General features: G+C 34.0%; 3 protein-coding genes and 1 long non-coding RNA gene across 5 annotated transcripts in view; 1 reads left to right on the plus strand and 3 right to left on the minus strand.

Annotated features, from left to right (window-relative positions):
• Window positions 1-26273: 26273 nt before the first annotated feature.
• On the minus strand, window positions 26274-28834 carry LOC107614137 (Serine/threonine-protein kinase WNK (With No Lysine)-like protein). Of its 2 annotated transcripts, none has more exons than XM_088495215.1 (7): window positions 28480-28834; window positions 28349-28399; window positions 28134-28268; window positions 27917-28022; window positions 27713-27754; window positions 27559-27615; window positions 26274-27350 (listed from the first exon to the last, which is right to left on the minus strand). In XM_088495215.1, the coding sequence occupies exons 1-7, from the start codon at window positions 28623-28625 to the stop codon at window positions 26601-26603; spliced, it is 1287 nt and encodes a 428-aa protein (XP_088351341.1). In that variant the 5' UTR covers window positions 28626-28834; the 3' UTR covers window positions 26274-26600. The 2 variants fall into 2 exon arrangements, with proteins under 2 accessions (XP_088351341.1, XP_088351342.1); XM_088495216.1 differs by having other exon boundaries at window positions 28123-28268; window positions 28480-28793.
• A 17318-nt stretch (window positions 28835-46152) lies between these two features.
• Window positions 46153-49885, plus strand: LOC148547511 (uncharacterized). The gene is made up of 5 exons (XM_088495476.1): window positions 46153-46321; window positions 46589-47483; window positions 47628-47925; window positions 48590-48877; window positions 49157-49885. Exons 1-5 carry the CDS (start codon window positions 46153-46155, stop codon window positions 49883-49885), a joined length of 2379 nt encoding a protein of 792 aa, XP_088351602.1.
• A 16429-nt stretch (window positions 49886-66314) lies between these two features.
• On the minus strand, window positions 66315-67391 carry LOC148547512 (uncharacterized). Its single transcript, XM_088495477.1, has 3 exons — window positions 67231-67391; window positions 66821-67121; window positions 66315-66767 (listed from the first exon to the last, which is right to left on the minus strand). The coding sequence occupies exons 1-3, from the start codon at window positions 67389-67391 to the stop codon at window positions 66315-66317; spliced, it is 915 nt and encodes a 304-aa protein (XP_088351603.1).
• A 4507-nt stretch (window positions 67392-71898) lies between these two features.
• LOC148547513 (uncharacterized) overlaps window positions 71899-72089 on the minus strand; it is a 1608-nt gene continuing 1417 nt past the window's right edge. Inside the window, exon 2 of the long non-coding RNA XR_015896711.1 lies at window positions 71899-72089. This exon is cut by the window's right edge and continues 1027 nt beyond it. This is a non-coding gene — a long non-coding RNA (uncharacterized LOC148547513).

A 72089-nucleotide genomic window follows, 5' to 3' on the forward strand; every position in this document is an offset into this window, starting at 1 on the left:
ATGCTCTGTTGTTGTGTGATTTGTTGTTTGCATCTACTGCATGGCTGGTTTTATTTTTGTTAAGAGGTTTTTGTAGTGTTGGGATAGGTGAGTTAGGGAAGGGGTACCATTCCAGGATAGGCCTTTTTGGGTGGTTTGTGAGGTAGGTGTAGTTTCTAGTCGTATATGGTTATGATTGAGTTGAAAAGGTATAGTTTCTGAGAATTTTTCGGGCTCCCGACCTCATAGACTAACGGAGTGGTACCCCGCTGTAGGTATGCCTCGCGTTGTCTCCCGGTCTTCCGGATCTGCTGCGGCTTACGACCCGTATGCTTGGGTGACTGACGATATAAGGAGTTCACCCAACCAGATGGACTTGGGGGAGCTGACGGAGTTCCGGCAAGCCGGCTACTTGTGTGGGGGTACTGATGAGGAGGCCAACTATGAGGCCATTGTCCCGCTTCCTCATGAGCGTATTTATGAGCTCAATTTTCATTCTCCCCGCGTCCTCGATTGGATCTGGTTTTATAAATCCATGTTCACACAAGTTGGTGTTCGGATACCGTTCTCCGATTTTCAAATGGCGCTGCTGAACCGGATATCCGTCCCCCCGTCTCAACTTCATCCGAATAGCTGGGCTTCGATCCGCTGCTTCGAGATGGTCTGCGAGTACTTAGAGCTACCGGCGTCGGTGGACGTTTTTCTCTTTTATTTCAACCTTACCAACCCCTCCAAACAGGGGAAAGCAAGAAAAGGGTTTCTTTCTTTCCGTGCTGCCCAGGGTAGGAAGATTTTTAGCCTTTTTGAGGATTCCTACCATGGTTTTAAGGATAAGTATTTCAAGGTTCGTCCCGTCAAGGGTCGCCACCCCTTCTGGTTGTCGTTAGAGGGGGAGCGCCTTATCCAGACTTACTGGAGCTTCGGCGCGGGGTCAAATCCTTTTGTGAAAGTATCGTACAAGAGGTTGTCGGCTGTAGATAAGAAGATAGCGAACGTTCTTCTTGCTATCTTTGAAAAGAATCCTGTGAACCCCCACCTTCTTATGGGTGAACGGGAGGCCGGTCGAAGCTATATTCGTGAGTTGCTTTTCTTGTTTGTCTATGTTTCTTTGTCGTTGTTCTTCTTATTTCCGGTTTGGCGACTAACGTTCTTGTTGTTTATTCGCAGTGGAAATGTCTGCCACCGTGACCGGTCTCGAGAATCTGATGAAGACCTTTTTTGAGGCTAGTGATGATAAGAATGCCGAAGAGAAGGACGCCGGCAAGTCGGAGGGTCCGTCAGGGAAAAAGGAGGGCCAGGCTTCCCCTGCCCAGGATACCGAGACGTCGGGAAAGCAGGGCTTAGGGGGTCAGGCTTCCCCTGCCCATGAGGAGGGTCCTGCTGACGGGAAGGCGACCCTCTCCCCTCATCCGGATAGCGACGTGGAGCTTATCCACACTCCTAATAAACGAAAGATGTCTTCTAGCCCGGAGGGGGTCCTAACCGTAATGGAGAGGAATTTTGATGCTTCCAAGTTCATTGACTCCTAGCTGATACCCGGGACAGAAGAGCATTTTCATGCAACCGAGCTGTCCAGGCAGGCGAGGTGGATGTATCGCACCTTGCTTCGTGGGGCCGTGATAGCTCGGAAGGCCGAGTTTGAGCTATCTGGTATGGAGGCGCTTCGGAGGAAGCTTGAGTCTTCTGTTAAGGCGAATAATGACTTTAAGGCTCAAGTTGAGCTCCTCCAGGGTCAGCTGTCCGAGATGGGGGGAAAGCTTAATGATGCTGAGGAGAAGTCGTCGTTTGTTGCGGAGAGGCTGAAGGCGTCCGATGAGACCGTGGCTCGGCTTCTTGAGCGTGAGATGACATTGGAAGGTCAACTGAACACCGCTCAGGGTCGAGTTGTCGCTTTGGAAAAGGAGCGGGAGCAGGCCATCTCGGAGGCGAAAGCCGCTAAGGCAGAGGCCGTTGATCTTAAGAAGAAGCTTAAGGTGACCAAGGAGCAAGGGAAGAATGCCATCTTGATGACCGAAGATGCCCTGAAGGCCCAGCTGAAGATTGCTGCTCCTGATTTCGAGACGTCGTCAATTGGTGTTTTCAAGACTATTCAGGACGGGAAAATTGTCGATATGCCGAGGAAGTGAAGTCTCGTAACTTAGGATATTTTGTAATGCATTTGTTGAACAACTTGTTGATACTTTGTCGTTTTGTTTGCCTTGAACAATTTTACTTGTCCGTTCCGTATTTTGACGCTTTATAAGTTATCGTCGTTTGATTGCTATGATTTTTGCTTGTTTCATTATTTTGTCGTGTTGTCGTTTTCGTGTTACCGTTTATTCTGGGCGGGCTTATATCTTGTGCCCGTCTTGCCGTTTTCGCATTTGGTAGCAGTTCGGACCGATTCGGTCGCGTAGTCGTCGAATTGGTTGAGGCCTATGAGCCGTCTGGCTCCCGGGGTGATCAGTCCCGGGGTGCCGTTTTAGATTTTGGTCACGAGGAACAGATATGAAGTAAGAAAGTTTTAACAAGTAAAAATTTTGAACAAGTGAAAATTACTCGTCAGTTGGGTAAGTATTTGACAAAGTAAGTAAACAAGTTGAATTAACATGTGGATGGGGCGAATACTAACTATCTGGCTAGGTTCCCTGGTCGGTGAGCCGGTGGGTCAGGAGTAGAACCTCTTTAGGTTACTTGCGTTCCATGTTCTGGGTATTTCCTTGCCGTCAAGTTTTTCGAGTTTGTAAGCGCCCTTGCCGAGTACCTCCCTTACCCTGTAGGGACCTTCCCAATTTACCGCCAGCTTGCCTTCTCCTGGGGTCGGGACGCCGATGTCGTTGCGTCGCAGGACGAGGTCCCCTTCTTCGAAGTCTCGTTTGAGGACTTTTGCGTTGTAACGCAGGGCTATTCTTTGTTTCAGCGCCGTTTCTGTTAGGTGAGCCATCTCCCTTGTTTCTTCGATCAGGTCTTTCTCAACCGCTTCGCTCATGCCCGCGAGGAGTAGTCGGGGGCTTGGTTCGCCGATTTCGACTGGTATTACCGCGTCGACCCCGTAGGTTAGGCGAAAGGGGGTTTCCCCCGTGGCGCTTTGCTCGGTTGTCCGGTAGGACCATAAGACGGAGGGGAGTTCGTCGGCCCAGTTTCCCTTCTTACTGTCCAGGCGCTTCTTTAGACCGAGAAGGATGACTTTGTTTGCGGCCTCTACCTGCCCGTTTGTTTGGGGGTGTTCTACTGAGGAGAACTTTTGCTTTATCCCCAGGCCAGAGAGGAATTCCATGAACTTCTTGTCGGTGAACTGGGTCCCATTGTCCGAGATGACGACCTCTGGGATGCCGAAACGGGTTATCACCTGCCTCCACATGAACTTCCGGCAGTTGGAGGACGATATCGTGGCTAGTGGTTCAGCCTCTACCCATTTGGTATAGTAGTCAATGGCTACAATGAGGTATTTGACTTGTCCTGGGCCGACCGGGAAGGGTCCCAGGAGGTCGACTCCCCATTGTGAAAAAGGACGTGTAGTCGTTAGCGAGCTTAGCTCGGAGGCTGGTGCCTTGTGGAAGTTGGCGTTTTGTTGACACTTTGTGCATTTTGTGACAAATTCCCTCGAGTCCTTCATCATTGTTGGCCAGTAGTATCCTGCTCGGATGAGCTTCCTTGCCAGGGCTTTGCCCCCGATGTGATGTCCGCAACACCCTTCGTGGACTTCTCTGAGCACGTAGTCCATTTGGTCGGGGTGCAAACACTTCAATAGGGGCTGGCTGAGTCCCTTTTTGAATAGTTGTCCCTGTATGATTACGTATCTGGCCGCCTCCCTTATTAAAGCTTTGGCCGCCTTCTCATCTTCAGGCAACTTGCCGAGTTCCAGAAAGTTGGTAATGGGGTCCAGCCACGAGGGGCTCGACTCCGTCAGGTGGAGGGCGACCGTTGGTTCCTTCACCATGCCCTGGATGAGCGACCGGTTACCCGATCCTGGCTTTGTGCTCGCAAGCTTCGACAAAAGGTCTGCTCGTGTGTTCTTTTCTCTTGGAACGTGCTGGATAATGACCTCCTGGAACTGGCTTGTCATTTGCTTAACCTTTTCCAAGTACTTTTGGAGGAGGGGGTCCCGGGCTTGGTAGCTTCCATTTATCTGCGAGGTGACGACTTGGGAGTCGCTGCATACTTCGACCCTCGTCGCCCCGACTTCCCGAGCCAGCATTAGTCCGCCTAGGAGAGCCTCATATTCTGCTTGGTTGTTCGACACGGGGAACTCGAACTTGGTCGATTGCTCATAGATGACCCCTGCTGGGCTTTCCAAGATGACCCCTGCTCCTCCGGACGTTTGGTTGGAGGCTCCGTCCACATGAAGCCTCCACCGTGTGCCCGTTTCCTCGGGAGGGTCGCTCGTTACTTCCACCAAGAAGTCTGCCATCGCTTGGGCCTTAATTGCGTGTCGCGGCTCATACTGTAGGTCATATTGTGAGAGCTCGATGGCCCAGGTCATCATCCTACCAGCCAAATCAGGTTTTTGTAGTATTTGCCGAATCGCCTGATCTGTCCTCACGACTATACGATGACTCTGGAAGTATTGTCTTAACCTTCGGGAGGATACTAGGAGCGCCAGCGCCAGTCTTTCCAGTTTACTGTACCTCAGCTCTGGTCCCTGGAGTGCCCTGCTCATGAAGTAGACGGGCTGTTGTGTCCTTGCTTCTTCTGTAACGAGGACCGCGGCAAGCGCTTCCTCGGTTACTGATAGATAGAGGTAGAGCGGTTCTCCGGCTTTGGGTTTCCCGAGGACTGGTGGTGCCGCCAAGATTTGCTTGAAGTGGTTGAATGCCTCTTCGCACGCTGATGTCCATTCGAACGTCATTCCCTTTCTCATTAAGTTGAAGAAAGGTATGGCCCTTGCCGCCGATGCGCCGAGGAAACGGGACAAAGCTGTCAATCTCCCAGCAAGTCTCTGGACGTCTTTGATGCAACCCGGACTCTTCATTTGAAGGACCGCTTGGCATTTTTCGGGATTGGCTTCCACTCCTCTTTGAGTGATCATGAAGCCTAGGAACTTTCCGGCCTCCATGGCGAACGCGCATTTGAGTGGATTAAGCCTCATGCCGTGTTGTCGTAGGGACGAGAAAACGTCGTTAAGGTCACTCAGGAGATCGTCAGGTCGGGCGGTCTTTGCGAGTATGTCATCTACATAAACTTCCACTGTTTTGCCCAGGAGTTCGCTGAATATCTTATTCATCAACCTTTGGTATGTGGCTCCTGCGTTTTTTAGGCCAAATGGCATTACCTTGTAACAATAGATGCCCCCTGGCGTTATGAACGCCGTTTTTTTCTCGTCGGGTCGGTGCATCGGTATCTGATTGTACCCTGAATAGGCGTCCATGAAACTCAGATATCTGTACCCTGCCGCTGCGTCGACGAGCGTATCAATATTAGGTAGGGGGTAGCAGTCCTTGGGACAAGCCTTGTTGAGGTCAGAGTAGTCTACGCACATTCTCCACCTCCCGTTGTGTTTTTTAACCAGAACCACATTCGACAACCAAGTCGAGTAATCCAATTCCCGGATGAATCCCGCTTCTAAGAGGCTGGCCGTTTGCTTGGCTACCTCGTCTGCCCTTTCCTGCGACATTTTCCTCCTTCTCTGGGCCACTGGTTTGGCTCCTGCCTTTACGGCCAGGTGATGCGACATGAGCTGGGGGTCTATCCCTGGCATGTCGGCAGGCGTCCAAGCAAAGAGGTCGGCGTTAGCCCTGATCATCTCCATCAAAGGCTCCTTTATTTCGTGCGGGAGGTTTCTGTTTATGAATGTGAACTTATCGTGCTCCTCGCCGACTCTGAACTTTTCCAAGTCTCCTTCTGGCTCTGGTCTGGGTTTGTCGTCTACCCTGGCGTCCAGGTCGGCCAGGAAAACCCCTGACGCCTCCTTGGATTTTTTCCTGAGAGAAAGGCTGGCATGGTCGCAAGCGACCGCCGTTTCCAAGTCGCCCCGGAGGGATCCCACGGATCCGTCATCGGTGATGAACTTCATCACCAGTAGTTTCGTACTGATAGCTGCCCCCAGGTCGTTAATGGTCTTTCTCCCCAGGATGATGTTATAGGCCGTTGAATCTCGTAATATTATAAAGTCTGCCATGATTGTCCTTCGTCTTTGCCCTTGTCCCACAGAGGTCGGGAGTGTGATGATTCCGTCTGGCTTGATGAAGTGGTCTCCTAACCCTACCACACCGTGCTGGTGGGTCGTCAGGTCGGAATCTCTCAATCCCAGGGCATCGAAAACGTTTCGGAACATGATGTTTGAGTCTGCCCCCGTGTCTACCAGGATTCGTTTGACGAGGCCAGTTCCGACCCTAGCCGTGATGACCATGGGCGGACTTTCCGGCACTTCGTCAAACCATTGGTCCTCCGGGCCGAAAGAGATAGGTGGGAGACCCTTAAGACCTCTAACAGGTGGGGTGGAGACCGCTAAGACCTTGGCATCTTTCTTCTGCGCCGATTTCGACCTCGGGGCGGTATTCCTGGCCGTCACCACGTTTACCACCGTGAGACCGTGGTCGTCACCCTCTGGCTCCTGTTGTCGTCTTGTTGGTCGGGATCTGTCCTCGTTGTCGTTGTCCCGGTTGCGTCTCCTTGGTTCCCTTATAAGGTGGGAGAAGTCGGCGAGTTTGCCGTCCCTGATAGCTTGCTCGAGGGCATCCTTTAGGTCAAAGCAGTCTTGGGTCTTGTGCCCGTAACCCTTGTGGTACTCGCAGTAAAGGTTCTTGTTTCCTCCCGTCCTGTCCTTCAGTGGTCGGGGCTTCGACAGTATCCCCTTTTCTGCTATCTGTTGGTAAACTTCAGTGATCGATGCCGTAAGGGGGGTGTAGTTGGTGAACTTCCCAACTCGGGGGAACGGTTTGGATGGTTTACTCGGACCGCCGTCCTTGGCGTGTTCCTTCAGTCTTTCTCTGGCTTCGAAGTGTCGGGGTTGGTTGTAGGCGGGCTGCCATTTATTGGCAGCCACAACCCGGCTGACTTCCTCGTCATTAATGTATTCTTTGGCCACGCCCTGGATCTCTTGCATCGTCCAGACGGGCTTCGTGGTGAGGTGTTTCCTGAAATCCTCATTCGAGAGCCCGTTCGTTAAGCACAAACTTGCCACTGAGTCCGTCAGACCGTCAATTTCCAAGCACTCGTCATTAAAACGGTCCAGGTACTTCCTGGTCGGCTCTCCGGGTCTCTGGGTCACCCCCAGCAAATTGATTGGGTGTTTGGCTTTGACAATCCTAGTTGTGAACTGAGCCAAGAAGGCGCGGCTGATGTCGAAGAATTGGGTCACCGAGCCTTGCGGGAGGTTGTTAAACCACCGTATTGCCGGGCCCGCTAAGGTGACCGGGAAAGCACGACATCTGACCTCGTCTCCCACCCCTTCTAGGTTCATCCTGGCCTCGAAGGCCGTCAAGTGTTCCAGGGGGTCTTGCGTTCCGTCATACTTCATGTCTGTCGGCTTGTCGAAATGTTTTGGTAGTCGGACCTCGAGTACAGAGCGGTGGAAAGGGGTCGCTCCTATTATGACGGGTCCTCGGGCAGTTCTTCTCGACTCATTGTTCTCGCGGTGGGCTTCCTCGTTGCCTCTGTTCGACGCGCGCCGCCTTTCGTGTCGGGCGTAGATAATGGGGTCGCGACTTCTTCTTCTGGGGCGTACCCGTTCCCCAGTGCTCTCCGACTCGTATTGGGGGCTCGGCGTGCGCCTCGAGCGGCTCCTTGAACGGGAACGGGTAGGGCTCCGCTCTGGGGAGCGTTGGTCGCGCTCTCTTTCTGCTAGCCTGCGCTCTAAGTCCTGCATTCTGTGGCGTAGTTCTTGCATTATCCTGGCGTGGTTATCACCCGTCCCCCCGAAGGGGCGTCTCTCGTGAGTCTGCGTCGCATCCCTCGGGGGCGACCGTTGCTGTTGCCGGGATTCCGTCGCGACGGCGCCTCCCCCGAGCACGGGAGGCGCTACCTCGGAACCTGTCCCAGTCTGGACCAGCACGAAATCCATGAACGTTTTGTCCCCACAGATGGCGCCAATGTTCGGTAGGTCGGGTACCGGACGGTTCGGGTTAAGACTTTGGTGTCAACGTTTCGGATGGTGGAGAGGCTCGTCTGGTCGTGGTTTCCTGGTCCCGAGTGAACAAGATCCCGAGTACTTCGGATGGAGAGGGAGGTGCCACCTGCAAAGACACTCCGACGCCCTTGTCAGAATATGTGCAGGCGGAGAGGAAATGGTGTGTGAATGTCACGTACCTTGGGGGGAGAGCCAGTCTCCCCTTTATATACATGTCAGTAGTGGGCCCTTCCAATGGGCAGGCCCATACCCTCAAAGGTGTTGTCCCACGGCTGTGTGCGAGCCGTACGGGACGCGTGTCCGAGTCGGGTGGAGGACGCACCACTGGGCCGGCGAGAACTCGGGTCGGGTTGACCCGCGCGAGTTTTGGACCAGGCCGTAACACTATGCTTTCGTCACCTCACAGTATCATCACCCGATGGACGACTTCCATACCACACACTTCCACCTCAACCAGCTTCACACCGGAATTGAGTCACACAACCATTCACACCTACTTCGATCTCTATCCACAATTTTTTTTTGTGTTGTAAACAAATTAAGTGCTTTATGCCCATATATCCACCACTCAAATCTACAGAAAGAATCCATTACCACCCCTTTTATGGATTTCTCTAAAATTTTTTGGAGACAACTTCCATTGATCCAACTGAGTTCGTCCCAACCCATTTCATCCATTACTCATTTCGAATTTTTTTTTTTTTTTTGCAGTATTTGATCAAAATCGTTTGTTCACTCTCTCTTACTTTCCTCATATTATCTCTTTTCATTTAATCATTGGGGTATAATTAACAAAATTAGTTTCGTTTAATTTTTCAAATAGATTTTATTTGTAGCAAAATAAAGTTTTAAAAATAAATAATTATTTTCAAACAAACGCAATATCTATATCTATGTATAAAGAAAATTGGAATAGGTAAACAAAATTTACCTATATATAATTATTGTGCAAAAATAAATCCGATCCTTTCACGTTATACTTCTTGCAAATTCTTTAACCAATGAACTATAATTTTTTTGTGTTACTATGTTATATAAAATGTACAAAATGTTATCTGTATACCAAAATCAATCATTAAAATCAGTCACTAATGTATTTGTGTATAAATACATGTGTGGTTTAATTTATTTTCAATTTATATTTATATTTCAGCATATATTTTATATTGATGGCTGACTTTGGTGACTGATTTTAGTATATACGTAATATAAATCTAAAAAATAATAACAACACTGCACAAAGTGCTAGACAAGGCAATAGTATTAAATTATTTTTTTATCAGTTTCATTGCCATTAGTAGAATTTTTTTTTTGGCCTCTTTTGTCAAGGCCATTATTAGAATTTATAAATTTTATTTTCTTCTCACATTATCTCTTAATCTGATAAGTCAGAGATTAATTTATTATAAATTAAAATTTTATTCAAAAATTTATTTATTAGTCAATAAGTTATTACATGTATAAAATAAAATTTGTATTTATAAATATTATCCAAGTGAAACAGTTCATTGTGTTTTTTTTTTTTAGCTTTTGGCGGGGGTAACTGAGCAATAATTATAGATGCAAGCAAACAAACAAAAATAAACCTGATTACACTTTGTTTTGGTTACAAGAGTCTGAAGTCTGTTTCTTAATGACAAAAACTTGAAGAATAATTTGCATAGATCAGATTGGGAAACAAAAACCAATCAATTGAAGGGTGTAGTGGGCCAAAAGTTGGGCTCAATGATTAGGCCGCACAAACTCCAAACAAAAGAGACTATAAATTCATGTCCAAAAACAATAGGGGACTATATATTTTTCTAAGTGCAACTTGTCTCCTCGGTATTTACTATATTGTCCCCAATGCTAGCTTCCTGCTTGCGTTTCTATCTCTTCCAAGTTCCAGCTTGCTTTTTCTCTTTATTTGTTTCATGTTCACACTTAATTATAATTAGATATAGATAAAATGTAAATTTAGCTACATCTAATCTACAGATTTCGTAAACTCAACTAACAAAAAGTGAATGAGTAATTATTAAAGAAAAATTTCTAAAAAAAATACACATTAACTGACTGTTGATTAAAAATAAAAGGATAAGTATTTTTTTTGTCCCCAAGATCTGGGGTTAAAATTAATTTTGTTTTTAATCTTTTTTTGTTATTAAAATCATCCTCAACGTTACAAAACGTTATAAAATCGTCCTTTTCTAATTTTTTTTGGACCAAATTACCCTTAATTATTAATAAAAATTAAAAATAATATTAAAAAAAAATAAAACCCCACTCCACCCACACCCAACATCTCTTCGACTCTCCCCCCACCCCAAACACACCCCCAATTTCCCTTCCTCCTACACCCACCCCCAAACCCCACCCCCAAATCCCATCCCATCCCATCATCATTATCATCATCATCATCATCAGTTTCCACTCCCTCACCCCCTCACCGTAACTCCCACCCCCTCACCCCACTCCATCACCCCCTCCTCTCTCACCGTAACCCCCACTCCCTCATGTTGTCGTTTGGGCTGCCTCGGAGGTGCACTCGCCGCCGCCCCTGCGTCCAACTGACGAATGGATTTTTTTGATGGTTTAGAATTCACAATTGAAATCTCGTTGTAAAGTATAGCTTCTAAACCAACAATAATCCTTTCATACAAAAGATTGTTTGTCACAAGTAACAAACCCCTAAATTTATAAACCGAAGTATTGGAACCTCGGGTCGTTCTCCCTAGGAATTACAATAAAGTGTCTTGTTATTGGTTATGAGTTATTTTGGGGTTTTGGATAAGGAGCATGAAAAGTAAATGGCAATGAAAATAAACTAAAAACTATAAAAGGCTCTTGGAAAGGTGTGAGAACTAGAAGTCCTATCCTAGTTATCCTTTTCAATTGTGATGAGAATTGTTCATTGCTACCACTTGGTTAACCCTTACTAATTAAAGGAAAGTCAAGTGGATGAATTGACTTGAGCCACAAGTCCTAGCCAACTCCCAAGGAAAGACTAGATTTAGTGCACTCCAAACTAATTAGCAATCTCTCCAATTATCAATCAACAAAGGAATTAGATAACTCAAGCGTCACTAATTACTCTACCATAGCCAAGAGGAACAAAACCTATACTAAAATCCAACCAAGCATTCCATCAAACACTTAGAAGGCATAAAAGAAAAGCGGAGTAATTTGATAACAAAAATAGAATCTAACAACAATTATGGCAAGGAATTAACAACAACAATCAAAAGGAACACAATTATTATGAATTACCTCTAATTGAATTGAAAGAAAATAGAAGGAGCAAAAGTAGATCTACAACAAAACATAAGAACAACATAAAGGAAATTACAACAAAAGATTAAAAGAAGAATGAATGTAACACAAGGAATTGAAAGATAGAAGTGGAAGAAAGCAAAGATTAAAACCTAGATCTAAGATTATTGAACTAAACCTAATCCTAATTCTAGAGAGAAGGGAGAGCTTCTCTCTCTAACTCTAACTAAAAGTGATTTATTGGTCCCTAGGTGATGATAATCCTCCTTCCCCTTAATCCTTCATCCTTTTATTCCTTTCCCTTAGCAATTTGGCGCCAAAAATGGGTTCAGAAACCCTCTCAAATCGCCAGGCACGTGTTGCATTAATGAGGTCATGTGCCATCATCGGCGCGTGCGCGCATGGTACGCGTGCGCGTCCCTGGTCGATTCTGCAATGTGCGCGTGCGCGTGCATGGCTGCCTTTGCTTCTTTGACTTTTTATGCTTCTCTCCACTTGTATGCTTCCTTCCTTGCTTCCTTTGATCCATGCCTAGCCTACTTCAATCCTGGAATCACTAGCAAACACCTCAAGGCATCTTATGGAATCAAAGAAGAACTAGAATTCATCAAGATAAGGCTTAGAAAGCATGTTTTTACACTTAAGCACGAATATGGGAGAGATAACAAAATCATGCTAATTTCTAGGCTAAATGTGACAAAAGGTTATCAAAATACTCTGAATTCAATGCAAAACAAACCGTCAAATTGGGGTTTATCACCAACCCGCCGCCACCGGTCGTCGCAAGCTTACATGGAGGCACTACTGCTGCCGTACAGCTCCCGACCCTCCAGACCCTCCGTCGCTGCCTCTGTTTTTCTGCTTTTGCTTTCTTCTTTCTGCCTTCTGCTTCTACTTCTGCTTCTATTTTTGTTTTTGTTGTTGCTTCACCATTGTTGATTCACCCTTCAGAATTGTTGTTGTTAATTTATTATTGGTGATACTGATTCTGATTATAGTAATTGCATGATGATGATTTGGCTATGGTGGCAGTGGTGATAGTGGTGAGGAAAGGGAGAGTGAGGAGGTGCTTCTGATTCTGTTTTTCGTTCTTCCTACAAAATCTTTATGCTGATTCAAATTCATCAAATCTTGAACCAATTTTGTTCAAGTTGTTTGGGGAACAGCACTAATGCTGATAATCTTGCTTGGTCTGCAGCTTCATCATAATTGATTTTGGTCGTTTCAGAGATGCCTTCAAGATGAAGATTTTGGTTTTAATGTAGTTTAGACAATTTTGATATATTAATTACAAGAACAATTAGACTGTTTCTAATTATTTTTTGGTTACATTATTATCAATGGCACTAGCTCTGTTAGTTAATTTGGTTCAACTGTATATACTTTATTTTCTCTCTTTTTTTTTTCTTTTTTTCTTCTTTTTTTTCCTCCCTTTTTTGGTTGATTGGTTTTTGAAGAAGGGGGTAAGAGGTTTGATGATGAAGAAGGGAATTGGGGGTTACTGGATTAGTGGTGATGAAGAAGGAGGTGAGCGGGTGAGGGGTGGGGGGGTTACGATGAGGGGGTGAGGGAGTGGGGTGAGGGATGGGGGTTACGGTGAGGGAGTTGGAGGGTTAGGTTTTGTTTTAATTTTTAATTATTTTTATTATTTAATAAGAATAATTTGGTAAAACAAATAAAATTGAAGTAGAAAAGGATGATTTTATAACGTTTTGTAACGTTGAGGATGATTTTAATAAGAAAAAAAGGTCGGAGACGATTTTGATTTTGACCCCATACCTTGAGGACAAAAAAAGTACTTATCCCGAAAAAAAATTACTTTAAAATATTTGTTTCCATTTTTATTGTGTATAAAAAGGAGTGGGTTCATTCTGAACTCTTCTATATATATATATATATATATATATATGGTTTACTATGGAATGAAAAGAGCATGTTGACAAAGATAGATATCACTATGCTAATGATATTTATTGGATCAATCCTCAAAATGTTCAATGAAAGATCACACACGAGTTTATTTAGTTTTTAAAAAATTAAATGTCTTGATTTTTGAAAAATATAATTATAAGTTAAATTAGTCATTTTATTAACTTTTTATCAAAAAAATCAGTTAACTGCTAACTGTTATTATGTCACTATTTGAGATAAAATCTGATACGTATTATGTTTTTAACATGTTACATAATAATATAGTTTAGTTAAAATTGATAATAAAAAAAAGTGCTCTGTTAGGATTTTATTGGTGGTCTGTTCTTGTGCTGCTGCTACAAGGTACATACATTGCATGTCGGAGAGGGGGAGAACTGATGGAGGACAACGTAATGACTTTGAGGAGAACGACTGTAAAGATCTACAGTTTGACTCAAATGATATCAGGGTAAGATTGGAGAATTGTGGAAGAAGTCTGATAGGACTGCTAATAGCAGATACTACCTTCTCAGTTGACACTATGGAGGAAGTCCTAGGAGCAATATATGGGAGACTTGAGGGGTTTAGGGTTATAGACCATGGTGATAACATGTTTCATTTTTTTTTTGACAAAGAAATAGATACTCTTAGAATTGAACATGGATCACCATGGTTATTCAAAAACTTTATCATTCATCCTAGGTGATGGAGGGAAGGAATGGTAATAGAAGAGGAAGATTATTCGCATGTACCTATTTAGATTCAAATTTGGGGTCTTTTAAAATACTGTTAAATCCTAGAACTTGGACAGAAAATAGGCAAGCAACTTGGAGAGGTGTTAGAGGTTGACTTTTTCAATGTGCGAGGAAGGGAGGAACGGATTGTGAAAACAACGTCAATATCGATGCAACACGGGTTCTGCGAAGCAAGATGAATCTAGTAGATCAGACGGAAAACACTTAAAGTGAGACTTAGGTATGAGAGAACAGACATATACTGTTTGTACTGTGGCCACCTAGGTCCAGAAGAACAATAGTGTGAATGCCTATTGGAGGACATTGCGGATGGGAAGCAGAGGGAGAATCGAATTAAAGAAGAACTCGAAGCTGATCAGGTTGGATGGAGGATAGGAGGAAAAAAGAATGAGGGATTCGACTTTGCAGCTAGAGGTACTACACCTTCAAGACGACCGACCCTTGTAAGTCTACTCAAAGGATTCTCTAAACTCAACATGAGGGAGGAGAATTCCGGAGAAAACAAAAATTCAGAATCACAAGGGAATTTGGTTATTTAGGGAGCACGATATTAGAAAGGGAATCAAAGAATGCTGAACACAAGTGACTCGGAGGAATCAGCGTTAAAAGAATTAGATGACAATGATATTGTTGCAATCACAGTTAATGAAAATTCATTTGAATCCAAAATAAAGGACCTTAAGGCCCATAATCTGGAGCAGAATAATGTCCTCCATTCACCATTATAAGAAATTACTAACATGAATGATCTTTCTTTCAATAGGGGGTCAGGAGGTACAAAAGGCACAGGAAATGTTGGAAAGTGAGAAAAATGAAAGAACTTGACCAGGAAAAAGAATGCTGACTAGAATCAAGTAATAGGTGTAAAAAGAAGAACTGGTGAAGAATCAGGGAAGAAAAGCCCCAAAAAAGTGTGTGTGCAAAGAGATTGTACTGTTGCTAAAGAGGCAGAGGGTGCCAGTCCACAATTGTCACCGAACCCTCAATGAAGATGATAATGTGAGTTTGAGAAAATTTTTGGAAATTCACAACATCAAAGGGATTATAAGTCTCATTTTCCTAAGGTGGTGTTCCTTTGTGAGACCAAGAATATCTCCTTATTTGTGGAGCAACAACGAAGAAGCTGGGTTATCAATATGGGTTCTGTGTAGCGCCAAATGACACAGCAGGGGGTCTCGCGGTGTGGTGGAAGGAAGGGTATAAAATTAGTGTTAAAACCACTGCAGATTTCTACATTTATTGTTCAGTGGAGGATGAAGACAACCCAAGACCCATTGATGTATTTGCTATTCACCTTCATAGCTGCGATGCCATAAGTCAACAACAATTTAACATTCGTATTTAGCTAATTGCTAGTGCAGCAGATAGATATATGGTGATTGGAGATTTAATGCAATTTTATCATCTAATAAAAAAGAAGGGAGAAGAGAAAAGTACCAAAGTTCTATTCAGTAATTTCATTCTTTCCTTAATTCAGCTGAGCTACTGGATATGGGCTATGTGGGGGACAAATTTACGTGGTGGAATTGCAGTGTGAGAAACAGAACGGTTAAAGAAAGACTTGATAGAAGCTTGATCTCAGTTGCTTTGCGAAATGTATTTTCACAAGCATCTCTAATGCACCTAGAAAGTTTGAGTTCGGATCATAGGCCTTTACTTTTTTCCTTAGGTGATGAACAACCTAAAAGGAAGCGTAGGTTTCGGTTCTAAGAGAGATGGTGCTCAAATGAAGAGGTCACTAGTATTGTTGATGAGGTGTGGAAAAAAACCTGTGGGGTTCGGCTATGTTCATTCAAGTTTAAAAACTCAAACGGTGTAGGCATAGAATAGTAGAATGGCAAAAGTCTCAAGTTTTTAATACAAGGGTAGTAGCTGAAGATCTATCGAAACAGCTGATTGAAAAGAAAAATCAGATTGCTAAAGTGAGCAAGATTGAAATTGAGCAGTTAGAGGAATAGCTAGCGCAGGTTCTTGATCAAGAGGAACAGTATTGGCTGAAAAAATCAGAATTCAGTGGTTTCAAATGGGAGATCAAAACACACAGTTTTTCATACTAAATATCGAATGCGCAATAGGTGTAATAAGATCTGGAAACTAGATGATGAAAACGGAGGCTGGTTATACTCAGACCAAGAAATTGGTGCCCAAGCCCAACGTTATTTTCAGCATTTGTTTACTGCAGGTGTTCCTATTAAACCCGAGGGTGTCATGAACAGTTTGTAATAAAAACTCTCTACCTTTATGAACAGGAATTTACTCAGACCTATCATAGATTTGAAAATTAGAATAGCGGTGTTCTCAATTTCAGCTGAGGCAGCCCCAGGTGACAATAGATTTTCTACCAAATTCTATCAACACTTTTAAAAAATTATTGGTACCGATGTTAGAGCAGCAGCTAAGAGTTTTTTTCGGGAGGAAGAATGCACACTTTAATCACACACAAATCTGCTTAATCCCGAAGGTGAATAATGCCTCCTCTATGAACCAGATTTGGCCGATATCACTTAGCACTACTTTCTACAAGGTAATCTCTAAAATCTTAGTGTATAGAATGCAACCTCTTATAACAAAGATTATCAGTGAGAATCAGAATGCTTTTATTAGAGGAAGATTAATTAGTGATAACATGCTTAGTGCTCATGAATGCATGTATTTTCTCAAGAACAAACGAGTTGGTGATAGAATTAGCTATAAAGCTTGATATGAGTAAGGCATATGATAGAATGGAGTGGAGTTACTTATGGTTTATGATGGAGTATTTGGACTTTGAAAGACGGTAGATTAGTTGGATCAAGGAGTGTGTTATTACAGTCTCATATTCCGTTATTGTAGAAGGTCAACCTATGGATTTTTTCAAACCTACCAGAGGGCTCCGACAAGGAGATCCCCTCTTTCTTTATCTATTTCTCATTTGTACAGAAGAGTTATCCCATCTGCTCCACAAAGGAGAATAGAATAACATGGTTCATGGTTTGAGATTGAATGCCATATGTCCTCCAATTAGTCACCTTCTTTTCACGGACGACTCTATGCTATTTAGCAAAGCTAACTCAGAGGATAGTGCTAGTTTAATTCAAGTACTACAAACCTACAGTCATTTAAGTGGGAAACAAATTAATTTGCAGAAATTCTCGATTTTCTTTAGCAAAAATACTTCTCCTACTCTACGGGATTAGCTTTCAAACATTCTTGAAATTTCTCACGTTAGAGTTTAAAACAAGTACTAAGGAATGCCGACAGTGATTCAGAGATAAAAAAAAACAGATTTTCATTCATATTAAAGAGAAGGTTACAAAAAAACTGCAACACTGAAAGAGGTCTCTCCTCTAAGCTAGTGGGCGCAAAATACTTATTAAGACAGTTGCAACAACTATTCCAATGTACACTTGGTGCGGAATTTATAACCACAGACTAACCGGCAAGTGCACCAAGTCGTACCAAGTAATACCTTACGTGAGTAAGGGTCGATCCCATGAGGATTGATGGATCAAGCAACAATAGTGTTTGATAGGATTAGTTAGACAAACAGAAAATAGTGTTTGGAAGTTCAAAAGCATAAAAAAATAAAGAAGAGCTTGAAGACAGGCAGGTGAATAGGTGAGGAATAAAATATAAAGAAACAGTTAAGGTTTCAGAGTTATCTATTTTCCGGATTGACTTTTCTTATTATTTTATTTTAATCATGTAAGATCTAATTTATGGCAACTATATGTGACTAGACCCTAATTCCTTAGACCTTTCTAGTCTCCTCTAAAATTCATCAACAGCCAATTCCTTGGTCAATTAATTCCAATTAGGGGGTGAAGTTCAATTCTAGTTATATGCCACAGAAATTTTAATTACCCAAACATAAAAGGATTATATGTCACGTATCCTATTAAATCTAGATAAATTAGAAATTTAGGAGAATATGTTTTCAAGCTGTTGTTCAAGTAAAGAGCTTTTCCAAGTTATACAAGAACGCATTTAGAAAGAGGGTCATACTTCCGTTCCACCCAAATTCATAAAATAAAGAACGAAAACAATTCTTAAATATAAATCAAAACATGAATTAAAATAGAAAAATAATAGTATCAATCCATACAATAGACAGAGCTCCTAACCTTAACAGTAGAGGTTTAGTTGCTCATGGTTCAGAGAAAATACGGATTGTAAATTGGGATGGAATGTGATCCTCCTCAGGACCTCTCTAAAGGAAGGAAAGTTTATCCCTTTTTATAACTAATCTTAATAAATTTAAAATCTAATTTTTAAAATTTAAATAATATCTTTTTCTAGAATTCAAATTTGAATTTAAATTCGAATTAATTTAAATAATCAAGTCTTCAATGGATGGATGGGGACCACTTGTTTCGTCCATTCTTCAACTTCTAATCTGTGTTTTCTGGGCTGAAAACTTGGTCAAAACAGCCTAGAAATTGCTCCCAGCGTTTTTCTGCGTTTTCTGCACGTAGCGCATGTCACGCGTATGCGTCAGTCATGCGTACGCGTCGCTGGTCTTCTTCGCGAGTCACGCGGATGCGTCGGTCACGCGGACGCGTCGCTATGCAAATCTTCAAATCACGCGTACGCGTCAGTCACGCTTACGCGTCGCTCCTCGCTGCCATCTCCTTTGATTCTTGTGCTGTAGAAACTCCATCAAATTCCGTCGAATGCTACCTAAAATAAACAGTATTGCACAAAACTCAAAATAGCATCCATAGTGGCTAAAATATAATTAATTCTTAATTAAACTCAACAAATTACATGCAAATTCACTAGGAAAAGATAGAAAATATGCTCACGCATCAACACTCTTAGTTGTTTCAAACTTTCGGACTCTCTTCTTGATGAGCTTTACCGGCTCATGATGCAATTTTGTTGGGGACAACGGAATAATGAGTGAAAAATGCAATAAATAAGTTGGGATATGATGAGTAGGCCGAAGCAATTAAAAAGACTGGGTTTCAAAGATCTTAAAGCCTTTAACCTAGCAATGTTTACTAAGTAAGACTGCAGGCTACTTACTAGAGAGTATTCCTTACTTTTTACAAGGTTTATAGAAGTCGATAGTTTAAATACTCATCGTTCCTAAGGGATGAAACTGGATTAAACCCATCATAGGCTTGGCGAAGCCTACTGGAGGGCAGAAAATTCTAGAAAAAGGGATCAAAAGACAAATCGGCAATATTGTAACAACTAGAATCAGGGAGGATAATTTGTATGGGACTACTCCACTGTTTAGAATTCCACAAGAGTGTTGTGGGGATCCGAATCTAATTTGAGTACGACAACTACTTGATTCGGATGAGAACTCGAATCAGGGAATTACAAATTCTAATTTTAATCACAATGAAGCCAGAATAATATGCAACATAATTACAGGGTAGGATAAAGATTGTTGGAGTTGGAGTAAGGGAAAAAATGAGAACTATTCAGTATTATTAAGATATGAGCTAGCCTAATATTTTTTCATGTTCATGAACAACAATTTGATGACAAAATCAGAAACAGAAAATTATAGACCTCAATTTAGAATATTTAGTACAAGTCAAAAATAAAAGTTTTTTTATGGAGACCGAGTCACAATGGCTTACCTACCATAGAGAAACTCCACTCAAGGATGAATCACATCTCAAGCTAATGTCAATAATATAATGTCAACAAGCATCAAAATCGACCTACCATTGTTTATTTTCTTACTCAATAGCAGCAACAGTATGGACAAAATTGGACCAACACCTTGTTCCCTCCTCCCTACATGCATAACCACCATAAAAATGGTTAAATTCAAGTTTTTAAGCAATCAATTTAAGATCTCACTGCTCCAAAACGAAAATTCAGTTTGCATTCATTCTTTAAAAATTATAATTGGTTTGAAACTTGTAAATTTTTTAAGCCAAATAGCTTACTCTGGGGAAAATTTTGGCTCAGACAAAAACTCTTACATATGAGTTTATCACTATCTCCACTCAACTTTTTTCTTTGAGATAAATTTTCTGTTTAAAAAATTCTTCTTTTTTCTTTTTTTTTTAGTCATAAGTTGTTTGAGTTTTTTATTATATTATTTTTTAAAAAAATTTCAGTTTTGGATGTATTGTTTGTGTTAGGAAAATCCCAATTTTCTGTCTTATCAAATTGTCCAATTATAAACTCCATGTTTCACTTTTAAGAAGTAAAATAACTTACCTTTGATTAAAAAAAATATACATATAATATTTAACTGCTATAGATAAACATATAGATAACTAATAATACTGAAAAACAAAAATAAAATGATTAACTTAATTTTATTTCGTAACAAAATATTAATTCATTTGTGACATTATTTTTTCATCAGCTTCTTGAACATTATAATCAAGAGAGTTTAGCTGATATGTATTTTTAAATTATTATTAGTGAAAATTTTAAATAATTTTTTTAATAAATACAAAATAATATATTAAAAATTTAATTTTTTTATATTTTAATAAAAAATTTTATTTTATAATCTTAATATACACTTTCAATTAGATAAATCATTTTCAAGAAATATGATAATTTTTTAGACTATCATTAGTGAAAGTTTTAAATGATTTTTTAATAAATACAAAACAATGTGTTACAATTTTAAATTTTTTATATTTTTAATAATTTTTTTCATTTTATAATATTAATATGTATCTTCAGGACCCCAATTAGGTAAACTCTTTTAAATATGTATATCATTTGCGGCCAAGAAACATGATAATGATTAAGCACTAAGCAGGCTTTATTACTTTCCGATCGCACTACAATTCTTCATCAATCAAGATTATATGCATCTCCCTCCCAATAATTACACACCACATACACTACTAACCTTTCAAATTTCAATAAATTTATAACTATATATACATATACTTTACGTATAAAATTAAATCCACATCTCATTATTCCACGAAAACTGTGTGTAGCAAACTTCAATATATTCCTTTTGCTTTTAAAATAGTACTATTACTACTATAAAATGTGAACTCCAAATTCAAAGCCTAAAGTAACACTATATGTTTTACTAAGATAACATTAATTTCTATTATTCTATAGGTAGTTTCCACATCATGTGACAATGACAACACTTACCCTAACTAGCTAACAGAGAATGAATCATTACAACACCACCATGCATGCATATATATATAATAAACTTTAATTAGCGACCAACACGATAGTTGTTTCTAGAAATCGAAAATATATGTACAATGTACTGAAGAATTGAAGAGTAGGTTTACAATTACATAGATAGGGAGAGTGATGGAAACAGCTAGGTAGTATTGCTTCATATTGAATTGCCTGATTAGTAAGGAATCTATACTTTTTATCTTAGTAGTATGTCGTTTTCTTTTTGTGATCATATTTCATTCTACTTTGATAGATACATACATGTATTATATATATATGTGGACACATCATAACCAGTACTGCATTATGGGGCACAAGAATGTATGTCTTTCAATCACTACGTACCACTATGTCCATATATATAGTAGAGGACCTGGCTAGTAACTTTTTAAAAGATCAATTACTGAGAAATGAAAAAAGAAAATTGATGAAATTAAATATAATGAATTAATTTTAATGTATCAATAGGGTAATTTTTTTATAAAAATCATTTGAGTTATATTTTTTTATGACTAATCGCAAGGTAACATAATAGATATAAAAAATTGTTATTTTTATTGATGTAGCATTTAACAATACGTAATTAAATACAATTTTTACATGTAATGACAATGTCTCAAATTAAATTCTCAAGTTTGAGTTATATGAAAAGTTGTATTATACAAATTGATAACATAATTACAATAATAGCGAAAATCAATTATAAGAATAATTGTTAAGTAGGTATAAAAGTAATTTTCTTAAAAAAAATGTAATGAATAAAATAAAACTGAATCACATTTTAACGGCGTAACTAAATAAAATTTGAATTCTAACTACTTGTTAAGTTTAATTTGCTTTATTTAGCAAGAGTGACACACAAGTTTGCTTATGATGAGGGAGTTTGCATAGAGTTAAAGAATGGAATTGAAGCTAGGCTGTATAATAAATTAATGATGTCTCCAGTCTCTTTTATGTTAAAGCTTTTTTATTTTTATTCACCATTGAAATTCAAAAGTGACACTCTGCTATCTATGTTTTCAGCTGATGCTATGTTAATTGAAAATCTTCTAATGATGCATTTGTTTCGAGGTATAAGAAATTATTTTCACCAGAAATTATGTTTGTTTATTATATATTTTCAAGTTGATTTTTTTTAAGTGAAAACTAACATGCAGTTGTTTTTATGTAAAAGTTGATAGTCAAAAACTGTTAAATGATAATTTAATCAAGTCTATTAAATTATCTAAGAATTTTGAGTAAATATCTTTTTCGGTCCTGTCCTTTTTAAAAATTGACAAATCGCTCCTAATATTTAAAAAATAACAAATCAGTCTCTGTTTATTTCTTTTATTAGACACATCGATCCTTCTGTAGCCAATAAACAGAGATCGATGTGTTTAGCAGAAAAAATAGACAGCGATCGATTTGTCTAACGAAAAAATTGATGTGTCTACGAAAGAAATAGATAGATAGGACTAATTTGTCATATTTTAAACGTTACGAGACGACTTATCAATTTTCAAAAAGGATAAAAACCAAAAAAGATATTTACTCAAAAAATTTTTTTTATCAATTTCATATAAAGACAATTACACGAATCTTCACTTTTGTTATTATCAAAGTTGTTAGTTTCTTTATAAACTCAACAATTTATGTTAAACACTAACAGTAATGGTAAAAATAAAACGAAAATAAAAATTAATTTGTCAATTAAAAAAAGACAAGAAAATAATAAGTCGGCATATATAAGAACTATTGATTACAATAATCATTCCTTATGATTACTTAGCTTATTACTACTTTCCTATAATTTTATAGTTGGTTATTGTAAAAGAAGACAGAGAAATAAATCACATCCATAAATTTATTATGGAAAAAATTCAGATTGCATGTGACAATGTCTCAAATACTTGTAGCTATTGCTTGTTTGTTAAGAATCTCAAAGTCATATATACCTTCTTAACTTCATATAATATAAACCATATACGATCTCCATAATGTAAACTAATCTTTCCCTTGTATACAATATTATAAAAACTAAACGCTAAACCCAAATAAAAATTGTACTCACGAGATTTAGTGTTCCAATAAATTTTGATTTGTCAGGAAATATACCTTTTACTCTCTCAGACACACACTCTATCTTAACCCCATTAGAATTTAAAGCCTATTAAAATCTTAATAATATGACTACTAACTATATATTAATTTTATCATTAATAAAAAATTATATTATTATTATAAAATTATTTATCTCAAAATTTAATGTGATAAAAAAATATATACATAATTATATTTTTAATACATTTCTTTATGTGATACTCTTTTTTAGTTTGAAGCGTAATTTTATATTTTTTAATTTGTTTTATGTAAAACTTTTTTAAAATATATAATAAATATTGAAATGTTTTTTTTTTATCGAAAACTTAAATAAGTAGAATAGGACATATAAATAATTATATGTTAACAATTATATAAACATTAGTATTTCTTTTATTCAATTCATAATATACAACACTACTCAAATTAAGGGCATTTGTTGTTAAGGGTATAAATGTATAAAATTTAGATATTAAATAACCAAAAGTTTTCAAAATTTTTAAGTATTCATTGTATAAAAATGAATAAATTAAAAAGATTATATATATCCTGGAAAAAGTGATCCTAATAACTAATGTCCTTAGAATACTTATTAACAAAACTCTTATCTAGAATATAGATATGAAACTACTTAAATGATCTTGTAAAATTTAAATAGGCAATGATATATATTGGGAAAATTTTCAAGTGTGCCGTCATACTGGTGTTTTTGTGATTTTTAACCGTTGATCTTAATTATAAAAAATATATATAATATATATAATTAAAATTAACAATTAAAAATCACTGATACACCGGTATAACAATACACTTAAAAATCTTCCTATATATTGTTCTTACGAAAGCTCCAACTTCCAATAATGAATTGGAATTTTCCCATGAGTCAAACTAGAAAACAAATACCTAAGTGGCTGAACCCGGAAGTCATAGAAGTAGTTGTTGTTAGCAGTAGAACAAGTCAATACTATCATCAATTTATGTGAGATTCATGAATATCATGAATATATACTACTCCTAACTCCTAAGTAGTAAGTACTACACCCTTCGTGCATCTATGGTTTTTGTCATATATATATCATCACCTCACCTACTCTGACCTTAAGTCCTTAACTCCACCAACACTATTAATGCTTATATCAGTGTTTATTATATTAAAAATATTTAATTTCTATTCATTATTATCAATAAACTAATATTGTGTGTACAGATATATAATTACTTAGTGTAAAACATAAATAACTATTTTGTAAATTTATTACTATTGCTACATACTTTGAGAATTATTCAAAATAAAAAATTTAATTAGATAATTATATAAAATTTTTTATATTATGAATATATAAAAATTTAAGGATTATAAGCTAGTGAGATCAAAATTTTATTTTATAGAAATTTTTTATTGTATCTTAATTAATTTACTTATATTTAAATCTTATCATAAAAAATTTATTGTTAAATAATTCGATTCGAGTTTACTGAAATTTTAAAAAAATAAGAAGTCTTTTAACATGTAGGATTCATTCAACTATGCTACACTACAAATATATAAAAATACAAAATACACCTAGAAAGTATATGAAACAACATATATATTATACTTTTACGATTTATTCTAGTTATTATTATTTCTACGTTTTTAACTCACTATCATGTATTAAAAGATCAAGTTATTACTTACTAATTGATTATTATTATAATTATAAGATGAACATTATTTATATGTAACATACATATGATAAATTTGGTAAATTATCATGGATATATGTCTAGCTAAGCTAGCCCTTTGTTATATACTTATACATTTTGAAGGGAAAAGGCATAGAGCAATAAATATCAAATAACACTCAAGTCTACACACGTACATCACTTCAAAATTGGAAAAAAAAAAAAAAAAAAAAGAGAGAGAGAGAGAGATCAAAGAAGAGCCGCATATGCATACAAATTGAGAAACATATTTAAAAGAAAATAGTATTTTGATACTTGAATTTTAATGTGTTGCCATTGTAAGGTTACTATAAACTATAAAGCATAAAAATATTGGAAAGTTTTCAAGTATATCGGTACACCGATATTTCAGTAATTTTTAACCGTTGATCTTAATTATATATATTATATATACTTTTTAAAATAAAAATCAACGATTAAAAATCACTGAAACATCGATATACCAGTACACTTAAAATTTTTTCAATCTTATCCAATAAGACATAACTAAAGCAATGACTCACTAAATCAAACATATAATTGACTATGAATACAAAGAAAAGGGGTTATCAAGTTGTGGTTTAATAAAATCAATTGAAGGAGTGTAGCTGTCACCCCTATTTAGTGGATTGATTAGACGCTTTTCATCCCTATATTAATTTACCATATCTGAATAAATCAAACACTACTCATTCAACAAGTTGGTAATCATATCTTTGCTGTAATTAACACGTGCCTAATAAAATTTCCTCCTTATTACATGACATTATTTTACCGGTTTTGTCCTGGTTTTAACCATGATTTAATTTGTATGCCACACACCGAATTAATGTATCATTTAATATTATAATTATATTCGACACTTATATTTGTATAATTGTAAAATAACAAAATCAACATTTTTATTGATATTTAATATTTATAGGCTACGCTTCAAAAAATAAACAATGCAACCCTCTATGAAAAGTAACTTGCAATTAAAGATTAAAAAACAAAAAAATAAAATACCCAAAATTTAAAATTATAAATTATAAACCTTAAATTTCGTATCTCAAATTTAAATTGTTGATATAAAATATAGTAAATAAAATATTAAAATTTATTTATTTTAAAAAATACAACATTCTTTATTTAGCAAAGAATGTGAAAAATGGATCACATTTATGCAATACTTTTTTACATTAAAATTTTAGAGTGTAAACAAATTAAATAACACCCCTAGTTAAACATACATATTAATATATGAAAAAAAAAGGAGAATTTTCTTTATGAGGCAACTAAGTCACTAATAAGTGGATCCCTTAGATTTTGATAGCTTTTACTCAATGGTACAATGATGATCTTTAAACATAACATATAAAATTCAAACTACCTTACATAAGACAGAATGAAAGAAACTTTATGTCTAGTTGGAGCCAAAGTGATAAAAGAAATTAAGTGAGCATTAATCAAGTCTCATTAAGTGGAAGACAGATGAAAAAAGAAGCACAAAGATACAAAGTTAAAGAGGTAAAAGTAAAAAGGAAAACACAAATAGCTTTTCCTAGATACATATACTCTAATAATTCATTTTCTTTTTCTTATAGAAACATTATGAAAACTCATTTTATCTCATACAAAGATCAAATATACATTTTTCCACACTCAATTATTAGTATAAAAAATGCATATTGACTCAGTATATAAGATAAAATGAATACAAATAACCCATTTTTTTTCTTTTTCTTTTTCTTTTCTAACCCCTCCATTGATCACTCCAAAAAGGTTTCCATAACATCCGGAAACATAGCTCCATCTGAATTCCTATACTCCACAGCATTACCTTGTTGTTGATGTTGATCCATTGAAGTTGATGAAGATGATGAAACAACTCTTGCAGGTAAAGTGAAGCTCCTCTTGAACTTATCCATTTTCCTTGCAGCAGCAGAACCACCTTCAGGGTGTCCTGTTTCCAAGCTGAGGAACTCATTTGGGTTTGCATTTTGTTGCATGCTTGAAGAATCCGAATTGGGGTTCTGATGACTGATGTTCAATGCTTGTTCCTGCAATAGCTTGTTGGCTTCGTCGGTTCGGCCGGTTAAAGCATTGAAGAAGGACAATCCATTAGGCCACTTGATATCATTCTCATGATCACCACTAGTAGTGTTAGTTCCAATCATGTCCTCAATCCTTGCACCATGCTCTTGGTGATGGTGGTGATGGTGTGGCATGAGAAACATGTGTGTCTCAGAGTCCTTGTTTGGGAATCCCATCCTCGATGCAGCAAAATTGGGCGAGGAGAGCATTGAGGCGGCCGAAGATGGAAGCGATGGCCTGTGAGGCCAGTTGAAGAGTGGTGCTGGAGGCCTAATTGGAATGGAAGATGGTTTTGAAGGGATTGAAGTTGAAGATGAAGTGTTCCTTGTTGAAGAGAAGAGTTGTGAGAGGTAGAATCCGGATTGGTATCCAAGTGATTCAAATGTGTGTCTCATTCTTAGCACAAAATGGAGGTCCTCCGGAATCTGATATCATAATCAAAAACCAAAACATTACAAGCATACACACAATCTTTTGACCTAAACTGAAAAAACCGATTTGATATGTTTGACTAAATTGTCCTCTAACGTTCTCCACTATCAATTTTACCCAAACGCAACTGCACTGTAGATTTCACCATAGAAATTAAGGCAGATTAAAGTTGAATAAGAATACAAAACTAAGTATACTCACAATCTTGCAAGAGCCTAGCTGAAGAAGGCCATGTCCAGCTTGAATTACAGCAATAGTCTGTCCAAAAAAAAAAAACTAAATTTATTGGTAAATTTTAAAAAAAATGTTTAAGGAGCAATAATAAGAGGAGGCCTAAGAATGATTGTGGAGTGACCTGAATGCCAGAATCAAACTGGTCGGTCCATTCAGGAGGAAGCTGCAATAAATAAGGCCAAAAAGAAAAGAAAGATTGGGATGAATCAATCAATCATGAGATAGGTACACATAAGCAATAGAAGGAAGATTTAAATGGTTGGTTATGTTGTTTTGTTTGAAGCTAAAAGCAAGAGAGAGAGAGAGTGAGAGTTAAGAGAGGTACAGCATCAAAGGAGCTCTGCCAGTAGTTGGAGATATTAGGCTCACATTCTGTGGGCTCTTTGAAGACCCACTTGTGGCACTTATCAGATGCAACTTTCCCCATCAACCTGTTCCCACCCAAACATTAAGATTAAGATTAAGATTAATTGGTTGAGACCCAATTAGAGACAGACACAGCATGGAGATTTTCACAAAACAAAGACCTACCCAGTACCCACCCTTCTCCATAATTATATAACTGAATGGACATCTTGCTGAAGGCCTTTCTCACTGGATCCTCTCCTCCTCCGTCCATGTCTTCCACCAGACTTGCACTCCTTCCTCGGCAGAACCCATCTTCCCACATCAGCATCCTGCACCAAAGATACCAACTTTCTTTTCAACTTCAAATCAAACACCAAAGTGTAGTAACAGTGGTAGTACTAAGACATACAGGCTGCCGTTATCGTCTCCAACCTTGCAACCATTGCCACCTCTAACTCTCCTGCAACAACAACAAGAAGATGAGAGAATGAGAGAGAGAGAGAGAGAGAGAGAGAGAGAAAGAGAGAAAGAAAGACATACGGGCGTGGGCGGATGGTCCAGAAGACAGAGTAGGTCCAGTCAGAGTTAAGACAGACGGTTCTGAGTGCCTCATGAAGTGCCATCATCCCAACAGCCTCCTTGCTCCTCTCTCCTGTTCCACCACCACCACCTCCTGACCCCACCATCTTCTTCTTCTTCTTCTTTAACAGTAAGGTGTTGTGTGCTTGTTAAGTGCTAGTCCGCAGGCACCAATTGTTGAGAATGCTCCTCCTCATGCTTTGCTTTCTCTGCTGTCTGAGTAGCAAGAAGGAAGAAAGGAGTAGTAAATATTTTGAGCCCACTGTGGGGACACCTTTTATCCCCTCTCTTCTCTTTGTCTCTTTACAAACAGCACACCACACACACAACCACAACGCCAACATTCATCTCATCCCTCTCCAATTTTCACTTTTTTTTTTTTTTTTACCTTCTAATTAGAGACCAGACACAGTTATTTTCATGAAATCGATAGTTAAAAATTTTTAAATGATAATTTAATTAAATTTATAAAATTATATAATAATTTTTATTATTAATTTTACGTAAAAATAATTATACGTAAATTTTTATTTTCATAACTCATTTCTCTTCTAATTTTTTGATATTTCACACAATTTTTAATAAAATAATTTTACAATAGTAAATTGTTTTATGAATCATAAACATATATTTTGATCCATTAATAATTAACTTTTGTTTTGTATAATAAATTTGATTTAATAATAAAATTATCTCAGTTTATTATTAAATTTTGAATAAAATTTAATTAAAAGATTAATTATTTAATAAATATTTTATATTTTTATTTTAAATTTTAATTTCTAAATTTTAAACATTAAATCTTCTAAAAATAAACGCTAAATGAATAAATTCATAATTAAAAAATTTAACTAATTAAACATTAATTCCAAATACTTATTTCTTTGGATATTTCAAATTGGAACCGGATATTATACCTAAACTTACAAGTTGTTAACAAATTAATCATCTTAAAAAAGTTTTGTAGTAAATTATAAGAATAAATGACCATTTGTATCTATAAAAGATGAAAATACTGACATATGTATCCACACTAAATCAAAACTAAACTTGTACCCACACAAGATGTCTTTTGTATGACAAAAATCATCTTAAAAAAGTTTTGTAGTAAATTATAAGAATAAATGACCATTTGTATCTATAAAAGATGAAAACACTGACATATGTATCCACACTAAATCGAAACTAAACTTATACCCACACAAGATGTCTTCCGTACGACAAAAGTACTCTACATAGCACTCCAACCTTCCAAAGATAGGATAATTTTATCACACGAAAGATATCTTGCGTGGGTAGAAATTTAGTTTCGATTTAATGTAAATATATATATCAGCATTTTCATCTTTCATTGATACAAATGGTCATTTATTCTAAATTATAATATATGCTTATTTTCAAATAAAATTAATCTCATGTTGGTCAATCGTGTGCCGTGTAGTGTAGTAGTAGGTAATGGATCTAGAAGAGACCAGAGAGTCATGCTAGTTTATTAGAATATTGCGAAATTAGTAACCAAAAAAAAAAGGAATATTGCGAAATTTTTTTAGTAATCTAAAAATTTCATCCAACTTTTTTATAATAAATATAAAAAAAAAATGAAAGAGGCAAAGATTTGATTTATTCATGGGTTTGGCACGGTGTCTGACCCAAAATTTGTACTTTTGCAACAGATTTAACTAAGAGGGGCAGAGATTAAGGTATGAAGAACACAAGTGGAACCCCATAATGCACACTGCATACTGCACGCTTTCATTTTTAACTTTATTGAAAGCAGGCAATCAATTTCTCTTTCAATTTTTATTCTTAGCCAGAAATGAACATACTCTTACTCTGCCCCCCAAAAAGCTTCCTGCTACTTCAAACCCACTCTCTCACTCACTCACTACAACGTATTCAATTATATGTCATCTTTGTCATCTGTCAATCCTCCACAGGCTACCATAACATATTCCCTTCCCCTTTTTCTTAATTTGACCCCATTCATTTTTTACTCTACCAATATCTCCTTTTTAACCTAAATGCAAACCCTATTACCCTAAAGCCCTAAATGTATGAATCGTGATTTGGCTACAAAATTTCTATATCGCTTGATTTTTTTAATGCCCAAAAATAAAAACTTTGGGTCAAATTAAAGAATATGGGAATACACCAAAATTTATTCCATAAAAAAATAAATTTTTGTTATATTTTCTAACAATGTAAGTCAAATAGTTCCTTTTTTTTTTTTTAAAAATATCGTCATTTGACCAATGTAGATTTGTTGGTTGCTTCTTTATGCATCCAACTTTAACAGATTAATTATAGAAGGAAAATATAAAATATATTTTATCCCAAAATTATAGGATATATATATTATACCTCTTATTTTTAAAAATATTGTATGTTGATTTCTTTTAGTTTTATTCTTTATAATTATTTTATAAATTTTACCTCTTGTTATATAAGATCATTTATTTATATATTACTCAAATTCAGGAGATTATATATATTTTTTGACTGAAAATTATTTTAAAAAATCAGAAGATTATTATTTATTTTTAAAATATAGAGATGTTCTGTAAATTATATTTTTGGAACATATAATACAAAAAACAGACACAAATTAGAGTTAAAAACAAAAATGTGCCTGTATGCATTAATAATGGAAACCAACTAAATATGATTAAAACAATTGTTAATGTCATGTAATTATTTATTTCAAAAATTTAAACTATATATATATATATATATATATATATATATATATATATATATATATTCTGTTTAGATTCAAAATTATTTTATTCATTTATAAAAATAACCATTATCATATCTGCTTATACTAAATTACCACCACACTCAGTTTAAACATGAAACTATTTTCAATTTTTTAAATTTATTTATATATATATATATATATATATATATATATATATATATTCTGTTTAGATTCAAAATTATTTTATTCATTTATAAAAATAACCATTATCATATCTGCTTATACTAAATTACCACCACACTCAGTTTAAACATGAAACTATTTTCAATTTTTTAAATTTATTTATCTTTTTAACTTAAAGCCACACTTGCATTTTGTAAACTATAACCTTCCCAATATAATAATGTTGAAATCAGCATCACCTCTTTTATGTCTGATTCAACGTGATTAACTGATTATTTCAGAGGACAAAAATATAATATTTTCACTGATATTATTATTGTCTTCCCTGAAACAGCTATATATCAGTATTAAAAGTAGACCACGATTCAGTATCCAAATATGGACCGGAACCAAATTAAATCTCATAGCAAAACATTGGTACATTTTTTTCCCCTCAAATTTCAAAGCCAATAGAGTAGTTATGATGAGAACCTCTAAATGTCCCTCAAATTGTTCGGAGTCGCCCTAAAAAAAGATAGGTCCTATAAATCAAGGACTATTGTGTATAAGGATATTGTCTTAGTGCATTGTATTATAAATAATATGCATTAGATAGATCTGAGTTGGTTCATTATTATTGCAAGTTTCCAAACACACCTTAATGATTTTTCTATACAAAATGCTAAGGATAACTATGACACAAATTTGGCAAATGTGGCAGAGAATCTTTCCCGGTCAAAAGTGATAAGGGAGGGTGGACTCTGAGGTTTATGTTTGGATTATTAATATTTTTCTATGAAGCATATCATTGATATTTTAATTTCAGGGAGTAAGCTTTTGATTATTGTACGGTTGGAACTGAAAAGGCCAGTGTCACCATAGTGGCTGTTTCATCCATCTTGTCCCATTGCAAAAACCAATCTTCCCAACTAAGGCAAATCAAAAACCCTATTCTATCCCTTGTTAACGTTTTTCATTTTTTTAGATTTTTTTTAAACGTTAAACGCATTCATTTTTATTTTTTGAAAATAATTTATTAAATTTAGTTTCTGAAAGATAATTTTTTAAAAATTATAATATTATATTTGAGAAATTAAATTAAAATTAATTTTTAATAAATACAAGTAATAGTAATTGTATTTTTTGATAAAATAATTTTTACAATTTAAAAATAAATAGTATATAGACATTATTAATATAAAGGCAAATTCAAAAATTTATTAATATATGAGATTATATTTTAAAAATAAATCTAATACAACAATTGTATTAGAAAATGTTTTCAAGAATACACCTAATTTTAAATTTTGAAAGTTATTAGTATAGTATTTAGAATTTAAGGACATAATCTTTTCTATTTAATAAGATAAAATAAAAGATTTGTGCTTTTAAAAAATATAAATATTTTTTTAAATATAAAAATATTATTAGACTAAGACTTAGTTTGGTAAAATATTTTAAAGAGATGTTTGTGTTTTTCAAAAGTACAAATACTTCATTTTATATTTGGTCAAATAAAAAATTTAAGTGCTTGTACTTGTACTTTTTAAAAGTTAGAGCTGCTTTTTGAAAATACTTACAGTAAATTTTTTTAAAATTAATTTATACTTATCAAAAATAAAAAGTCTAATATAACCTTCAGTAATACTAAGAAAACAAAAAAACAGTCAAAATTTGCCTTATTTAACATTCATGAGTACTAAATAAAACAAATTCTTCCAATTTTTAGTTAATTTTTTTGTTATCAAATATTTTTGTAGAACCTTATATATTAATTAATATCCAAATTTAATTCTTTTATTAATGTCTATTATAAATTTAAAAAAAAAATATTTTACCAAATATATTTGTTATTATTTATATTTATTAAAAGTTATTTTTTATTTTATTTACTAAATATAAATGGTATAATTTTTAAAAGATTATCTTTTAAAAACTAAGTTTTATAAATTACTTTTGAAAATAAAAATTTTACCAAACTAGTTTTAAATTTAAGTTTTTTAAATGTAATTTTAGTAGTTTATCCCGCTGTTTAAAAAAAGTTTATATCGAAAAAAGTATGAATTCACATTCTTGCAAGATATATATATATGACATTTCTTTATTTGTGTTAGTCCTTTCTATAGTTACTATTCAAACATTAATTTCTTGCATGCTAATTTATTTGCACCCTTCTTCTTCTTTTTTTCCCTTTTGGTGACTATAACGAGAAAGAAAATTAAACTGAGTTACTTTAATTAATGGGTGATTTCGCTGCATTTGATGATCAAAGAGTATAATTTAAAGAGCTAAAGTTATAATATGAACTCTCTTTTTTCTTCCCTCCTCTTTTTGACATCAATGTTGTCAAGGAATCGTTTGATATGTCATTGCATTATAACATACTCAGATAAAGGTTAGGAATCTTACAGTTTTTCTTACATCAACTCTGAAAAAGAAAAAGTCCAACTTTTGGAACTTGTCAATTGATGCTTTGAATGTACAATACAAACTAGGACACTAGGTGCATGCTTCTTTATTTAATTTGTTCTTGCTGAATTATCATATGATCTAACCAAAAAATAATTATAATAGCAAGGGTGAAATAGACGTTTTTTAATTTGATTATGGAGGCAAAGTTGGTGCTAGATTTGGATATAGAGAGGAGTGGTATTTAATATTGGTGTGGTGTCAGGCACAACTCGGATCCAACGATTTCTTGAACTTAATTCAAAAAGCAAATTAACAGAGACCCAGACGGCGTTTGTAAAAGGTAGAAAAATTCATGATGGTGCACTGATAGCATGCGAGACGGTTCATTGGCTGAAGTCACGGAGGAAGCCAGCGGCTATTATTAAACTGGATTTCCAAAAAGCCTATGACAGGGTAAGATGGAGCTTTGTTGATATTGTACTCCAGAAAATGGGATTCGGTCAACGGTGGAGGGATTGGGTGAAAGAGTGTGTCACTACGGCTACCATGTCAGTCCTGGTGAACGGGTCACCATCTAAGCCATTCAAGATGGAGAGGGGACTAAGGCAAGGAGACCCACTTTCTCCACTACTTTTCGTACTTGTGGTTGATGTTTTGCATAGAATGGTGGGGGAAGCTGGTAGGAACGGGCGCATTGCTCCGTTACTGGTAGGGAGCGCTCAGGTTGAACTGTCACACTTACAATTCGCGGATGACACCATTTTGTTCTGCCCGCCGGTGACTGAAACAATTCTGAACTATAAAAGACTGCTGCGGTGTTTTGAGTTGATGTCTGGACTGAGCATCAATTTTGATAAGTCAAATTTGATATCGGTGAACTGCGATCAAGGATGGGTTGATCATGCGTGTGGGCTACTGGGATGCCAGCAAGCAGCTCTACCGGTTAGGTACCTGGGAATCTCTTTAGGAGCGAATCCGCGTTTGATGAAGACCTGGAAACCCGTCATTGATAAAGTGGAACAGAAGCTAAGCTTATGGAAAGCAAAGGTGTTGAATAAATCGGGTAAGCTTGTTCTTATAAAATCAGTCCTGACCATATATTATCTAAGTCTGTATAAGATGCCGAAGGCAGTGGCAGACAAACTGATTGCTCTACAAAGGAACTTTATGTGGTGTAAGGAGAACGGTAACTCTGGTATACCGTTGGTCAAATGGGAGTTAGTACAGGCTCCAAAGAAGTGTGGGGGATTGGGGATAGGTGATGCCGTGCTGAGAAACACAGCGCTTCTGTTCAAGTGGTGGTGGAGGTTTTCGAAGGAGGATTGCCCACTGTGGAAGAAGATAGTTTGTTCATGCAACAAGTTGAATCCGGACTTAATGCTAGCAACTCAGCATCTACCAGTGAAAGGGGGGCCTTGGAAAGACATATGTCAGCTAAAGATAAAAGAACCAGGGATTCGTGATAAACTGATGCATGGCCTGGCAATGGAGGTAGGTAATGGTATGCACACCCGGTTTTGGGAAGATAACTGGGTTCAAGGAGGTGAGCTCAAACAGAGATTTCCAAGGCTGTATTCTATTTCAAGTCTGCAAGGGGTTGTCATTGGGGAGTGTGGTTTCTGGGATGGGCTAGATTGGATATGGAATTTTCAATGGAGGAGGGAGTTGTTCCAATGGGAGTTGGAACTTGTCCATCAGCTCCATGAGAGATTAAGATCAGTAAAGCTGTCAGCTGGTTGGGAGGACAATTTGGTGTGGAAGTTTGAAAATAAAGGTGTCTTTTCAACTAGCTCTGTGATCAAAGCCATACAATCGGAGACAATGCCGGCTGAAATTACGAGCTACAGCTTCACGAGCTCCCTTTGGAAAGGTTTTGTTCCTCCGAGAATCGAGCTTTTTGGGTGGTTTGTGCTAGTAGGTAGAGTGAACACTAAGGACAGATTGACTAAGATAGGAGTTAACATCATGAGTGATAACAAATGCGTCCTATGTGCCAAGGAAGTAGAATCTGCTGAGCATCTATTTATTCGATGTGAAATCACATGGCATGTGTGGTGCAAGTGGTTGAGGGCACTTCGTCGAGAGTGGGTAATTCCTGGAACCATCAAAGAACTCTTTGAGAGTTGGAGTGGCATGCAAGATAGACAACAAAGGCAGAGGGTGTGGATGACAGCGTTTTTTGCAGTGATTTGGAACATCTGGTTGGAACGAAATGCACGGATCTTCAAGAATGACAAAGCGAGTATTGAGTTAATTCACACACGGTCGGAGTTGAGCTACACAACATGGCGTGGTTGTGATCCTATGGGGGGATGATGGCATCGATGGAAAAGCTAGGGGATGTGTGAGTTATGTTGGTGGTTTCTATGTTTTATGTTTCCTTGTATGCTCCATTGTCATGTGTTGAGCTTCCTTCGTTTCAAAAAAAAAACGGACCATTCGATTTCATGTAAATTGTAAAAAAAAAAATTTGATTATGGAAAAATCACATGGTCCAATTTATTTTATGTGAATTTTAGATCCTCCCTCCATGCAAAACAGATCCTTCGATTTACTTCCAAAAACTTAAAAACAAAGAACTCGAAGAGTCCAATTTCTTAACATCAAATCTGAGCAAAAAACTGTCCCACAAATTAGTGTAACACCTCCATCATTTATAACCCAGCACAACACATTCACCTCTTCCATAACCAAAAAAATCAACCTAAAATAGATTGAGGCCAATGTTGAATTCAATAAAAATAATAAGAACTTTAGATATATCATCTACTAAACTTTATAGGGTTAATCATTCATGGTCAAAAAGTCCTAAAAAGGATTTATCAATTTTGATTCTTTAAAAATTAGATACATCAAATTGGTACATGGAATATACGTGTAAATTAAAATTACTCTTTTACTAATAATTTTAATCATTAATTATCTCTTTGAATGATAATTATTTATATTTGTAATTGATGACATAAAAAATAATAACAAATAATATATTATTTTTCTATTATTTTATGTAAAGAGACTTTTTTTGAATTGGACGTTATAATAAATGATATCAAAATTAATAAAAAAAAATTGTATAAAAAACTAATTTGACTCACTTTTTAAATTTTAGAAATCAATTTTTAAAGTTTAATTTAATTTTATACATATTGATTATACGTAAAAATAATAGGTGATATATCAGGTGTTACTATAATATATGACACATTAACACATCATCAGAATATGTCATGCTAATAGTTATGTTATAGCATTATGTGACACTTATTCTAGCATATTATTATCTAATCAACAAAAGGGCTAATTTAATTTACAGTAATATTTTTCAGAAACAAATTTAAAACATCTAATATTTTGAAAATCATATTAACACTTTGGGTTATTCTCAAAAAATTATTATAACTATTAATCTACTAAAATTTTGATAGCAAAAATATTTAATTTTTGGCGTCCCTTTTCCATTAGGTTTAGCTAATCCCTTCTTTTATGCATTTTAATGAATCAAACTAATTTTTATATAGATATTAAATACAACTTAAGTTAATTCGAGTAACTTAACTTTGCTCATGTTAAAAGATTAGCATTGGCTTACATTTAATTAACAAAGAATATTTGGACTCATTTAAAATACAAAACTAAACTATTTAATTCATGTGTACCTACAAAATCAATGTGAAGATTAAGTTTTATTTAAAAAAAACGATTCAACTATGCTTGTGTATCTAAACTCTGAAGATTTTAAGTAGTTGTTAATGTTTGGCAAGTTCATATGACTAAAGTGCAATACGGTAATTTCAGGCATTAGAGGCACCCTATATTTCACGGTCAAAACACAAAACCCAAAGCCAAAGAAAGGTAGTGTCCCTGCCCAAACAATTGCCACTTAGACGCAACATAACATAAGCTACGGAGCAAAGCAGGTATTATTATATTTATATCCATGAACACAGTGCTGCAAAGTAATAGTATCAATCAAATTAAAATAAACAAAAAGAACAGCGTGAGCGTGAGATTGAGGTGTCACGTGCACACGTGCCATGCCAGTGAGTCGGTGCATCGTTTTTCATAAACAACAACGTACCGCACGAATTGCGGGGTTGCTGCGCCCGTTCCTCCTACGCGCTTGAACTTCACGCGCCACGAACACAGTTGCCAGGTATATTCCTTTAAACGTTACAAGCCTGCGTCACTAATCACGCGCCAGAAGAGCGCGTGGATTCATGAGTGTAAATGCTTTGGCGTCTCTCTCCTCCGCATTGGGCGGCCCAGGCATCGGGTCTGACGGACAAGACCGTATCTTTGGTGGGCCCCACACCCGAATCGCTTAAACCCCCTGCTTTTAATATGCTAAAACCCTAATCCCCTAATAATTATTGGGATGTTACTACTTAATTAATTAATTAATCAAAAATGACCAAAAGAGAACCCATTCATTGCATCCACATTTTTGTAGTTAAAAAATGTCAAAGGATGTGAATCATCTTTGCAAAACTTTCGTACTTTGGCTTCCATGTTTTGAATTAAATATTTGAAATCAGCTTTAATTTTTTTAACATCCCAAAAGATAAAAATATGATTTAGCTATCTTGTGTTTTGAGGAGAGCATATTTTAAGAGAATAATAATAAAAATATTTTAAATTTTTGATATATTTAATGTATTAAAAATATAAAAAAATTTTCTTTTCAATAATTTTTAAGAATAAACTATCAAAATATTTTTGAATTATTTTATTATTGACAAAAATATCTTCAAATTTTATTATCGAAAAATATTCACAAATAATTAAAAAAAACAAAAATACTCAATCATGGTAAAAAACCTACCCTATTTTTTTTGTCATTTTTAGATAATTTTAGAATTTTTTTTTATCAATAACAAAATCCAAAAATATTTTTATCCACGCTAATATAACATCCCTATAATTCTAGTAGTTTACCCAACTTTAAATACAACATTTTCTTTTATAATAATATTAAAATATACTCTTATCACACATATCATCAAGACCCATAATAATATTATAAACGAATTAGCTAATTGGGATAGGAAAACATTAGACACGAGAAGAGAATTAAAATTTTTTATCTTTTCCAATACAGTTAATGCAAAAGAAATTTAAACTTTATGTTTTTTATTAATTATTCTATTCATATTATTATTACTAGTATTTAATTATCTTATATTTTAATGATACATTGTAATAATATAATAATAGACTAGATATATTTTAAATTTTTTTATTATTTAATATATTAAAATATAAAAAAATATTTTTTTCAATATTTTTATTAATAAAATATTTTTTATGATGTTCTTAAATATACTCTTAAAATACATGTTAACATATTTTTTTTAGAATACTTATTAACAAGATATATATATTGGAAAATTTATATTAAATTATTACTATAAAATAATTAAATAAGATGAATTAGGTATATACAATATGAAAATATAAATGATTAATTATCAAATAATATGAAGAAAGATTTTTGTATTCTAGCAAGAAAAATACAATCTCTGTTTTTTAATGAATTTGTTAATCAATAAAAGTGCTATTTAATTAGAAAATATAAAAATAAAATACATATAAATAACATTCTCTTACTAAAATAAATCTTTTATATTATATATGTGATTTAGTTATGATATTAATCTAAATTTAAAATTACAGCAGATTTAATAATGTTACCATTAATTTTAACTTTTGATCATCATTCATACAGAGCACATTAATAAAACCTCTCATATAAGTTATAACATATATATTTTATTAAATATCTATTATTTATCTAAAATCTTTATTTGTACGATATTTTTTTATATAATATGATATTTTTTTCAAGTAGAGTTTGAAAATTTTTTATGATATGTTGAGTGGTAAAAACAGCCTTTATATCATTGTATGTTTGATCTTATGATGAGAACAAGCTGAAATGAAGGGACTTAATATATATATATATATAAACTAAATCTTTTTGGATTTTCATGCATATTTTGTCTTTTACTTTACTTTTCATATGAGACAAAATGAGCAACACTTATGCAATTGCATTATTGAGTTTTGGTAATGAAGTTGATTCAAATATATTATATAGTTAGAATATTGAATAATTACGTAAGAATTTTTGTGTTTCATATGTATTATGATATTTGTTTTAAAGATAAAAAAATTTATTTTATTAAAAGAAAAATATAGAATTTAAAATTTAGGATACAAAAAAATAAAAAATTTATAAATTTTACAATATAAAAGTACAAAGAGTATGTATTATAGTAGAAACTGACTTTAGGAAGTAATTAAAATAGAGAATAACTTTAATATTAACTAATTTTTAAATTTAATGTTTAAATTTATTTTTTTATAGTATTTTTAAATTTTAAAAATTACTTTATTAAATATAATTATTGTTAATTGTGTTTATTAAAAGTTATTTTTAATTTGATTTATTAAACATAGATGTTACACTCTTTAAAAAGTTATTTTTTAAAAATTAATTTTTATAAACTACTTTTAAAAAATAAAAATTTTACCAAACTAAACCAGAAGGATGAGAGTGAGAAGACAAAAGTATGCCCTAATTTTAATTAAGAAAGAGGTAGTATAGTACTCGTCGTGTGTTGTGAATGTGCGACATATATGTTTTATTCACATACTCTTCTACCGGGTTAGGCTAGGTGACTCGAGTTCTAGTTCGAATCCGGTTGAATGGTTTTTTGAATAACATTTTTTTTGAGTTTGACTTGAAACATTGCAAAATCGAGCCAAAATTAACTAAAGTGTTTCGGATCGAACTTAGTCGTGTACTCCCTTAATCAAGAGTTAGTTAAACTTCATGAACAGATAGAATTGATCTGCAATTTTAGGAGCCGCGGAGAAGCATAAAATACAGAAAATATCAGTAGGAGGCTACAGAATTATGCATGATAGCAAATTGTGGTAACCAATCTTTTTTTCTGACACATTTTGTTATCTTCTCTATCTTCTATATTTTCTCTTATCTTTTGAATCTTATTTTACTCATTCAAGTATTCTCATGCATGTGAAAGTGTACTACTTTTTTTTTTTTATCTCAAATTCTATGTTAACTCATAATTGATTGTTTGTTCTAGATTTTCTTTTGCTATCGTTCAATTCAAAAAAATTTATGAAACTCTTTTTTTTATAAAGAAAACCTTTTTTTTTTATCAAAGATATAAAACTCGAACCCGCAACCTTTTAATTGAGTATGGAGAGACTGTGCCATTTGAGTTATTACTCATTAGCAACCATATTAGTTACCTTATTTAAGAATAAGGATTAAGATTCGTGTTAATAAAAAATCTCATTATTCTTGAATCGCTAAATCCACCGTAGTCATGTACATCGTGAACATAATTATGGATCCCGCTAGGGAGACAATGGACTATTTATAAACATGTTCCCAAAAGCTTAAACTGATTTTGGGATTCACCGAATTCTTGATCTTTTGGATCTAGCGCTTTAATACCATGCATGATACCATTCATCCCAAAAGTTTTAGCTGATGGGAAAAGGTAACACTAATGATTATATCTTTAATACTCTCTAAATTTTTATTGTATACATTGTATAAATATTCTATTGGCTCTTCGTACTTTCCCTATGATTATATGTAATGAGAAATGTGAATAGAAATAAAAAAAAATGAACGGTTAAATGTAAAAAAAATAAAAATAAAAATACACAATTGAAAAATTTTAAAATGGATAATGATGACTAAATGGTGATGTAAAAAAGAAAAAGGAGAATGAAATGATTATGTGACAATTATATATATCTTTGATTTTAAAATGATAGATGAATGAATATAGATGAATAAAAGAAAATTAAAGATGAAACAACACTGAAATCTGATGTGAAACAAAATTAAAACAGTGAAAAAGAAGAAAGATTTAAAGAATTCAAAATAAATAAAATAACTAATAGTTATTTTAAAATTTGATATTAGTTTGATAAAAATGTAAAATTAAATATAAAATTATTAAAACAAATTAATTATAATATTTAAAGTTATTTAGTCAAACAATTAAAAATTGAGTGATATATTTTATTAAGGTGTTTATTGGCGAAAGAAACTGATTGAATAGATTTTCATTACTAACCATGCATGTTTGGAATCACCATTTTATATATATTAAGAATAAATATATAGATTAATTAGTTAGGCAAGGTTTCACACATTTGGATTGTTTTATTAGTTAACTTATTAGTTTAATGACCAAAAACCGATATTACATTATTATTAGCTTAATGTTTTAATAATTATCACATTAAAAAAAAGTATTATTGTTGTTTGTTTTGGTAATAATTTTTTAAGTCTATTCACTCTATTCACGATGATAGGATGATGTGTATATTATTATTATTATTATTATTATTATTATTATTATTATTATTATTATTATTATTATTATTATTGATGAGATGACCTAACAATACCATCAATAAACGAAGAGAGATTTATTTGTCAATAAATATAAATCAAATGTGTTAAATCTAGTAATAATTAAGTAGGTTTACTATTATAATTTTTGTTTTTATATGTCTCTTCTTGATTCATACGAGGTGATTAAAATTTTTAATTTTTTTTGTAGTAAAAATCATTGCATATACTCAAGTTATTTTTAGTTTGATTTTTAATTTTTAACCTTTAGACCATGAAAAAATAGATAGAATCAATTTTTAATCACTTTAAAATGGAACAACTTAATTAATTATAATTATATTAATAATTAATTTTAAATTTTTTAAATTTAAAATTGATTAAATAAACTTAATTAAAACCTATAAAAATCTTCCTGTTCTCTCTCACATTAACCTACCCACTTCTAACAATCACACACAGACACCTCTTTCACCGTCAGGTCCTCTCCGCCTCCCCACCGAGACCCACTCCTCTTTTATCCCGACATCTGATTCGTCGGATTCGCCACCGTCGACAATAATCTCTTCCCTTTCGTGAACCACTACTGCCAGTAGATCTTCACGTCAAAGCATCACCAAAGGAACCACGAACAACCGCCACAGCACCAGCACTAGGTAAGGGACGATTTTGGGTGTCATGAAGGGTGACGATTCAAGAAGCAAGAGCCACGAGATCCATGGTACGAAAAGATAATTAACCCCTACATGGTGCAAGAACTCGGCCTTTACCATCTTAGAGAAAAACAAGCACCTTAAGATGTAAAGAAGAGAGAGTAATATGAGAACAAAGAGAGCCAGAGACCAGAGTATAAAAAAAATTGGCGGGAAGTAGTAATCGGCGGCGAGGACAAAATCGTCGTCCAAGAATGCCTCTTTAGCTTTGTTCTCAAGTTCTTTCGCCATTCTTAAGACTGCAAACTACACACTTAGCCAAAAAGAGAGTACGAATTGTCTTCGAACAATTACAGAAATATAAAAAAATATTCATTTAATATGAAAAAAAACATCCTAATACTTAAGAAAAGAAATATCTAGTTATATTTTAGCAAAAATAATTAAATATCTATAAATTTTTAAAAAAATATGAAATTCTTAAAATTTAAAGACTCTCACATTTGTAATACAAACAAATTTAAAAAATATATAAAAGAACATCCATTTAATATGAAAAAAAAAATATTATAATACTTAACATTCTGATACTTAAAAAACATCCATTTAGTTTAACTTATTTTTATTAAGATGAGTTTCGAGATCCAGCACATTAAAAAATTGGCAGAGTTGGCTGAACTCCCTCTTGATTCCTTAGCAGAATTGTTAAACTATTTAAGTTTGGTCTTCTACAATTTTCATTTTGGGATGAAGCAAATGAAACAGATTAGTTCAGTCGTTGTATCAATTATCAAACTTTACTTTTTCATTATTTCAAAACTATTGGTACATTGAACCAAACTTGATTCAAAAAAATATTTGATAATTAAAATTAATAATAAAAAATTATTAAAATTTATTATTTTTTATTTTATTTAATATATTTTATAATAAATAAATATTAAATAAGATAATTTTAAATTGTTTAGACTTATTGTTTTTTGTTTTTCTAGTATTATTATAATTTATCGTTATAATACAAAAATATTTTATAACAAAAAAATAATGAAAAAAAGATAAAATTTATCTTATTTAATATTTATTAATTGTTGTTAAAATTAATAAATATTAAATAAGATAACTTTAAAATATTTTTTTTATTTTTCTAATATTACCCTTTATATTATTACTTCTTAAATTTGTTTTAATAACAATTAAACTGTGGGAGATAGTTTAACATAGGTTGCTTTAAATCCATACTTTTTATGTCCTTATATCGTTATCTTTGTCATGAATAATTCATAGTGCTGCTAAAGCTAATTACTCATATTTTTTGCCAATAAAAAGCAAAGCTAAATTGAAGTTATATGTAAAAAGAAATTAATGTAGTAAATAACTGAATATATATATATATATATATATATATATATATATATATATATATATATATGGGTATAAGACACAAAAGCAATCTATAATGTATTAATGTACTCTCTTGTCTACATACCATTTTCACATGGATCACAAAATTAATTATATATTATATTAATTATATATTATATATAATGTAGTACTCTTGTCTATTTTTTATTTTTTTTAGTTTTTTGATTATATAAAATTTAAAAATTATTTATTATAATTTTATTATTATTTTATTCTCTTAAGTGTTAGACATAAAATGCTAAATATTAATATGGTAATTAAAACATTAATATAATAAGATCTACATGGTTAGTGTAACAAAATAAACAAAAAAAAAAAACTAAATAGACCACTTTTAAAGTTGACCATGATGAAATCAAAAGAAAGTTTTGTGGAGACTAATAAAAAAATACTTTATAGAAATAAGAAACTTGTTTAAGTCTTAAACAAAATGTATAGAATGTATTATGATATCATTTAGGAGTGTATATGGTCCAGCTTGATTTGAAGATCCGTCCTAGACCCAAATATTTTAGGAATTTGTTTGGTGTGATTTTATTGGATTAGGATTAGGTACAAATTTAAAAATAGACCTGAATATTCTTTAGGGTCGGATTTAGGTCAAGACAATCCAATTTTATTCGATTCATATGCACTCTAAAGAAACTAAAAAAGGTATATATATTTTAAATTAATTCCAATATTATGTTATATTAATTATAAGTTTATTATTTTATTTTTAATCATACTTATTGAATTAGAAAATAAATCAAAAAAACATCAAATTAGAATTTATAGACAAATTTAAATTTAAATATGGATATCAACTTTTCGGTAACAAGTTTTTTCTTTATAAATAAGTGCATCATAAATAAATTTTTTTATATAAATAAGTTTCTTTATAAATTATTATTAAAGTTTTAAAGGTCCAGATTTCATCCGGTTTGGACCTAATATAATTGTGGCCCGAAAATATTTTAGTTTTATCTGATCTAAGATCGAGTTAAGGTCTAAAAAATAGATTTGATGTATATTTAAGGTCGAGTCTGAGTTAGAAAAAACTCACAAGGCAACATCAAAAAAGGAACAAAAAATAATACAACAATCAGAGAAGAAACACAACACAACCAGAAAAATAACAAGGAGCATAACAGAAGTAAGGAAATGCAATCCCACAAAGAGATCACCAAGAATATATCCAAGACCTATTATGAGAAAAGCTGGGTTGAGAACGCTATAGCTACTCCAACTCAAATGGAGGAGGAAATGGAACACTCAATCCAAACAATGCTACAAGAAGGGAAACCACTTGATCCAACAGCTATGGCCGAGATGGAAAGGAAGACATGGAGATGGAAAATGGGGAGAAAAACCGAACTGAGAGTTTACTAGAAGGAGTGAATTTCACCACACCAGAAATTAGTGTTCTTAGAGACACATAGATGCAAATAAACTGACATGATTTGTTGATCATGTGAGGATTTTTTGTTTCCCTTTTCTTATCCTTTTTCGTCTCTATGATTAGTCTAGTTTGGAATGTGAGAGGTGCAGCTAGCGATGCCTTTAGGCGTACCTTCAAGGATATGATGAAGCAACATAAACCAGATTTAGCTATTTTGTTGGAAACTAAATGCAGCGGTGATACAGCAAAGAAAGTTATACAACATTTGGGATTCACTAATTTCATCATTAAAGAAGCTCAGGGTTTTGTAGGGGGTAGTTGAATTTGTTGGAATAAAAAGGACCTTAACATAATTAAAGTAGAATCACATCGACAATATATTCATGTGAAAGTCCAGTATCAAAGAGATAAGGAATGGTTTTTGATGGCGGTGTATGCTAATCCACACAATCAAATGAGAAATTAGCTTTGGCCTAATCTCCTAAACATAGCAAACTCGATGGATGGAGATTGGTTGATAGCCGGTGACTTTAATGAAATTAAGGATGCTTCGGAAAAAAAGGGCGGAGCGGCTTTGGATATGAGAGCATATAACAACTTTGTAAATTGGATCAACAAATGTGGGCTGATTGATTTAGGCTTCATAGGATCAAGATTCACGTGGAAAGGTCCAAAATGGGATGGGCATGATAGGGTGTTCTAATGACTGGATAGGGAACTCTCTAACCCTATGTGGAGAACCAGATTCCAACAAGTAACAGTTGAAGTTCTTACTAGAACCAATTCCGACCATCACCCTCTTCTTATCAAATGTGAAAAGGAAAGAAATGGTAGTTATACTAGATCATTCAGATTTGAAGCCATGTGGAAGTTACATCCGGATTTTCAAAACTGTCTATGAACAAGTTGGAACAAAGAAAACTCTCTACTGACAGCTATTGGAGAACTTAAAAAAGACCTACTGAAGTGGAATAAGAAAATATTCGGGAATATCTTCAAAGCTAAAAAAAGACTTCTCAACAGGATTGCAGGCATTCAAAGAAGCAATACGTACGGAGTAAATCCCTATCTAGACAAATTGGAGCAAGAATTGAACAAAAAACTAAATGATATTCTAGATAAGGAAGAGACATTTTGGATGCAAAAATCAAGACAGGAATGGATAGTAGAAGGAGATAGAAATACAAGATACTACCACACCAAAACCATCATTAGAAGGGGAAAAAACAGAATTCAAAAGCTTCGGAACAAAGAGGGAAACTGGATCGAAGAAGAAGAAGAGCTAAAAGCACATGTCCTCAAACACTTCCAAGACCTATACCAAGAACAGGTAAATATCATTCCAATTGATAATTTATCAGTTTTGATGCCTAATTTCAGTACCTCTGATTGTAGAAAACTCATAGCTATGCCGACGAAAATGGAGATAAGAAGAGCTATTTTCAGCATTGGATCGCTCAAGGTACCAGGAAGTGACGGACTTCCGTCTCTCATCTACAAGAACAACTGGGAGATAATGAAAGGGAAGCTGTGCAATTTCATCTACTCCTGCTGGACCGAACCAAAACAGATAGAACAAAGCAACACTACCCTCTTGATGCTTGTCCCTAAGCTCAACAACCCTGAGTTTATAAGTCAATTCAGACTTATTGCTCTTTGCAATGTGTGCTACAAAGTAATAACTAAGATCCTGGTTGATAGAATAAAGCCTCACCTTAATGACAAAATTGCAGCTCACCAATCTAGCTTTGTTCCGGGAAGGAAAATTCAAGACAACATTGTGATTGCCAAGGAGATGATGCACACCATGAGAAGAATGAAAGGAAAAAAGTAATTTATGGCCATCAAAATTGATTTTGAGAAGGCATATAATAGAGTAAATTAGAACTTCATGATTAGAAGACTTCAAGAATTTAATTTCCCAAGCCACCTAGTCAATTTGATTATGAACTGTGTCCAAACGGTTTCTTACAGCGTCATTTGGAATGGTAATAAAATGGAAGAGTTTGTGCCTAAAAGAGGCTTGAAACAGGGAGACCCCATCTCTCCCTACCTGTTTGTCATCGGCATGGACAAACTTTCCCACCTCATAGAAGACTGGGTTCAGAAAGGTTTATGGAAGGCAATTAGAGTGGGAAGGGAAGGACCTGACATATCCCACCTTATGTTCACGGATGACCTTCTCTTGTTTGCTGAAGCAACAATAGATCAGATAAAGGAAGTGACAGGGGTGATTGAAACCTTTTGCAAAGCATATGGACTAAAGATCAATGTAGAAAAATCCTCCATTGTTTTCTCTAAAAGAACCAATATGGACATCCGGGATGAAATCACTAAATATTCGGGCTTTAAAGAATAAAGGGACTTAGGCCGTTACCTGGGGGCTATGATCACTAGCAACAGAAAAGGGAAAGAAAACTTCAAAGACATACTAGAGAGAGTACATAACAAATTAAAAGGGTGGAAGAGTAAGTGTTTATCACTTGCGGGAAGACTTACACTAGCTCAATCAGTGTTAAGCCCAGCTCTCAATTTCACATGCAATATGAAAGAGTACCAAGAGAAATCTGTTTAGAGGTGAAAAAAATGCAAAGAAGTTTCATATGGGGAGATGAACCAGATAAGAAGAAAATACATCTCATAAGTTAGAAGACCCTTTGTTAACCGAAATATTTGGAAGGACTAGGATTCAGAAGGCTCAACACTATGAATGATGCTTTCCTACTAAAAATTATTTGGCAAGCTATGGAGAATCCGGAAGCACTTTGGGTTTAAGTCCTTTCAAATAAGTACTGCAAAGAAAATAGGTTGAAGAATCTTATGCAAGCAAAACAAGGAGACTCACTCTTTTGGAGAGAAATTATAAAACTATGGCCTATGTTTTTAAACTGTTCTATTCACTACATTGGAAATGGATTATCTACATTTTTTGGAAGCAAAATTGGTTAGAGAATAAAGGGATCCTCATAAATAAAGCGTTAAATCTAGACACTGTGGATGCTGAAAGCCTAGTGTGGGAATGGACCAAGCAAAATGGCAAATGGGACATAGACAAATTTAATCAGAACTTGCCTCCTGAGATTGTGATGGAAATTATATGCAAACCACCACCTCAGGCAGAAAATGATGACGATAGAAGAGGGTGGAGACCGTCTCACGATGGAAATTTTTCTATTAACTCTACCTACAAAGAACTCAGAAAGTGGCCAAGTGAGGAGAAAACTGTTTGGAAACAACTTTGGAGTTGGAGAGGTCCACAAAGAGCGAAAATTTTCTTATGGACAGCCATGCACAAGAAATTGATGACAAATCAGAGAAGAGCTAGAATTTTTGGAGGAGTAGGGGACTGTACGCGATGTAATGGAGGACAAGAAGACATCTTTCATGTGCTGAGAAATTGTCCGAAGGCTTCAACAATTTGGGTGAACCTAGTTAAAACAGACGAAATCCCTAACTTCTTTCAATTGGAATGGGATAATTGGATAGAAACAAATCTTTAACAGCAACTGGGAAAATATGAAGAGTTAGACTGGAGAGACGTATTTATTACAGCTTGTTGGAGAATTTGGCAATTGAGGAACAAAGAAATTCATGAACAACAGTATAGAAGACCAATACAACCATATGCAAAAATTAATAAAGAAGCCAAGAAAATTAAAAGAGCGCTTGAGAAAGATTACCTCATCGAACAGAGAAGAGGAAGAATTGAGATGAGCATTCGATGGAACCCCCCACCGGCAGGATGGATCAAATTAAATTCTGACGAAATAACTCAAGGCAACCCAGGAACTATCGGCTGTGGAGGAATTCTACGGAATAAAGAGAGGCGCTGGACAGCGGGCTTTTCTCACAAAATTGGAGTCGGAACAGCTTTCATGGCGGAACTCTGCGGTGTGAAGAAGGGATTAGAGATAATCTGGACAATGAGTTTTCGAAAAATTATGGTAGAAATAGATGCTGGAGCAGTGATAAAGCTCCTCAACAAGGGAGAAAGTTTGGCCTCCCACCCTAATGCTGTGGTCAGAGAGATATATGAATTAAAAAGAAGAAATTGGAATATTCATTTTGTTCAAATATATAGAGAAGGTAATATGTGTGCAGATTACCTGGCGAAAAAGAGTTTAACAATGGAAGCTGATTTTATTTTTTGGGATATACCTCCTTCTGACCTTAGGAGGATTATTAGTGATGATGAAAGATGGGTTACCTTACCCCGTTTAGTTTGTACCTAGGTTTTCTTTTGGGCGTTTTAGCTCCGTTTCATTACCAAAAAAAAATTATATATGACTAATCAATATTGCGTTAATTAATTAGTCGAGTGATAATCAACTTCATCAACTTTTTTAATGCTCTAAAATTTGAATTGTAGAGCTGGTCGTATATAGACAGACAATTTACAAGATGCATATTATTAAGATTCATGGTATCTGGTATTGATATTGATGACAAAGAAAAAAAATTTTCTATGATTGTTATGTATAGTAAAGCAATTTTTGCTTGTATTTAATTTTGATGTTAAATTGACCTTGTATTATTTGATTTTCTTTTAATTGATTTTTCTGGGTTGAGGTCAGTATCCTATAAACAATAAGGTTACATTTAAAAGAGACATTAAAACTGAAAACTGAAATTAAGAGACAAAGATTAAATTAAATTTTTATATTATATTTGATATAAAATATACTGAATTGAGTTATGTTTTAATATTATATTTAATTTAAAATAAATATCAAAATTGACGGGTAAATATGAAATTTAAAAAGTTAAATGAGTGTATCTTTTAAAAAAAGTATTATTAAAATTTCAGTTTTTGTCCTAAAAAATTTTAGTCTTTTATATTTCCACTCTTTAGAGGTACTAAAAGAATTGAATTGTGTCCTGAAACTAAAATTTTAGTTCTAATATCTGACCACCAAATACAATACTAAGTCCTCCAATTTCAATCTTAGTCGTAGTCTCTAAAGATAAATGCTACCTGAATAAATTGAATTTTGGAGTTTCCGGTAGGTAGGCTTTACCTAATAAAATGAAAGTTGACTCAGGGTTATCGTTCCACGACATAGAAAAATTATAGATCAAATAACATTATTTAGATTACGGTTAAGTATGACTTTGGTCTCTATGGTTTAGGGCGAAAATTTTTTTGTTCTCAACCTTTTCTTGCATACAAAATCATCTCTAAGGTTCAACACAGTTTTAAAATCGTCATTTTGGATAAATTAATTATTTAAATGACAAAGTACCCCCTTTCTCTCTCTTTTTACCACCATCATCATCTACTCTTTACTCTTCACACCGTTATCATTACCACTACCGCTAAACACCTATTTCTCTCTTCTCACTACCATCACCCCACCCACTATCACCCCATCACCATTTATTTATGAATTCAACAAGAAAATCCAACCTTTAATAACAACCTTAAATAAATCAAAATTAAAATAGCAATTCAACAACACCACTCCAACAAATAAAGAAAATCATCATCATTATAGTCAAACCAAACATTAACAAGAACAACAAATATCTTATTCTTCCTCTAATTTCTCACAAAAACTAAAGAACCAACAAAAAAGCAACAACAATTCAGAGGATTCTTTGTTAGCTCAGCCGTAGGTTTGTGATGAATTTGAAAATTAGGGATTGTGATGAACAAAAACAAGAATTAGGAACTTGAATCTTAACTTGCCTATGATGGCAATGACGGTGGAGCTGCGTGGTGGTGGTGGCAGTGAGTCTGGACGGCAAAAGGCAAGAAGGAAAGGGGAAACGAGGCGCGGTGGTGATGTTGGAAATGTGATGAACACCACCACCACCACCACCACCACCTCCCTGATGACGACGACGAGGAACACGAGGCAAGGACGAGTCACGGCATTGCAAGGGCGAGGTGCAGCAACGGCGAGGCACGACAAGAGCGATGGCGCGGCGAGGCAACGGTGATGGCGAGGCGTGGCGAGACAACAGTGACGGCAAGGCATGGCGAAGGCAAGGCTTCCTTCCACTACAAGAAATGTGTCGAGTACTATCGGGTTTAGCGTCACGCATTACCGTCGGCTTTACTGACGGATTTATGGACGGTTTTGATATAAAATTTGTTTGGTCAAATCGTTACCAATGGATTTTCGATTCTGATACTAAATTTGCTGGTAATACTCGGAGGAAGAACGAGGGAAATAGGCGCGAACTTTAGCATGGGCTTTACCGTCGAATTTTTCCGATGGTAAGTCATTTTAGTGAAACGATGCATTTTGGTGACCCACTATGAGTTACCGTTGGATTTAGCCAATGGTAAATCCGACAGTAATGAGCCTTGAAATTGAAAGTGCAAACTCTCTCCCCCTTCATTTTGAAAACCCTGTCTCTCTAACATCTCTCCTTCCTTTCTCTTTCTAGTTGTTTCCTCTCCCCACTGCTACAGCCCCGCCGCCTCCGGCCCCGGTCTCTTACCGTCTCCTCTCCGTCTCACAAAAACCAGCCAATTCGTCCTCTCCCCTGGTACCAAGCGCAACTCTGTCTCTCTCTGTCTCTGTTTTTCTTCCACCGTCGCCGCACCGCACCGGACCGCCGCTCCTCGCCATCCAACACCGACGTTGTCCCCTTCTAGCATTAACGCGACTCTCCTTTTGTCTCTGTTCTTCTTCCCCTTTTTACCCCTCAGGTTCCTTAGTCCATCTTTTTCCTTGGGATAATACATAATAAATAATAAAATTTGTTAAATTTGTTTCTATCTTTATTATTTTGTCTTTGTATTTCTTATTTAGATACAGAATCCAAACATGGCATATAAGTACATATAAATGCACTAGATTATGATTCAATATTGAATCTTATAACATAAAATTGTTTTAAAGGGATAATTATAGGAAAAACATACCAAAGTCTAGCATAAAACAGTTGTACAATATGTGAGTGGTCACAAAAGATGTCAATGGAGCATAAATCATAACTAAATTAGTCTCATGACTTATATTTAAGGTTCTTAGTATGACCAAAATAAGGGAGAGTTCAACAAGAGCCACAATTGATGAGTGGTCCAACTTTACTATTAACTCCATATATCTGTTTTTCAATGAGGCACACACATAATTTAATTAGTTTAAAATGAAAAAGGGAAAAATGTATTCGCACACATAATTTCAATGAGGCACACACAAAATTTAACAAATGTATTATTATGTTTAATATATAATATACATTTAGTAGGTAGGATTATTGGAAAGAGGATTTCAAGAGTAATACAAGCATCATAATAACTTGGATTAAACTAATTTTTATGTGAATAACTAAAACTAGTAAAGTAGAATTTGAATGTGATAATTTAAGAGCAATGATGTACCATTTACTTATGAAATAATTATCTTTAATTTGATTAGCCCTATATATAAAATGAATATAGTAAATTGCCAAACTAAAAAGTTTTTGTTGGTCAATATAAGTGGAAGAAGTTTAGATTAATGCTAATACGAATAAGGTGACTTGAATTTTTATTTATATCTCTTATATCCTCTTGACATAAATAGTACTATTATTAGTGGCTTTAGTCTTTAGGATTTCTAGTGATGCTATGAATTTTTATTTAATTGTATTTTAATTGATGCTGTAGATTGAGGTTGGTTTAATTTGTAGGAATCATTAAGGTAGATATATGTCTAATTTTAGAGAAAATTAGGTCAATTTTTTTAAATAATATAAATATTGAATGATTCATATAGTTTATATATATGCTGATTAGTGTTAATAATACATTCTTTTGTAGACATGATGACAAGTTGCAGAGATAAATCTAGTGGGTCTCGTGGTCATGGTAAAGGGAGAGTTTCTACCGAATCTCCTGCGATTGTTCAGTTCTCGCTCTCTACCCCGACTACCCCGTCGACCCCTAGGCAGGTCCAGTAGACCAGCAGTTCATCATGGTCTCAAACCCGAACTACGTGCGTCCTTCTGCTACATCCCTTGTAGATCCAGAGACAGAGCCCGCAGTTGGTGATTTTTCTAGTTTTCCCAGCAGGATGTTTCTCCACCACCGCCCGTCATCCGGCTGAGAATTTGGCCTGATGGCATGCAAGCGTGAGTACATACAATTTTTTAAGGTTAAGTTTGTTAATCTTAAGTTTATATGTTTCTATGTGTTGGTTAATGTTAGCTTTTTTCTTTGATAGGTTTGCACCAAACAATAATGCTTGCACACAGGAGATCTCCGAGGTCATTAAATCAACGTACGACCACTCGTGACTGACCTACACGTAGATTCCGGCTGAGACCAGAGATCGATGGTTTCAAAAGTTGGCGGTAAGAACCCAATAATATTGAATTAATTAACTGTATTTGAACTGTATTTTGTTCCGACTAACTAATTTTGTTGAATCACTTTGTGAAGTTGAAATTCATATGGGATGGGAAGCATAATCTCATGATTAGAAAGATCTAGGACCAACGGACAGCTAAACAACTTCAGCAGATGATGAGCAACGTTCGTAAGGGGCGCAGCCACCTAACGTTGTGGATCCGTCCAGGCATCAAGAAGGAACTAGAGGCCTATTTTAACAATGATGAGGGGTTCACGCGTCGCTGTCTGACGAATGTCGCTAACAGGGCTTCGCCCAGGTCGTCGAAATATACGGGTGGATCAGCGACTTTCATGAAGACGAAGAGTAGAATAGTAAGAATTTTGTCATTGTTTAATTTTTTAGTAGTTACTTGAATTTAGTTGGTTAATTTGTTCATTTATTTTATTGGTTGATATATTAGTTTATAGTCTAAGTTGTTGGACCATAAGGCGATACTGGTAGACACCTTCAAGTATACCTCATACTTTGAAGGCCAACAAGGAGAGATTTACTAATGAGCAGTCTGCGGCCCATTATGTGAGTTTAAATTAATCCTAAGTTTTAAATTTATTTGGTTTAAAGTCAATTAACTATTATCCTAATCACGACATGTGTGATATAGGAGGATTAGATGCAAAGGTTGGACGTCGCGACCCAGCAATCTCAGCCGCCTAGTTAGAACGACGAAGCCGGCTCTGAGACCTCAGTGGTAGATCCTGATAGGGTTGGCGCAAGTCCGCCTCTGAACTCCACCAGAATTGCCGCTTCGAGTTGGGATCATTCTTCATCAGTGGCCTTCACTCCTCTGCGTTGGTGGCTTCTTCTTCCTTTGCCTCTGCCTCTGCCACCAACCTTACCGATCTCCAGGTCAACTTAAGAGAGGAGGTGCAGAAGCTAATATAGGAGCTTCACCAGCAAGCGGAGCAGTCTGAGCAGAGGTACAACAACCTTTTTGCATGCATGGGAGGAGCCATTGCCATCAGCTCAGACCTAACGAAAAAGTTGGAGCAGCTAGATCGGTTACGAGAGCAGATGGAGGCGTTGGTTGTACAAATGAGCGCTGGAGCCAGCAATGCTGGAGGTAGTAGCAAAGCTGCTAGTGGAGTACCGATGTTAGCACATATTCCGCTGCTTCGCAGGGGGATCACAATGACGACGACGATCTGTAGGGGTTAGGGTTTTATTTTTTGTTTGTCTATTTTATTGTATTCTATTTTTGTGACATTTTATTGTATTCAGACCATTTATTTTTAATAAAATAATTTGTTGATTTCTGATTTTAGATTTCTGCTAATAATTTTGTTAACAAGAGTTTTAATTTGACTACTAATTGTGACTTAACTGTGCCAAAAAACAATAAAAAAATATTACCAAACACTTGAAATGGCGCCCAAAGTTACTGTTGGATTAATCCGACGGTAATCATCAACTCAGTCTCGACAAATTAAATTCATTAAAAATACCAACGAAAAATCTGCCGATAATTAGCATCGGACAAAAAAAATCTTCCAGTAATAAGTTTTCGGTGATGTTTATACCGTCAACTCCAGGACGACGGTAAATTTATTACTGGCAGATTTATTTGATGAATCTGACGATAAATCCGACAATATTAAGCTTTCTCTCTGAGTTTTTGCTTCTCTCTCCGAGTCTTTGCTTCTCTCTCTTCTGAAGGTGTGAAGAAGCACATAACGAGGTTGTGATAGAGATGATGATATTGAGGATATAATTGTCCGAATGACGATTTTAAAATTAAATTGAACTTTAGGGACGATTTTAAATGCAAAAAATCGTACTTAACCCTTTAGATTACGTGCCAATTAAGCATTTGCAATATTTAATTAAATAAATATTTTAAGTGCAAAATTAAAATAAATTATATATTCAAAATTAACTATATTATGTGTAAAAAAATTTAACTATCTCATATAAAATTATATTAAAATATAAAATATATATAAATAAATTAAATAATATAAATATATGTATATAAATATAAGATAATTTATTTGGAGATAAGTTGGCATTGTTGTATATACTTTCATAAAATTTAGAGTGGGAGTCTATTTTCTCAACAAAATTGACTGAAATGCAGGCTTGCCGCTTTCTTACTTACCGGCCTCCTCATATGTCGAACATCGAGTTCGTTACACCTCTTTGTTATCTACTTCAAGTCTATTCCCCAATATTCTAGTGACCATTCAATCTAGTGCTCAAAGTTATTGATAATATAACCAAAATTTACACAAATATAACCATTAAATCTTAATTCCATAATTAAATCAAGAAATCAACGTAACTAGGAATTCGAGTAATTAGTCACTTTCAAACAATTAAATCATTATTTACAAATCACAGCCTCAAATCAAAATCAATCTCAATACCACACCAATCACATTTTCACAACCTCAATCCAAGCTTAATTCCACCAATTAATCTCTCATAAGAATAAAACCGGTCATATTCACAGCAATAATCCAAACTTAATAACATTACGATTATTAATATATATATATATATTTTTGTAATTATTTACTATATTTTTTGGGTATTCCTAAATTAAAATCAATAACTTTATAATAATATCCCCTACCTCAGTATCGAGACCCACATAATTCGAAACTGCAACAACCGCAACGGTGAATCTGGCCCGGTTTAGGTAGTGTTTCTCCAGCGACATGGTGCTCCGGTGAAGGCTGAATAGAGGACATGGACGAGTAGGTACCAGTGCAAGTTGCAGCAGAACCAAAACGGCAGTTCCAACAAGCTCAAACGAACTTCTCCGGCAATCGCAGCGACAACGTTGAAGGCTTCCCACGACAGCCCAACGAGCGACTCTGTGCGTCACATCTCTTCCTCTCCCCTCTGTCCAATGGCTACGGCGATGGTTGTGGCTACAGCGACAAGCCCTGGCAGCGGTGGTCGAAGCTCCAATAGCAGCGAATAGTCCTCCTCCTTCACGTTCTCCTCTCTCCGTGAGCTCCTCTTCCTTTGAAGTTCGAACGATGATGGCGACGGCTTCTCGGCAATGACGATGGTGAGACGCGGCGGGACAGCAGCAGCAGCGGCGACTCACGGACGGCAATGAAGGTGGCTGGCGCGACGCTCCTTCTCTAACCCGCGAGCTCTCTCTTCTCTTTTAGTGACTCGATGGCAACTGGCAGGGCACAACGACGGCGAGGACGAGGGCCGCCAATGGCGGTGCATATATATCCTTCCTCCCTTCTCTTCTCTTCTCCCGTTCTCTCCTTCCTTTCTTGTTGTTTGTGTGCGGGTATTTTGCCGGAAAAGGGAAATTAGGGGGTGATCACTTAGGATTTTTTTGCTGCTTCACCTTTTTACTTTTAAGTTTTAACATTCAGCAACTTAGTATCTTAGATTTTTTTTCTTTTATATTTAATTATTGTTCTTTATAAATATAATTTAATTAAATTTTTTTATGTTTCACAAATTAATTTTTAGTTAACATTAAAAATCTAATTATGAATAAAAATTATATATTAATTTTTAAAAAATATAAAATAATATTTATAATTTTTAAAAATTAATGAATACAAACAACATGTAAAAAATTTTAATTTTTAAAACAAAATAAAGTTATTCTAAAAAAATTATATAAACAAATTTTTTTTTATCCTCAAAGTATTTAATATTTAAAAAAAATGTTATAAAATATACTTACATTTTGTGATAAATAAATAACTTGTTATAAACAATGTTAAATTTTGCGATAAATTAATTTTTTGTTACAAAATATTACGACTTTTTGCAACTTTTTTTTTTGTTACAAAATAATATGATATTTCATAACAAAACAAGAGGTCATTACAAAAATTAACATAATTTGTAATAATAAAAGTTAAGTTGTTACAAAATATTAGCATGTTTTGTAACAACTTATAATATTGTTACAAAATATTATTCTTCTGTAATAATTACCAATTATTATTATAAAAAATATTTTTTTTGTAATAATTTTAAATTTAATACAAATTTTTTTGTTACAAATGTTCTATTTTTTTGTTTTGTCACCATTAGTTAATTAATTGAGATAGTATGTTCTATTTATAAATTCTCAAGTCTAGCTAGCTATATTAAAAAGAGGCTTGAATCTGGGACGAATAAGCAATGAAACCTAATTAAGATCAACCTTTTGATCTAGCTATTTAAGATTACTAATCATATTTATATATTTACGTATGAGGAGCCAATGGAATATTTATACAATGTGTACAATGGAGGTTTAGGAAGTATTAGAGATATAATCATTAGTGTTATCATTTTCCATCAGCTGAAACTTTTGGGATGAATGGTATCATGACATGGTATTAGAGGGTTAGATTCGAAAGGTTAAGAGTTCGATCCTTGGTGAACTCCAAAATTAGTTTAAGGTTTTGGAAAGATGTTTATTATCGCTAGTACTCGAATGGTTATTCTAAATAGTATGTGAGATGTTTATTTTGTAATTCAATAGTCCATTGTCTCCCTAACGGAATCTTTAGCTTATTTATTAAAACAATTTTTTTTCAATACAAGTAACATTATACATTAGTATATATTTTTAACAAGTGCTTTTGGTGCACTTACTTATTGTTAGTGAACCCTTAATTAAAATTAATTAAGAATTAAGAATACTACTTTTATAGTGCAACTAGCTTATTAGTATAATTAGTACTAATTAAATTAATGAGTAAATATCCAAGTTGATCTTCAAAAAAATTTATATTGGACATTTGTTTTTTAATAAATATTTTCAAAAATTTTTTTTTTTCAGATAGATAGGTCTATTCGTCATTTTAATAAGGAAGATTAATTTGCTTATAATTTTAATTTTTAAAATTAATTATCTTATAATAAAAGATATTAAGAATTTATTTATAGTGAAATTAAAAGACCAATTTTTCTAAATAATTCTTAAGAATTTTTAAAATATTAGAAATTTATTAATAATTAAAGTATTTAATATAAAATTTATTAAGATCAATTTAAATGTTTATTCTAAATTGTTGGACTCATTAATAAATGTTTAGGTTTTCGTAAAAGCTTATACTTGCTTTATCAGGAATCTCAAAAGGACTAAACAAAAATGATTGGAGACACAACAACCGTGTACTATTCAACGTTAACAAAGCACATAATAATAATAATAATAATAATAATAATAATAATAATAATAATAATAATAATAATAAAATTCATGTGAAAATTTAGAATTTGATTATCACGTTCACGTGTCTTCCCAGCTAGCATTTAGTTATCCAAGCTAAGTGTCGAGTTATGTCACCAAGAAATTAAAATAAGTCAAATGATATTCAAAGTTTAACCAAATTCCAACTGTGCTGTTCACTTGAATATGAATAATCTCCATTAATCAATTTAATTTCCACACCGACTATAATGTGGTTTGAAAGTTGAGTTTTCTTTATTTGTGCATGCATTTGCCAACCACAACTTGCATTCATGCATTGTATCTTACACTTCCAATTCGAGGATCATATATATATGAATCATTTTACTGATTTAATAAGAATATACCAAATCAAAAAATAACAAAGCGAGTAAAAAATTGGTAGGATGAAAAAGCTTTGACCCATATAAATTGACTTGTCCTAACTTAATCAATATAGATTCAGAGTTGTAGTTACATGAGTTATTGCCGCCTTTGAAACATTGAATATGGTAGTTTAGAAAACCTTCTCTTTTTTTTTTCCTTTTTTTCTTTCATCAATGATGGTTAATTGATTGGAGTTGCTAGATGTATAATTATTTGCCAATTTTTTTATTAATTTAAATTTTTATAACAAATAATTTTATGATATAATATCAGAATTTTTATAAATTAAAAATTAAAAATTTAATTCTTATTATTTAAAAAATACAAAATTCACATAAAATAAAAAAAAAGAGACCCATGCATGCATGAAGAAATATGTTAAGATATAACCACATAAAAGTCTTAATATTTTTTTTTTTAATTTGAAAAATATTTGACTTTAATTTGTATGCTGTATTTGCAAGACCATGTATTCATGCATGCAACCGTACCACCCTGTAGAACGGTCTCCCATGCTGTTTTCGCCTACAACCACTGAAAATGTGTCGGACTTTTTTTTTCAGTTTATGAAAGTAAACATTGTAAAAAAAAAAAAAAACAGAAGATTTTCAGGTGTTGATTTTTAACTGAAGGTGGGTTAATTAACGGAAAGCATGACAAGTCAACGCATATTCTACACAATTCAGGATTACATATAAGTTCTTGAATAACAACTTGCTCCTGAAATAGAAATCTGAGTTTGTAAATTTTTTTTTATGTATTTAAAAAAGTTTGAAAGTGGGTCAATCGGGTTTGGTTGGATGGTGAAATGGAAATGAACTAAAGATTTTAACGAGGAGGTTTTATAGATAATGGGGTGTCTCTTCATTAACGATTTCTTAGTCTTTTTAGATTAGGTTACAGAAGTTAGGAGAATTACTTGGTTGCGAGCAACATTTATATAATTAAATAAAGTTGGATATTCCTTATAGGGAACAAAAAAAATCCGAAAGTATACTTAGTATTGGTAATTAATTAGGATAACGACCGATGCCTAATTTTCCTAAATTTGTATTAGTTAATAAAAACGTTAACCATATATCATGTAGAGAAACTATACTACTGTTTCGCTTGAATTTTAATTTTATCTCTATAAATTTATATCAAAATCTCAATTTGAATAGTAAATATGACTCTTTTTTATGGATTATTTTTAGGATTTAGAGATTGTATTTAATAGAAATATAAAAAATAATTAAAAATATTATTCGTACACTAAAATCAACTACTAAAATCAACTACTAAAATCAGTTATCAATATATTTATGTATAAATATACGTGATTTAATTTATTTTTAATATATTTTTATATTTCAACATATATTTATATTGGTGATTGACTAATAATTATAGAAAGCAAAAAGTAAAAAAGAACAAGTAAGAAAACATAAAAAAATTACAAGATCTTGAATTAAAATGTGTAGACATTGACAAATGTTTGAATGAAAATGACAAAATCTAAATAATGAAAAAAAAGATAAAACTGAAAGACAAATCGAGTCAAAATTAAAAGAAATATGGATCCATGACTCATATTTCTCTGTATCAGTGTGACTAAAAATTATTAAAGTAAATGAGTATGCATAAATATGCTCTCTTAGTTTATTAAAACTAATTCTATAAAAAAATTTTAAATTAATTGGTATAATCTTAAATTTTAAATAAATTTACACTTCAAATAGTTTTGAGTCTTGGATTTTAATTAAATTTATATGTCAAATAGTCTTAATTTTTTTGGGCTTGAAGTGAACTTGAACAACTTTAAAAATACTTGAATACTAAACATAAAGTAACTTGACCATAGGGGCGTGCATGGCCCGACCCGGCCCGAAGATCCGGCCCGGTCCCGAATATTTTAGGGGCTAATTTGATGTGATTTTATCGGGTCTAGGGCCGGGTATGGGTCTCAAAAGTAGACTCGATCATTATTTCGGGTCGGGTCCGGGCCATAGTTCGGGTCACCCGAAATCGGCCCGGTGGCCCGGTCATCATATAAAATTAATATTTTGTGTTATTAGTGATGGATGATGGCTATTATTATGTGAAATTTAAGTATTGTAAACCTTAATATTTTGTGTTATTAGTCATTATATATAAGACTATAAGTTAATGTTTTATGTTTAAAATGCATAAGACTTTAGACTAATGCATAATCTTGTGTTATTTGTATTGATTTAAATATTTGGTGTTATTAGGCAATATTAGTATTGATTATGGTTATACTTTAATTTTAGAGAAGAGTTAGTTCTTATTATATTTTTCTAAGTGAATTTTACCATGTCAAATAATGGTTGGAGTTTTGGAAATTTGGATATTTTTACGTGCTAACTTACAAGAAGGTATTAAGGTAATATAATGTTAACGGCCCGGTTTTCACCCGGTTTTTACCCGGTATAATCGTGGCCCGAAAGTGTATAGGTTTCATCGGGTCTAGGGTCGGGTTCGGGTCTAACAAATAGGCCCGTTATATATTTCAGGTCGGATCTGGATCACATCAAACCCGGTTTCACCCGACCCATGCACACCCCTACTTGACCATAAAATCTGATTTTTTTTTTCAACTATAATATATTTCATGCGCATATAATTTTCGACTTTAATTATAAAATCTTTATATATCGATCAATTGTGTCAAATTTTTGGCACAACTACTATTAAGCCTACTCAAAAGAATGTTCTGTGTTTTGAAAATCATATTTATCACTTACGCAGAGCTTAATTATTTCGTTGAAGAAAAAGAATAGCTCTATCAATATAATGTCGTAGATTATTTGCTGGTTATTGACCATTAAATAGAGGACTTAAACAAGTTTCTCGGGGTGGTTGGGAATTCCTGCAACAATTGCGCCATTTATTTGGTTTGGTACTCTCATTATTTGAGATTTATTTATTTAGAGAATGTCAGAATGTGGTGAAGGGAAGACTTTTCAATTTTCACCATAGAAATTATGGAATTCGGATAGAGGGTAGACAATCAGAGATCACACTACTCCCCATCGTATCTCATATGCATAAACATATATCTTTAAGTCATTTCAGATTTTTTAGACATATATATGGACATCAAATTTTTTTTTTTTTTGAGCGTTTGGATTTTAGATATCATATTATATTTATAAATTGTAATAAAAATATTAGATTCTGGACCAATAATGGGAGGCGTTTTTTCCGGTCTTTAGAGTTAGACGTATTTTTGGGTCTAAACTCGGAAAGTCCTTAGTTGATAAGTTCCTTTAGTTTTTGGTCAAATTTACAGTTTTATGTTGTTGCCATATTATTGGGGCCATGGAAGCTATCTCACAATCTAGAAGATGCTAACATTACTTATAATATAAGATCCATCAGCTTACCGAAAAAAAAAAATATATGATCCATCACGTTGCCCAATCCCCCCCCCCCCCCCCAAAAAAAAAAAACAAGTTAAGAACTTAATTGATTTGTGAAAATATGTTAATGTTAGCATACAATAACATGTTATCAAGTGCGTTCTTTTAATATATAACATTTTTTAATATTTTTTTGGTTCTATTTAAAGATTAAAAGATATATAATAAAAAAATACATTTTATAACATCAATTAAGAGAAAAAATTTGAAAAAAAATCTATACTTTCTTTATATGTATTGTATGCTGTCGTAATTCAACTGTTCAGTGAAAATAAGATCTTGAAAATAAATGAATAAAATAATTCTATACTCAAAAATAAAATAAAAATTTGGCTAACTCACTTGAATTTTCAAATGATAAATAGTGTGAAGCAACGTCACCTTAACTTTTGGAGACTTTCTAACTTAGTTTTTTTATTAGTTAAAAGTTAGAACTATAAGCTAAATTTATGGGACTTAATATTCTCATCTATATAATTATCGATCAATAAAGTTTAACTATTTTTTTTGAAAGAAGAAGCTCAACACAATGAGTGGAGCAAGGAGAGTAGCAAGAAAACAAAACAAAAAATGTAATCGAACCAATCGATCTAACCATAAATACCCCTCTGTCATCTCCGACATTGTCATCAATAACTAAAGGGATCAGCACCTAACCACTCAGTGTAACTCTAGAAGGACAAAATTATAATCTCCTATACTCCTTTTTCTTTATTCTGAAAAATTCTTTGGTTTCGTTCCAACCAAATGTTCCACATAATCGCACAAAAGCACACCATCCATCTTTTGTGCTCCTCCTTTCTAGTTGATACCTCAGTCCAACTCTGGAAGTGCTCCTTGACTGCACTTGGGCAAGTCTATTGTAAACCAACATAAGATATCCAAACACACCACACCTGCCAAGAAAAACTATAACAAAGAAATAAGTGGTAACCATTTTCATCGCCTCTGTTACATAATACACATAGAGTATCTTGTTGGTTAATAGCCCCGAGCCGATGCAGTCTCTCCTTTGTATTGACCCTGCCAGTCAATCCAAACCAGATAAATAACTCCACTCCAGGAAGGACAAGCCCTTTCCAAATCGACCTAGTAAAGCTGTAACTTGATATATCCTCCGGAGCCATTTCCACCTGCAACACCTGCACAAATGAGTTAGTAGAAAAAATACCTTGTTTATCATATTTTCACATAACTCTATCCTCTCTCCCAACTGCAAGTTTGACTAATCTCAAAGTATTATGAAGCCGTTCACTAAATCCAACTCCCATTGGAATAGTTCTCTCCTCCATTGGAAGTTTCATATCCAAACTAATCCATCCCAAAACCCACAATCCCCTATCACTGATCCTCTTTGGTTTGAAACAGAGAAGAGTCTTGGAAATCGAACTTTCAAAGAACCTCCACTAATCCAGACATCCTCCCAAAACTGAGTACGTCTCCCATCGCCCACCTCCATAGCCAATCCAGTAATCATCTTCTGCCTAACTTCTTGATTCTTGAACTGTAACTGACAAATATCCTTCCACGGACCCCCCGAATAGGTAATTTCTGAGAGGATAGCAACTCATTTGAATTCAAGTTATTACAGGAGCATACCACCTTCTTCCACAACGGACACTCTTCCTTAGAGAACCGCCACCACCACTTAAACAGAAGGACTGTATTGCGTATCATAGCATCTCCAACTCCCAACCCGCCTAACCTTTTAGGAGCCTGCACCACTTCCCACTTCACCAAGGCCATACCAGACCTCCCATCTTCCTTACTCCATAAAAAACTTCTTTTCAAGGAAATCAATTTCTCTGCAACAGCTTTTGGCATCTTATATAGGCTCAAATAATAAACTGGAAGGCTATTCAACACAGATTTGATAAGCACCAACTTACCCGCTTTATTGAGTGCCTTGGCTTTTCAGAGGCTAAGCTTCTCCTCTACTTTATATATTATTGGCTTCCACGTCTTAACCAGCATTGGGTTTGCTCCTAATGAGATGCCCAGATATTTAACTGGAAGGGAGTCTTGCTTGCAGCCTAACACACTACACATATGCTGTACCCACTGCTCATCACAGTTAATAGGAATTAAACTCGACTTCTCAAAATTAATACTTAATCCTGACATCAACTCAAAGCACCGAAGCAACCTCTTGTAATTCTTGATGGTCTCATCATTAGGAGGGCAGAACAAAATAGTATCATAAGCAAACTGGAGATGCAACAACTCAATCTGATCTCTTCCAACCAACAATGGTGATAAGTGCCCATTTCGAGCTGCTTCTTCAAGCATTCTATGTAAGACATCAACAACGAGTACGAACAAGAACGGAGACAAAGGATCACCTTGTCGCAGGCCCCTTTCCATCTTGAACGGCTTAGAAGGCGAGCCGTTTATTAATACTGACATAGAGCACGAACTCACACACTCTATAACCCATGCCCTCCATCTCTGTCCAAATTTCATCTTCTGCAGCACAAGGTCTACGAACTTCCACTTTACTCTGTTATATGCTTTCTGGAAGTCTAACTTTATTATTGCCGCTTCCATCTTCCTCATTTTGATCCACTGAACCATTTTGCATGCGATAAGCGCCCCATCGTGAATCTTCCAGCCCTTGACAAACGCACTCTGTGTCTCACCTAGACACCTATTAATCCTGGCATAACTGCTCTCATCCTCCTACTAGCATTTTTGAGATAACCTTATACACACACCCCACTATACTAATCAGGTGCAAATCTTTGATTTCCTTAGCACCAGTAAACTTAGGGATCAGTACCACCCATGTTACATTAACATTTGTCGGCAACCTAGAAGATTGGAAGAAATCCAGCACCTCTGTCGTGAAATTAGAGCCAATTTCGCCCCAACACTTCTTTATGAAATTCATGTTGTAACCGTCACTTCCTGGAGCCTTGGACGATTCACAATCCCACACTGCCTCTCTAACCTCCTCAGGTGTTGGTAACATCTTTAGAGCCATAGCATCCTCCTCGTCCATCCTTTCCACCAGCCCATCTCTGAACCCTACCATCGGAGACTTCTCTTGATGATATAACTCCTTGTAGAACTCCCTTATGGAAATCTTAATCCTCACTTGATTCCTTATCAACCTTCCATTAATGACCAGAGCATCAATTCTATTATTCCTCTTTCTCGCAGAAGTTAAATTATGGAAATACCTCGTGTTTTTATCCATGTGCCTCGCATGCCTAGACCTTGACATCTGTTTCCAGTGTATTTCTTTTCTCACATACCACTTCTCGCAGCAAGTAACTAAGGCCTTCTTCCTTGCTTCCACTGTTCCATCATACGTCCCATTACCAACCATGTCGTCAATTTTCTTAATCTCTTATTCAAACTTCATGATTTTCTTGTCCATGTCACCAAAGTTGTCTCTGTGCCATCTTCCCAAGGGACCCGTCAATGCTTTTAATTTATCAGTGAATTGTATATCTCTCAACCCTCTCCATTCCTCCTTAACCATCCTTAGAAATCCTTCATGTGTAAACCACGAATCAAGGCTACGGAACGGTCTCGGTCCGTCCCTTATCCTCTTATCTTCCACTATAATAGGGCAGTGATCTAACAAACCCCATGGACCGCCTCTTAAGCGAGTTTCTAGAAACGCCTCAAGCCATTCTGGGCTAACCAGGGCTCTATCAATACGGCTACAAGAGCGTCCTTTAAACCATGTAAACTTCCAGTTAGCAATTGGCAAGTCCACCAATCCCATGTCATTTATCCAATCCTTAAACTCTTGCGCTGACAAAGACAAGCTATCAGTGCCTTGCCTTTCTTCCACCTGTGCAATTTCATTAAAATCTCCCAAAAAATAAAAGGGGCCCTGACACACACATAACTTAACTCCTCCCACACAACAAGTTTCTCATCTCTAGCATGTGCACCATAAACCAAGAAGAAAGCACCGTTAATAGAATTCTCCAACAGAATACCTTCCACACACAACCATCTCTCACCTTTATAGCAATTTTTAATTTTAAAAAAACCCTCATCCCACATTAACAACAATCCACCAAAAGCACCGTCAGATTCTACATACTCCCACCCCGCACAACCGTTACTCCAAATTTTCAAAACATCAAACCTTGCCACTATCTGTCTTTTGGTCTCTACCAGTCTACCAAGATCAATAAAGCTGTGCTACCAAATAAAATATTTAATCAAATTCAACTAAATTATTATAATATATTTTACATTTAAACACACACTCTATGTTATCGTATTCATCCACATCTTCTTCTTACACTCCTACTTTTTCTTCTCCTCTTCCTCCGTTCTCCTCATCTTTCTCTTTCATTATCGTCGTTGTCGTCGTCACCACCACACCACCACCTTCATCTCCTCCTCCTCTCTCTTTTTTCATTTGAATTTTTTCGATCTCCTCCTTCATTTTCCTCCTCCTCATCCGTTAATATTATTATCATTATCGATATTGTTATCGTTATTGTCATCATCGTCGTCTTCTTCTTATACGTATAACAGTTCAAATTCAGAATGCACCGAAATTCCTTAATGATGACAAGACACAAACAAACCCAGTTCAAAATAAATTCAAACCAAAAGTGCATCTTATTTAAATTCAGAATGCACCAAAATTAATTAATGATGACGATATATAAACAAACTCGGTTCAAAACAAGCATAGACTAAGTGCACCTTATGTAAATCCAGAATATAGTGAAATTACTTAATGATGACGACACACAAATAAACTCAGTTCAAAACAAGTACAAACCAAGTGCACCTTATTTAAATTTAGAATGCATGAAAATTACTTAATATTGACGACACAAAAATAAACTTAGTTCAAAACAAGCACATACCAAAAGTGCACCTTATTTAAATCTAAAATGCACTTAAATTACTAACTAATGATGACACACAAACAAACTCAGTTCAGAACAAGTATACAAAAAAGACTCAATCAACCATAAAAATACATTTATATAAATTTAAATCCAGAAAAATCTGTATAACTCAAAACTTGGAATTTTTTATTTTAATAAATAAAATAAATATAATATTTACCGAAATAAATATTTTTACGAGAATTTACCGATTTAAATTTTCTTACCATATCTCGTTTACAGTGTAAACGAAATAATTTTTCACGTATGTAAACGAGATATGGCAAGTCAAATTAACACGCGTTTACAGTGTAAACGAGATATATGTATTTTTAAAAAAAAAAATTGAAACTAAAAACTTTTAATATTATCAATAATCCAAACTTTTAGCATGCAATTAGTATATAAAAAGATTAGTAGAAGAGATTAAAATAGATATATTTGATCAATTAGTACTCAAAAAGAGAGATTATTTAATGAGAAGCAATAATATTGATCATTATGATATTGGTCATTATGATAACTACATGAGAATTGAAACGGTTATCTCTCTTCATAACCGTTTCGGGTACCCGCGGGTTCGGGTACTCCTGTCACTCTTAGTCCCATCAATCTCTCCTAATAATTGGCAAACAGTTATTTTTGTTTTTCAAATTTAAGTCAATCCAATTGAATCATAATTTAAACTAAAAATTTTTATGTACTCTTTTTTATTACTAATTGATTAAATATATTTATTTTTAAAAAAATTTAAATTAAATTATGATCCAATTAAATTAATTTAAATTTGAAAAAAAAAAATAACTGTTAAGAGAGATTGATGGATAGTGGGGAGAGAAGTGAGAGATAACCGTTTCAATTCTCATGTAATTATCATAATAACCAATATCATATTGAGCATTAAATAATTACTTATTGCTTATTTTTATATTATCAGTACATTAAAAATAAATTCATTCAAATATTTTGTAACATATTTTAAAATATTCACAATTTAAAAGTAAAAATAATTATATAATTAATTTGAAAATTCTATTTAATAAAGTTATTCATAAAAAATATGTAGAATATTTGTTATTTTATTAGGAAGGGATGAGCCATAAAATATTATATTTTAAATTTTTATGTACTCCTATGCAATAAACAAAAAAAGTAAGTGAATATAGAAGAAATAAATATATTAATAATGTATAATTAAAAATATATTTTTTTTACCAAAGATAGGAGACTCGAACCCGCAACCTCTTATGAAGAGACTATACCATTTGAGTTATTACTCATTAGCAAAATTAAAAATATATTTGTAATTACATATTATTAATAGTGTTAGGGGTGGCAAAGTGGGCCGGCCCGCCCCAACCTGCCCCGTCCCGCCCCGCCAACTAAAATGGGTTCAAAATGCTAGCCCGCCCCACTTTATGGCGGATTGGCGGGTTGGCGGGCTAGCCCGCTTCTTTTTTTTTAAAATAAAATTTATTAAAATTAACCAAAAAATAATAATTAAAAAATCAAATACAAATAAAAAATAGTCAAATTATAATATAATTTTTTTACTATTTTTTTAAAATTTTTAACTTCAATAAAATTATTCAAAATAATATTTGTCAATAGAATCATCTTTATTTTAAAAAATAAGTCACATAATTTGAGCATATATACAAAATTGTCAAATAAAATAAATAAAGTTAATAACTAAAAGAAGAATAAAAACAAAAAATAAAAAAAAGTGTTTAAAAATTCTATAATTATTAATTTTATAATAGTAATCAATTTTTTATTTAATAAAAAAAAAGAAAAATAAAAATCTTCGGCCCGGCGGACCGGCCCGTCCCGCCCCGTCAAAACCCGCCAATTTGACGGTGCGAATTTGGCGGGGTTTTTTTAATTTGGCGGGCTCCAAATCCTAGCCCGACCCGTCTTTTTTAGCGGGTTTAGTGGATCGGCCCGACGGGCTCGACCCGTTTTGCCACCCCTAAACAGTGTACTAGAAATATTTTTGTAACTACCTATTATCAATAGTGGGCAGCATATTTGCTTTCTTTTATATTCACCTACTTTTTTCGTTTTTGGACGGAAGTACATATAAATTTTATTTGTTGCATGGGAGTACACAAAAGTTGGAAATATAATTTAAATAAAAAAATTTCATATTATATACTAATAGAGTAGTAATATACATTAACTAGGTCATTAAATAAATCATGTGTATTTAAATTATATTTTAAATTTTTAAACAGTGGGTAGTTAGAAAAAAGATAACCGTATTAATAGTGAGGAATTTAATGGTTTTCAAGTAAACGTGTTAATTCCTATCATTTAAAATGGACTAAAATTAATCAATCATATCTATTTTAATCTCTTTTACCAACATTTTTATGTACCAATTGCATAGGGGTGGCAATACTACCCGAACCCGCGGGTACCCACCCCGACCCTACCCGTTCGGGGCGGGTAATTACCCGCCCCCGCACCGGGGCGGATTTTAACGGGGCGGGTTCTTGGACGGGGCGGGGCGGGGTCGGGTTTAGGTTAAACCCGCCCCTACCCGCCCCGGTATATATAATATATATATTTTTAATATATAATATATGTTACATATATAAAATAATTAGTAAAATGATTAATAATATTATATCATATATAAATTTTTACTTTAATTTATGTTATGTATGTAAATGGTGGTTATATAATTTTTAAAATTTTATTTTATTTGTTGAATTTAATAATTATAGGGGCGGGTAGGGGCGGGGCGGGTATCCGCAGGGGCGGGTTAGGGTTTTACATTTTACTACCCGCGGGTAGGGAGGGGCGGGTTTCATGCGGGTTTTTTGTAGGGCGGGGCGGGGTCGGGTAGAGCAAAAACCCGCCCCTACCCGCCCCGTTGCCACCCCTACAATTGCATGCTAAAAGTTTGGATTATTGATATTATTAATATTTTTTATTATTTTCAATTTTTTTAAAAAAAATACAGATACGTGAAACATCATCTCGTTTATACTGTAAACGAGATATGGCAAGGAAATTTAAATCGGTAAATTCTCGTAAAAATATTTATTTCGATAAATATTATATTTATTTTATTTATTAAAATAAAAAATCCCTCCAAACTCCTCCTGCTTCTTCATCATCTTCTTCTTTTTCTTTTTCTTCTTCTTTTCTTATTCGTCTTCTCTTATTTTATCTTTTCATGATTCTTCTTGTTTTACTTTTTTAACAAGAATAAAAACAAGAAAAAAATCAAACAAAGCAAAAAAAAAAAAAAAAAACACATAATACTGCAAAATAACTAGAAAGAGGAGAAGGAAAAAAGAAACGCAACAATAAAAAAAAGACGATGAGAAAGAAATACTCAAAGAAGAGAAAGAAATGCAAAAAAAAAAGGAGGCCACTCAGATAAAGACGTCTAAAATATCCTTTTTTAAAGATGTTTTCATGTTGTGCTTTAATTGGTTTTTGTATAATTTATTCGGTGTTCCTCATCACATATTATTAAATTCCTCAAAAGATTTTCTTTCCAAAAACAATAAAAAATATTTAATTTAGATTAAAACAAAAAAAGATAATAGATTAACTATTAGATTTTTTTAAAAAAATTATTTATATAAAAAAATATATCACATTCATCAAAATATATATATATATATATAAAACAAGCTCTTAAAATTTTTATAAATAAAAAAATAATTAATTTTTATTCGTATAATATATAAAACAATTACTATATTATTATTATATTATAGATCAAAATTTACTAATTAATTTTTTTTATTTTTAATATAAACATTAGAAATAAATAAATTTTTTATAACAAGATGTAATGTAACAAAATATATATAATATTAATTAATTTTTAAAAAATTCTAAAAAGATGATTTTTTCTAATAAAGTGTTATTAAAAAATTAACATTATAAAAATTAATTTTAACCAATATGATATAATAGGTTATTAAATATATTTAATACAAAACACATTGAATATAAATTTTTATTGAGTTTAAATTTTAAATAATTTCTAATTAAATTTCGAATATTTTTATTTTAAAGAGTTAGAATATTTTAACATCATTTTTTTCGTATCTTTAATTTTTAATTGAGTCTTTGATTTTTTAAATTATAAACCTTATTTATAATTAAGAGTAATGTTTTAACACCACCAATTAATCACACATATAAAAATACAAGAACAATTCTATTGTCATAATTATAATCTAACTTTATAAGCAATACAATATGTAACACCCCAACTTTAAATTCAC

This window comes from Arachis ipaensis, chromosome B8, assembly GCF_059453495.1.
Source record: "Arachis ipaensis isolate K30076 ecotype BB chromosome B8, ASM5945349v1, whole genome shotgun sequence".
In the NCBI taxonomy this organism is placed as follows: Eukaryota; Viridiplantae; Streptophyta; class Magnoliopsida; order Fabales; family Fabaceae; genus Arachis; species Arachis ipaensis.

Excerpts from the sequence above, each read along its gene's own strand:
- LOC148547511 (XM_088495476.1), top strand. The coding sequence starts at position 46,153 with ATGGATGGAGATTGGTTGATAGCCGGTGACTTTAATGAAATTAAGGAT. Across the intron at positions 47,926-48,589 it reads CATATGGACTAAAGATCAAT|CAAAATTGGTTAGAGAATAA; the intron begins GTAGAAAAATCC and ends ATTTTTTGGAAG. Across the intron at positions 48,878-49,156 it reads GGCCAAGTGAGGAGAAAACT|CAACTGGGAAAATATGAAGA; the intron begins GTTTGGAAACAA and ends AATCTTTAACAG.
- LOC107614137 (XM_088495215.1), bottom strand. The coding sequence starts at position 28,625 with ATGGTGGGGTCAGGAGGTGGTGGTGGTGGAACAGGAGAGAGGAGCAAG. Across the intron at positions 28,023-28,133 it reads TTATATAATTATGGAGAAGG|GTTGATGGGGAAAGTTGCAT; the intron begins GTGGGTACTGGG and ends GGGTGGGAACAG. Across the intron at positions 27,616-27,712 it reads AGTTTGATTCTGGCATTCAG|ACTATTGCTGTAATTCAAGC; the intron begins GTCACTCCACAA and ends TTTTTTGGACAG.
- LOC148547512 (XM_088495477.1), bottom strand. The coding sequence starts at position 67,391 with ATGAGGAGGAGGAAAATGAAGGAGGAGATCGAAAAAATTCAAATGAAA. Across the intron at positions 67,122-67,230 it reads GGAGAAGAAAAAGTAGGAGT|CTTTATTGATCTTGGTAGAC; the intron begins GTAAGAAGAAGA and ends TTGGTAGCACAG. Across the intron at positions 66,768-66,820 it reads TGTGGGAGGAGTTAAGTTAT|GTGGAAGAAAGGCAAGGCAC; the intron begins GTGTGTGTCAGG and ends GAAATTGCACAG.